At 39.9% G+C, this 72089-nt stretch overlaps 2 protein-coding genes across 4 annotated transcripts; one reads left to right on the top strand and one right to left on the bottom strand.

Annotated features, from left to right (window-relative positions):
• The first annotated feature begins 13942 nt into the window (after positions 1 to 13942).
• PLP1 (proteolipid protein 1) lies at positions 13943 to 29374 on the top strand. 2 transcript variants are annotated; one of them, XM_081126463.1, is made up of 7 exons: positions 13943 to 14140; positions 21986 to 22172; positions 23178 to 23334; positions 24520 to 24688; positions 25170 to 25243; positions 26044 to 26109; positions 27247 to 29374. In XM_081126463.1, the coding sequence occupies exons 1-7, from the start codon at positions 14137 to 14139 to the stop codon at positions 27316 to 27318; spliced, it is 729 nt and encodes a 242-aa protein (XP_080982589.1). In that variant the 5' UTR covers positions 13943 to 14136; the 3' UTR covers positions 27319 to 29374. The 2 variants fall into 2 exon arrangements, with proteins under 2 accessions (XP_080982589.1, XP_080982588.1); XM_081126462.1 differs by having other exon boundaries at positions 13985 to 14140; positions 23178 to 23439.
• A 31266-nt stretch (positions 29375 to 60640) lies between these two features.
• Positions 60641 to 70922, bottom strand: RAB9B (RAB9B, member RAS oncogene family). Of its 2 annotated transcripts, XM_081126460.1 has the most exons (4): positions 70759 to 70922; positions 69385 to 69877; positions 65282 to 65351; positions 60641 to 64114 (listed from the first exon to the last, which is right to left on the bottom strand). In XM_081126460.1, the coding sequence occupies exon 4, from the start codon at positions 64070 to 64072 to the stop codon at positions 63467 to 63469; it is 606 nt and encodes a 201-aa protein (XP_080982586.1). In that variant the 5' UTR covers positions 64073 to 64114; positions 65282 to 65351; positions 69385 to 69877; positions 70759 to 70922; the 3' UTR covers positions 60641 to 63466. The 2 variants fall into 2 exon arrangements, with proteins under 2 accessions (XP_080982586.1, XP_080982587.1); XM_081126461.1 differs by lacking the exon at positions 69385 to 69877.
• Positions 70923 to 72089: the final 1167 nt, after the last annotated feature.

Below are 72089 nucleotides of genomic sequence, written 5' to 3'. Positions count from 1 at the left end.
TTAGAAACTGCAGTTGGCAGCTCTGGCTCCTCCCTTCATGCTCCTTAAGAATCCCTGCATTGAGCTAGCAGCCTCACCAGGCCTCCTCAGCTCCTCATCCTGGACGGGGCCTACAGATATGGTCTGATGATTCTAGTAACTACATGCAGACTCCAAGACAAATCACAAGACACATCAACATACAGTAGTTTCCCTTAATTTGTGGGGAATATGCTCCAAGACACCCAGTGGATGACTGAAATTGTGGGTAGTAGTGAGATATACTGTTTTTTCCTATACGTACATACTTTTTTACTTAAAGAAAGCACTTTATGACTCCTCTTTGTCATATCTGAATTGTCAGCATTGCTACTCCTGTGCTTTGGGGACATTATTAAGTAAAACTAAGGGTTACTTGAACACAAGCAGTGCATGTGATACCTTGACAGTTGATCTGACAACCCAGACAGCTCATAAGTGACTAAGGGGCTGAGAGCATCTACAGCATGGAGATGCTGAACAAAGGATGATTCACATCCTGGGTGAGACAGAGTGGGTTGGTGTGAGATTTCATCATGTACTCAGAACAGTGTGCAAAAAAACTTATGAATTGTTTATTTCTGGAATTTTCCATTAAACATTTTGGACCTCGAGTAACTGAAACTATGGAAAGAGAAACTGCAGATAAAAGGGAATTACTGTATATTGCAACCAAACCACCTCCAAACTCACATACAAAAACACACACAGGCCCGGCCGGGCGTGGCTCAGCGGTTTAGAGTCGACCTAGGATCCAGGCAATCCGGGTTTGATTCCCGGTCAGGGCACATGCCTGGGTTGCGGGCTCGATCAATGACTCTCTCATCATCGATGTTTCTGTCTCTCTCTCTCCCTCTCCTTTCCTCTCTCTGAAATCAATAAAGATATGTTTAAAAAGAAACCCCACAACCACGCACACAATTTAATGAGCAATTGCAGTGTGCAAGGTTAATGAGCGAATAATCAAGGTAGGGATGGTACACCAGCATATCAACTAAGAGTAAGATGCAACGTATTGGAAAATAGAATTTCCTATAGAGAAATTGCCAGGAATCTAATAGAAACTTCCTGTAGGCACTCTTTTAAAAGCAGCATTACATACCCCAAAGAATAAGTCCTGGGTTCTTGTTAGACTTCTCTGCTTACTAGTTGGGTAGTCTCAGTTTCATTATTTGCAAAATGGTGATGATTATAATTTCTTCCTTGTGGGATAAAAGTGAAGTAATGTACACTATGAGGGATCAAGCACTTCAGGATTTTGACTTAAGTGATTTTGGAGAGGGTTTAAGGAAGTGGGGCTTTGTGCTGGATTGGCTATTGTCAGAAACCAGGAGTAATCCTATAATTGGGTATCTCAAATATCTAAAAACAGGAAAGATTAGAGCAAAGATAAAGATGTAATTAAAGGAACAGTAGTCACTCATATTAGGCAGAATAGAGGAAGTTTGGCCATTTCTATGGTTTAGATAATGTTCATGTTTTGTCTGTGTTCAAATCTTATTACAGTGATTTTTTCAGTCTGACACTCTCCCAGCTGAGCTATTTCAGCCCCCACAATGGTCCTTTTTGGTCTTGGTCCATTATGGCCAAAGAGTGGCCTTGTTTAATGTTATATTCTGTGAAACTGTTTAGTACCAGGCCAAGTTTTAGCTGTCAAGAATTGCTTGTTTCTTTCTTAGTGCCTCCTTTATGGCCAAGGGTAGACAAAGTCAGGCTGCAAGGCATTAATCAATGATGTCCAGATTTTCACCATTGCCAAGATTCTGCTAATTAGGAGGTTGTTTGGAGGATGTAGGCTATAGCAGGACTAGGGTTAGTCTATTTTGCTCATTATATTGCAGGATGTGTTGTTGAGTCCTCTGATGTAACAATGGTTGGGCAGTAACATTTGAAACACAAAACAGGATACTATAACACTAACAATTATCAGAAACAAAATGATGATTAGTCCAGGAAACAAGTGACTCCCCCCGCCCCCCAACTCTTTTACTTATCTTTTAGTATACAGGCATAGTAAGAAGTATTTGCTACAGCACAAATTCCCCTTGACTACTTGACAGGAAATAGGGAGTAATGTGATTGTAACAGCCCTGGTTATTGAATTTAGACTAGTTTGTCAGGCTTTCAGAATAGGAGTTATGTTATTTATGACTTTTTCTAGGGTCAGAAACAAGTTTTAGACCACCTTTGCCAGCTGTATTATTCCTAATTGTGGGAATCACAGCTAGGATAATATATGTATATGAACAGGCAATCAGTTATTCCCTCTGGGAGTTCTCCAAAGTGTCTTGTGTATGCCTCATTTTGGAGGTAATTGAGTAATTTTGGGTTAATTTAAAAATTATATCTAGAGAAACATGATCTTCTAGCAAAGTGGTAATTTTAAACATCTAAAAGTCCCCAAAATTATCCTGAGTATACAAGATAAGTTAGTGTGTGACACTGATGTGTGATGTCTACATATGAAGTAGTACACTAGTGAGGCACAGACTGTATTGGGAGCAAAATTGTCATTTGTGACAATAGTAGTGAGGCCATTTTGTGTTCTAAGTTAACAGTTTTTTGAGTCAAATTGAACAGTTCTTAAGAGCAGGCTAAAGTGTCTCTGAAGTTTCCATAAGCTATGAAAAATTCCCCAACAGAAGTAAAAAGAGGAAATGGGTTCAATCAGCATCTGTATAGTCTCTGCCACTCTGATCCCATACTCTGTAGTGCAATCCCCCAAAGTGTCAAGTTTGCTGAATACTAGCTTGTGACTTTGGAAAGGTTACTTAACCTCTCTGTGCCTCCATTTTTTCATGTATAGTTTGAAGAGAACAGTAGTATTTACCTTATGTAATGAGGATTACACGAGGATTAATACATGTGAAGCATGTAGCACATAGCCTAGGATAGTGGTAACATTTAATTCATAAAGCAAGTGTAGGCAATTTAGGAAGTTTTTTAACTATGAGAAATTTAAATCTGGTCTTGAACAAACCAAAATAGTGTGTTAAGACAATGAATCACACACAAATTCTTCTTTTATCTTGAAACCAAAGCCTCTTTTTTTTTTTACAGCTATAGTAATAAGGCTAGTATGTAAATATACTTTCAGTGCATATATAAATTAAAGCAGTTTAATAACTTAAAAAATTTTAGACAAATTTGACATTATCTTGAATAGATATTCCTAGAGTGTATACAAAATAACTAAACTATTTTTTGATAAGTTAATAGTTAAAATTTTATAAAAGAGAAAATGGAACAGGAAAAAATGAAATAAAGCCAGTTACAATCAAATATGTAATCATCACTGTAAAAGACTATTTATATTTCCTCTGCAAGGAGAAGGAAGGAAGTTAACATGCAGAAATACAAATTTTAAGCTATATACACACAAAAGAGAGTGGCATATAGCTGGTTTTGACATAACATGGACTCTTAACAACTTTATCAAGCTGTGTAATTAAAAAGCCAGCATTTATTAATCCCCCAAATATGGAGACCAAGAAAGTGATATTTCCTACATTTAACAAACTGATCTCTCTTTTGGACAATCTCATGAGGGTCTCTTTTGTTTTCTGTTCTTAAGTACTTCTCTTGTTCATGTGCAAAGCTCCCCAAAGGTGTCACTGCAATTTTATTTTATTTTTTATTTTTTGCTCTGATATGTTTTTTATTGATTTTTTTTTTAGTGAGAGAGAAGAATGGAGAGGGAGAGATAGAGAAAAACATCAATCGATTGCCTCCCGAACACACCCCAAACAGGGATCAAACCCGCAACTTGGGTTTGTACCTTGACTGGGAGTCGAACCTGTGACCATTTGGTGCACAGGATGATGCTCCAACCAAATGAGCCACATAAGCCTGTGCTGTACATGTTTTAATGTAAATGTGAACACATGGTATATCAAAATGGAAGTATCAATATTTTAAAATATTAACATCTAATTTTATTTTTATTTCATTTTAAAAATATTTTTATTGATTTCGGAGAGAGGGAGAGAGAGAGAGAGAGAAACATCAATGATGAGAAACTCATTGATCAGCTGCCTCCTGCATGCCCCCTGCTGGGGATGGGACCCAAAACCTGGGCATGTGCCCTGACGTGGAATCAAACCTCAATCTCCTGGATCATAGGTTGATGCTCAACAGCTGAGCCATACTGGCCAGGCAACATCTTCTGATTTTAAAAAGGAAGCACACATATTATAGAAAACTTGGAAAATGCTGAAATGTATAAAGGAAATTAAATCACCTAGAATTCTATTAGCCAAAATAATCATAGTTAATATTTTTATATATTCATAGTCTTTTTCTATTAATTTTCTTCTTTATATAGTTAAGCTCATAATGTACAAAGTTTTTAAGCATGGTTAACAAAGGTCTATGTGGATGATGACAAAAATGCCACTGCAGTTTTAAATTGTTCCTGCTGAACTGTTCTAGTTAGAGGGATAATCATAAAAGTTAGCATTATGGGTAGAAGACATAAAAGAAGCAGGTGTTTAACCTGAAATAGGTGCATTTTTAGACTGAGAAATCTCCATGAGAACTCAAAGGTCTGTAAAGATGATGATGGTGAACTTTCTGTTTACAAAGTTTGACTAAAGGCCAATTGCCACCAATTAAGGGCCAAGCAAAATCCCCTGATTCTGGGTAGATTAAATGAAAGAAAGCAAGTCTCAGAGGCAAAAGCAAGATTGAGAAGTCTTTATAAGGTTTTGAAATGATAACCTGAGATAAAGTTTGTCTGAAGGACACTGGTCTGAGGAGATTGTCTGAACTCAGTCCCCAGGGCCAGGTCAAGAACAAGTTTATTGAATCTATGCCATCCTCTCCCTATAGACTTTTCCTCCTATAAACAAATAACATTAAGGACACTAGGCAAGCAGACAGACTATAGGAACATGCTTCTTTGGAGTATTATTCACCAAAGAATAATACAAATCTGAACACATAACTAAAATTAGCGCAAGGGATCTCATTCCTAGAAAAGCAAAATAAATCTTAAGTGTAAGGGCTTCAGTGAAATATCAGAGCTCACTTCATCATGAACTTATCTCCCAGATATGGAAAAAATATCCTCAAGTTAAAAAAAGAGAGAAGGGGATCAGTCTTTTTAAAGAAAAATACTCTGATAAGCCAATTTTGGGAAGGAGAAGCTCTGGTTGAAAGAATTGGAAGATGTCACATATGTAGCTGAACTGTTCTTCATAAAAAATAAACATGAATCTGGGAAGGAAGAGAGAAGAAAAAGAGGAGATAGGAGAAGGGAGAGTGAAACAAGAGTGGATCCATGGCAGGAGGATGGAGTTTGCAGAGAAATTCCAGGTACTAATGTAGTCAAGAACTTTTAAATACAGAATGTCTAGCAATATAGTTTTTAATTGTTTGTGTTGCTATAGCATATGCCCTCTCCATCTACCCAAATCTTGATAAATTCTGTTACTTGCACAATTTCTTCATGTGAGTGGTTCTTATAGAAATCCAAGAAGAAAAGCAGCATTCCCAATCTGGTGTGGCAAAAAGTACAAAGAAGGTAGTGGCCATGGAAGATGAACTAGGTGGTGAATCAAAAGTTTATTAAGAGCCCCAATTCAGAACCAGAATTAGTCATGGAATTCTGAGCTCTCTTGGAATTTCCAGAAATCTTGAGGAAGACAATGGACTTCCCTGACAAGGGATGGCATTGGGGCTTGACCCAGTTTATCTGACTTTTTTTTGTTTTGTTTGTTTTTGGTAATCCTCATCCGAGGATATTTTTTACATTAATTTTTAGAGAGAGTGGAAGGGAGAAAGAGAGAAACATCAATGTCAGAGAGACACATTGATTGGTTGCCTCTTGCATGCACCTCAACTAGGGCTGGGGATCGAACCTGCAACAAGCCCTTGACTGGGAATCAAACCCATGACCTTTTAGTGAGTGGGCTGATGCTCTAACCATTGAGCAACACCGGCCAGTGCAGTTTATCTGACTTTGAAAGGACAGGCTGGTCCTCTGCTGACATTTGGCTTACATGTGCACATAGGGTGGGCCAAGCACAGGTAGGTGCTTAATGCTAGTTGTGTCTGAGTCTCCATTTGGTTAATGTCTCTAACATATCTTCCAGAAGAGGCTATAATGTCCTTCAGGAAGGGCTGTGTCCAGAAATCCTCTAATTTCTCAGTATTCCCCTCAAAGCCTGGCAAAGTGCTGGATGCAGGATAAGAAGAGAAGAGAGATGATAAACAGGGGGAAGGTCAGCCTCTTAAATATTAACAACAATCACCACTTATTGTGCTATGTGTAGACTGTGGTGTGGTATGAATCCAATCTGGCTTGCTACAAAGCCCAAACCCCTAAACTGTATTATGCAGCCTGCCTCAGGGTCCATGGCATCTTGCCTTGCCCCCAACTGATCCCTAGAGGTAGGTGTGGCTACCCAACTCCTCCCCTCCCAAGGCTCACAAGATGAGGGAATCGGTGGCCAAAATGCAGAGTAGAAGGTGTGTCCAGAGGGAACCATGATTTCTTGTTTGAGGTTGCCCTAGCAATTCTCCTGGCTCCCTCCCCAGAAACCAGTTTGGCTTGCCATGCAAGACTGCCCTTGTTTTTATGGTTGCTAGAATTAGCAAATAAAAATACAGGGCTTCCAGTTAAATTTGACTTTCTGATAAACAGTAAACATTTTTTTAGTATAAGTATATTTCAAGCAGTATTTGGGATATTCTTATCCTAAACAATTATTCATTGTTTATCTGAAATTCAAATTTAATTGAGCATGTGTATTTTATCTGGCAAGCCTATTTCAGAGTGAGGAATGGAGGGCTTTTAGAATTTCCCTGCTGTTTTCAGTAGCCCCTGAGGGAACTGCTTTAAGTGCAGTGCTTATGGCAGTGCTAGAGTGCTGATGTAGGCTGACAAACTTGTCCTGGTTTTCCTGGGACTTACCTAGCTTTAACACTGAAATTCCCACATTGTGGGAAACCTTGGCAAATTGGGGCGGTTGGTTACTTTAGTGAGGGGCATACCTAGAGGAGCTGGAGATGTTGGAAGACAACTACGTGCCTAAACTGCTAGGTAAGTCTCAGAGAGTCTCAATACTTATAAAAACATTTCCTTGGGGCCATTTTAAACATGGATAGGTTCTGCAGAAGTCTGGAAATCCTGGATCTGAAAAGTGTTGCTTCTATAGATCACTAAAGTTCAGTCTCTATTTGTTAAATGTAACATTTCTAAGTATACTCTATCACCTCACCTGGTTATTATTATTATCATTGTACCTTAGCATAGGCATTTTGCTGAACATGTTATGTTCATTATCTTGTGTAATCTTCTCAGTACCCCATGTGATCACTACTATATTATAACTTTTTTAGGAATGAAAAAATGGAGACTCAGAGAGGTTGAATTGCCTAAAGTCACATAGTTGGTATTTGGTAGCCCAGATATCTGACTTCAGAATTTATGTTCTTAATCACTATACTCCACTGCTCATAGAAAGCCCTGGTCATCTGGAAGGCCCACTTGGTATCCAGCTAAAATCCTTCATGCTGCAATTCTAATGACTTCCCTCTTCCTTAGTTATCAGCTGGCAGAGGATGACTACTCCCAGGAAACCCAGGACTAGCTACTCTTTCCAAACCCAGCTTTAACTGGGATAGCAAACTGTACCTCAGCATTCACCAGCCACTTCCATATCCCCCTTTTTGAGGAAATTTGAAAATAGCTGGGTAGCTCTTGCTTCAGAATGGAGAGCCCTACCTTGCTCTTTAGGCTTATAGCTTAGACTCACGGCAAAGTGGGGATTTCCTTCTTTTTCTGAAAGTTTCTGCTATGAGGAGGGAGCAAAGGCTAAGGGGAGCTGCTGCCACTCTACCCTTTGAAACCTTTTCAAAAACTGCTGGATTCAGCCTGTGGAAACAATTGCAGTGCTTCAGAAATGTTGAAGGATTTTCAAGGATAACCCAAGGAGCATGTTAAACCCTCTTTGGAGGGTCCTCGGGGGAATAGTTTCTTAGACTATGGTTTGGGACTAATTGTGCTTAAAAAAAGAACTCATTTTCCTCTGAGGGCCAGGGTGTCTACAGCCTAGGAAAGGGCAGGCCAGGATGGAGAAGTGCAATCTCTCTTCTGTGCTTTGGGGGCTGGGGGAGACAGCAGCTTGAGTGAGCCTGCCAACAGCCTCAGCTCCAGGGCCCAGCACGCCTCATGCCCTCCTGGCTATCACAGAGAAAATCCTATAGCAATGCAGCACCTAGGGGAAAAATAGTTGGAGGGTGGGGGCTCCGCATCCTACTGCCTTGTTTTACTCAGTGACAGGAGGAGTCCACGCTGGCAAGGAGAGCAACTGTCCAGGTCTCCTCCTGGGCTTGGCAAGGGTGGGGGAGAGATGACCTCAGCCAAGAGTCAGGTCTTAAGGCATTTGCTCTAAGCTCTGGCACCATGATCTGTGCTTACCTGGAGTTCACAGCTCTCAGCAAGGAGAATTTCTTCTCTAACTTGGCTGCTGGTACAGTTTCCCAAGGTAGGTACCCTCACCTCGAGTATTACAAAATTTGCTCCATAGGAGCCTAGCTTTGGGTTGAAGGGTCACCCACAGCCCACAGTGACTCCTTTTACCCAGTCAAGTAGCCAGAGCTGAAGGGCTTGGCATGGCTTCTCTGAAAGGGACAACAAACTTTGATGATGATGGTGATTTAGAAGGGGTAAAATTACATCTCTGAAAAGGCAGTCCTGGGCAATGGATTTGAAAGGAGGAGGCCTGGGCAGCTGCCTGAGCAAGTCCTTTTAGTGGCAGGCATAGCCCTTACTGCTTATGGGGTCAACAGAGAAGCAAGGAAGGAAGGCAGAGGGAGTGACCTCTTGGGATGGGGACATTTCTTGCTTTCAAGGGCTCATGAGTTCTCTTACCATGGGGAGCAGGGTAAGAGCAATTCCTCTTTCCCATCCATCCGTGCCTTGGGCGGGGGTCCTGGAAGTCCTCTCCTGTGGCTGTAGACAGCCCATGTTTTGAAATAGATCAGTGTTTCATAGACACAGGCAAAAGGAGGGGTGTGGGTAGTTTGAGTGATGTGTGGGGAGGAGTAGGGGCTGGCCAACCTGCCATGGTGAGGACTTCCCTCTCATGATTCACCTGCCGCAGTGAAGCAAACCTGAGGTGTCTGTGGACTGCTGTCTCTCAATATGCCTGATTTCAAATGTCTTTTTTTCCCCACAGAAAAAGTAAGAAATAGATATAATTACAAATTCCCACCATACTAAAGTGTATAGAATGAAAAGTCTCCCTCCCACTCCAAGATCCCAGTCCCCTTCCCCAGAAGCAATCACTCTTACCAGGCTGTATGCATCTTCCCAGAAAGATCAGAGATTTATTTTAGAAATGTTCTCTTTTTTTCCTTTTGGGTTAGTTTGAATCTTAACTCTAATGACTCCTTTTTTATGACCTCGAGTTTAACTATACACAAAGTAAAGAATATAGTATAATAAAATTCCATGTTCCCATCACCCATCCTAAAATTTTTCAATACTTGGCCAATGTTATTTCAACTAACCTTGTTACTATAATTTTCTGGTGAGGAAAAATCTCAGAAATCATGACATTTCATTTATAAATATTTCTCTATGCATCTATAACTGATAAAGAGTTTTTTAGAAATCATACTCACTATGCTATTACCATGCCTAACAATGATAACAAAGTCCTTAGTATCATCTGGTCTCCACTGACTGATTTTGAATCTCACTGATCCTACAAACAGCACGCAACTTGCCCTGCCTGGATTTCTAACATGCTTAGCCTGAGAAGCGCAGAGAGTTGGAAACTCAGGCCACAGTAGCCTGAAGCTTGTCCATCCTCCCCCTGGCTCTTCTGTCTCAGGGCAGAGGCTCTCTGTTCAAATATTCTTTTGGAGCAGTACAACTTTCCAAGCAACTTCCAAGCAATGCGAATCTGGAGAGAGGTATTCTCTAGAGGTGGCTCTGTTCCTTGACTGCTGGGTGGCACTGGGAAAGCTGCCTCTGTACCCAGTCAGGAAAATGGAATATATAACTTTGGTCCTAAGGAGTTAAGTGAGTATTTGACAGCCAAGAATTGTAGTCATATTTCTGCTCTGCTCAGAGATCGTATCAAACATGCATGGGCCACTGTGCCACAGCTAGCAGAATTTTCATGTTGGTGAAGGTGGGTTATGTGTACATCTGATTTCTTCACGTTGCTAATAGCTGTTTGGTGCTCTCCAGGTGTTTCTTTCATGAGCTTGTTAATCTGATTATTTTGCCTTACACTCTACCCTTCACTCTATCAGAAGCCATGGGCATCTCCCCATCCCAAATATACATTCAACTCATCACTTGCCCCTATCCATCCTTGCACTGCTCCCTGAATCTTCAGGAGAGGAAGAAGAGCAGCCTCCACTTCCACCGCCCATGACCTTAGCATTCAGTTTTCTGGGCCAGAAAGACTTGGTCAAGCCAATTGGCATGAAGTTGGGTGTGGAAAGTTCTATTGACAAGTATATAGGGGATAATATATTGCTTGCTTGCCAGCTAGTCAGCCCTCAGTGCCCAGGTTAGAAAAGCAGTTAGATGAAACCACTTGCCTTCCTAAATTTGTTCTGAGAGGACATTATGTTGTGGAGGAGAAGCAAAGCCTCAGCTCCAGAAGTCCAAATGCTAGCAGGTGACCCCTGGCTTTCACTGGTACCATGTCTTCTCCGATCCCCTTTATTATTTTCTATGTGGACATAGAGAAGTGGACCACCAAACTGGGCACTTGAGCCCTTATTTAGTTTTCTAGGAGAAATTCATTGGAATTCCCTGAGTTTCAGAATTCAGTCTATATAATGGAGCAAAGAGCATACTTGCCCAGTGGCCTTTAAGAATCAGGTACTATGTTCTTTAGATTCCACGTATAAGCGAGATCATGTGATATTTGTCTTTCGCTGCCTGGCTTATTTCACTTAGCATAATATTCTCCAGGTCCATCCATACTGTCCCAAAGGGTAAGAGATTCTTCTTCTTTACAGCTGTGTAGTATTCCATGGTATAAATGTCCCACAGCTTTTTTATCCACTCATCTACTGATGGGCACTTGGGCTGTTTCCAGATTTTAGCTATTGTAAACTGTGCTGCTAATATAAAGAACTTAATAAACTGATGAACAGAATAGATTCAATGACATGGAAGCATAGCTGAGACTGATGAATGTCAGAGGGATGGAGGAGGGCGGGTGGGTGGAGGGGGAGAGAGTAACCAAAGAATTTATGTGCATATATACACAACCCAAGGACATGGACAATGGTGGGGAAAGGGATTGGGGAGGGGGAAGGAACGAGGTGGAATGGGTCATTGAGGAGAAAAAGGGATATCTGTAATATTTTAAACAATAATAAAATTAAAAAAAAAAAAAGAATCAGGTACTATGGGATCACAGAACAGAGAGTGGAGGTAATATCCAAGTGTTTGGGAGTTATTTGCAAGAAGCTGCACAACCAAAGCAAGTTATGATCAAGGGGGGCCAGATCCTCTGAGTTACCTTCAGCATTGCATGAAGCAAGCTCTTTACTGGTTTCATACAATCCTGCATTGTTTCCACAGGCACAAAGTGCAGGCAGCAGGCTGCCACCAAGAAAGCTGGCAGTGCCCTCTTGAGGAATCCCTGGGCACTGCCAGGGTTCCAGCAAGGGCACTCAGCAGAACCACTGGAAGCAGAATCACAGAAATAGGTGGGGTGGGTGGATTAAAAAACCCCAAAACCTTGGAGGCCTGGAAAGAAACCTTATGAGGGCTGTGGGAAAGGATTAGGAGAGAGGTGGTTAGTGGATGCTGAGACAGAGTGTTAGGACTACAGAGTGACTGCAATACACTGGATTCTGGGGAGCTGGGAATCTTAAGGCATTGGGGACAGTGAGCAATAGAGATGGAGGAAAGGAGAAGAGAAATGTGTGTTAGGTAAACATGGTTGAAAATTTGGTATCTTTGGGTTTATTGGGAACACATCTTTTCTTCTGAGTAGTCCCCAGAGCTGCTACTGAGAATCCAGGGACAGATTTATGAGAAGGCTGAGCCTGAGCAATCTCCCTTGCACACAGGGCTCTCATCTATCTGAGCTGTGAAAAACCATCTCCGTCATCCCTCAGTTCCTTCTGTCATCTGAAGAGCTGAGGGAACAAATTTTTGTTCTTGGTTCTCCCTCTCCTTCAGGGCCATTCTGACAAGAACCTTCCAGAAATTAATTTTTGGCACAATCCTACAATTCAGCTTCCTCAGCAGGTAGAGTGTATGGCTGGAAAGCAGGGCTGGTGAGGTCAGGTGTCCTGAGACCCTTTACCCTCAGTCATATGGCTTTTGTCTTATCTGCTCTGGAAAGCTACTTCTATACTATTCTGCAATAGGGGCAGCATTAACAGGGATCCTTTCTCCTTGGGGCTGATATAAAAGCAAAAAGGATCTAGGGTTCTAGGATTCTGAACAAGCCTCAGACACTGCAGGATACAGGACCCCGGTGGACACACAAGGTCATCTGTAGAAGACTTATCCTTTTTCTAACAGCAGAGCCCAAACCAGAAACAAGTTCAAGGTCACAGCTCAAAGAGAAAACTATAAGACACCGTCTTGCTTCTCTCCCTCCACAGAAAGAGTCTAGGCTCTGCTCAGTACCTCCTTTCTCTCCTCTACGATGCCTAGGCAAATCCATAGGAAAAATTCTGGGGGCCCATACCTTCTTTCCCTGAATCCTTCCAACGGGTACCCCTCCAGTTATATGTCAACCAGTTTCCTTACAGGCCACCCATGGGAGGATGTGGGCCTCAAGTTCAAGAGATCTATGCCTTTCTGAGGCTCCTGAAAGGATAAAGAACAATAACAAAGAGCCTAGTTAGACACTGGTTAAGATTCACCTCTTTTAGAAAACCTTCTCAGGCTAATCTCTCTTGGCACTCAAATATCTTCATAGTCTTTAGGAACAACTATTATTGGTAAGGCAGGTTTCATATATTAGTCCAAAATTTTTGCTGCTTAATCACTTTTTCTTAGTATTTCATTCTCTGAGGCAAGCACGAGATTTCCTTTGCCCTTCTCTCCACCCTCACTGGCACTCACTGATTCAACCCAACCCACACCCTCCCTGCCTTTCATCACCCTAGCCTCAGTTCTCTGATGATACTACATTCTCAGGATGGGATACTGACTACCTGATTCTCAGATCATGTTCCTGACTTTTCTCAAAGTCATTTATCCTCCTTAGAAATCACCCATATTCCTAACTCTGACCTTTTCTTTAGTCTATTTGGTGAACCTGCATAGGTCTTGCCCTCTCTCTGGGCCTCTTATCTTCTCAATAAAATTTTACAATGCTAGCCTCACCCTGCTTGGTCACAATCTGTTTGTGGAATCAACAGCTTGTATTTTGTCCTCATTTAGCTGGAGGATTTGGACGATGTTATTTTAAAAGACAAATTTTTCTTCTCTGTTGTGTTTCTGAAGCTGAGTAGGGGGGAGGGTACTTACTTGCCAAGGAGTGGGGAGAAGAGAAACGTAGACAGGGCCAAGGGCAGCTATGAGTGAGGGTTGCAGTTGGGGCCAGAGTCGGAAGGACTCTAGAAGATCTCATCTAGGTTTTTACCTTTAACCCCTCGCCAAAGCTACCACTTCCGTGGCTTCTGACACTTGTGCTGCCACATCCTACAGCAAATAGATACAAGTATCAGTTAGAGGATTCCATGACCTCTTTTTTTCTTTTTAAAAAAATTTTCAGCCCCAAACCACATTTCCAAATGTCTCTGCAGCAAAGTGAAATTCCACATAGGGAAGTCTTAGGAAAAAAAAGAAAAAAAAAAAAAAGAAAAAAATTGGCAGTGAAAGGCAGAAAAGAGAAGATGGAGCCCTTAGTAAAGGGAGTATTCTTGAGGAGGTGGAGACAAGGGGAGGAGAAGGGGAGGAGGAGATGGGGAGGAAAGTGGGCCTGTCCCTTTAAGGGGGTTGGCTGTCAATCAGAAAGCCCTTTTCATTGCTGGAGAAGAGGACAAAGATACTCAGAGAGAAAAAGTAAAGGAACGAAGAAGGAGACTGGAGAGACCAGGATCCTTCTAGCTGAACATAGCCGCAAAGCAGACTAGCCAGCCAGCTACAGTTGGAGTCAGAGTCCCAAAGACATGGGTGAGTTTCAAAAACTTTAGCATGGAAGATTTAAGCAGGTACAGGAATGTACAATAGTATTTCTGACTTTGGGGTTTGGGAGTTTTCAATAGTTTAAATGAGTTGTGTTTTGGCACTTGTTTTTTTGTTTTTTTGTTGTTGTTGTTTTAAATTCCTTAGCACTCAATTAGATTAACTCTGTCTCTGCTGTATTGAGATTGATGCTTTATTCTCAAAAAATTTCAGCAGCATGTGGAGAGTCCCACAAGTCCTTGGAGAGAGTGCCCAGTGGGCTGGATATGGTCATGTGTCCTCCTCTCCCCTCACTTCCTTCTACCTTTTCTTTTCCCCTGGTTCCCAGGCTCTGGTTATGGCCAGATCAGCTGACATCCCTGGTTCTGCTGGAGGCAACTGATAGTTGGGTACCTGTCAGATGTACAAAATAACCCCTTGCTTGATACAAAATTTGAGCCCTGTTTAGCTATAATTGGAAATTGGAGAATGAAGCAAGATGTATTCAGGCTTGACCATGGCCAAGGAGGCCAATCTTAAGTTCAGAAAATGAAAATAAAGTCTACAATGACTTTACCATGGGGAATGGATATGAGTAGGTGTGTGTGTGTGTGTGTGTGTGTGTGTGTGTGTACGTGTGCATGCATGCACACATGTGTGGATGGCCATTCCTAGCAAATATCACAGACTTAGACTTCCTGAGGACATAGTCCAAACTCTAAATCCCTGCTATGACAAGGAGGCTGCTGGGACTTTGGGAGTCTGGTTGACTTGGTTGAGTACTGAGGGCTTCTCCATGTTCTATGAACAAAGAGAAAAACTATGAGGTCTGGTCTGTGGTAGTGTCTACTCAGAGCAAGGTGTGCAGAGCACAAGGATCTTTGTCCACACAGGATGTCACAGAGACATGTAGACATTGTTTATGAGTGGCAAAACAAGAGTAGCAGCTTGAATGCATCCTAAATAAAATGAGAATCGATTGCCTTATGTATTCATCATCAAACATAGTATCAAGAAGACTCCAGCCACATCTAGGAAGATAGGTTTTCAACTCTATTAAGCTGGTGTCAGCTTTTAGGTTGTTTTATCCTGAAACATCAAAACAGATCTTTTCAGCACGTATTCAGGTAGGATAATTAAGAAGGCAGAACACTGAATTAGAAGTCAATACAACCAAGTTTAAACCCCAGATCTGCCACATATAAACTTCATGACCTTGGGTAGGTCATTGTGAATTATCACTTTTCTTTCTGGAAAATGGGCATCACAATAACTGTTTTGTCTGCTTTCAAGGTTGTGAAAATCAAGTAATAATGATGTGAAAGTCCTTTGAAAGTGGCCAAGCTGTATACTCATTGTAAATCATGATAATAACAATTATTGTAAAATAGTTCATGTACAGGCTGACTCTCATTTTTTCCCCAAAGTGGTTGGGTTTTCTTTGTCTGCACTTTGTGCACTTGGTTAAGAATCATTTGATCAATTGAGTGTGGCCAGGTGAGAGGTGAATGTTGGAGAAACTCAATTCCTGCCCAAGGTAACATCAAAAAACCTACCTGATGTCAGGGCAGCTGTTTGGGTAGGTTGTGATTTAAAAATAGAGAGGGAGTAAAGAAGGGTGCTGAATATTACTTCCTCAGGGTATGAAAGTGTACGGGCATTTAACAATTGTAGTAGACAAATTATATCATGAAATCTGTGGTTGGAAGGAACTTTAGAAGCTGTCTGAGCCAAATCTTAATGCAGTAGTCCCTTTTACAACAGCCAATTAAACATTCCTACAGCCTCTTCTTATTCACCTCCAGGAACATGGAGCTAACTACCTCAACCATATAGAATCCTGTAGGATTGGACACAAAGAGGAACACTGAATTCAGTAGCATCTACACAAAAGGTTTATGGGGGAAATAATAATTCTTTAAACCTTGTCCTGACTTGGGAGGAGAGTGTTCCAAATGAGTCTTTGGGATAACAATGGAACCAGAAAAGAGCCAAAGAGCAGTAGCTGATTATTCTCTGCTCAGTAACACAATGCCATTACTGAACAGCAAAACATTGGCTCCTGTAAGCCAGTGGTTGTTATCCTGGTAACCAGACTGTGATGCTTCCTTCCAAAGGTGGCTGTTTGCTGAGCAGTATAGTTTTGGCTGGCTCAGAGTAAGTGGGTGTAGCCCAAGCAAAAAGTGTGGAGGCAGAGCAGGGGTCCAGTTATACAAAATGCCTGAAGACTAACTGAATCTCACCCTGACACCAAGAATGTTGCAAGAATGCCAGAAGCTAAAAAGAAACCAGAGGAGCTCTTAGAGCCAAGCAGAAATCTGTTCTGCTTTGAGGGGCTTTCATCCTGGCTCTGCACTAGGAAAGCCAGTTTACACAACAGCCTGACAACTAGAACTATTCTCTCAAAGCTATCTAAGTAGTAACAAGGCCCAAGAAACCCCTGGGAGATGGGTGGGTGGGGGGAAATATAATCTTCAAACCCATCAAGGCAGAACCCCAGTGGCATATTTTTTCTCTTGTTGCTTTTTTGTGTATTATCCTGAAGCCCAGAAAACCATCATCAGGGTATAGTTTAGTCTTGAAAGAAAGCAAGAGTAGAAAGGCCCTCCTTGCCCACAGAAATTTAGATCCAGGGAAGATCTAGTCAGGGCAGTGAAATGATCAGGAAGGGTCACCGCAGCCATGGCAGGCAAACAGAGCAGCTTTTCCTTCCTTTACCACTGTCAGGGCCTACCCAGTGCCAAACTTACATCAAAAGTTCAGCAAGTACTGATGGATTAATTCCTCTTTGGCTATTTTTAAATGGTCCTAAGGGTGCTCTCTCGGCTCTGTGCTGGCCTCTAAGCTCTCTGCCAGGCTGGACTCTGAAAAAGAGTCAGAGAGATTCCAAGAAAGACAACAAAGTTCCCCAGATCAGCTTTACCATGCAATGAAGAAGAGAGGAGAAATTGGTAGGAGACTGACCTAAGGAATAAGGTATGGAAACTGTTGTCTCTTAGCTTAGTGTCAGTTGCTTCTTTTACCTTCCCATATGTGGTCAAGGTGAAGACAGTGTGTGATGGATAAAGTTTAACAATAAAGCTTCAATGTTTGGGCATAAATTGGTTGTGTGTGTGTGTGTGTGTTGAGAAGGATCAGGGAGTATAGGAAAGAAGGTGGTCCAGATGCTGTTGCCATGGTAATAATAATACCCATTCAAAGAGGAGGCTGAGATCCCTTTTGATTTAACTCCGTCCACATGACTTGTCTATCCAGCAGGCTTGGATTTTCATGCTCCAGTGACTGTAGGGCCCCTTTCCAGCCTTTGAATGTGGTATAAATACTGATTTCATCTAAGAAAGACAAGATTATAGGCAGGGCTTTGTCCGACCATGATAAGGCCAGAAGCAAAAGTCTTTGTCGCTGGTACCTCCTGATGATTGTTGTTTTACTCCTAGAACCCACCCACTGATCCCCATCCATCCCCCGTACCAGTCACGGCTGCTCTAGTATCTTGGCCCTGTCAACTGCTTATAGGCCCTGATCAAGGAGGCCTCTGTTCACAGGGTGAGGTTAAGGGGTGGGTTCTGGGAGGAGGGTAAGTGCAGATTAGAGACCTAGGGAGATAGGGCCAGTTTTTTACTCAATGAGTCTGCCTGTTGTTTAGCTCAGTTGTATAGGGTTCTATCTCTCCCTTTGTCAGCTGGATTCAAGGGACAGGCTGGGAATTGTGCAAGGCACAATTGGTCTCTTTCTACCATCCCTTTCTGAGGCCCTTCCTCTCCTCCCTTTGATGAGCTCCCAGATTCACACTGAATTACCATCATGGAGCTGGTCCTTGAGGCATGCCCAGGGTCATGGGAAAGGAGGGAGGGCTTGGGAGCTCTTGGTTCCTGCTTAAAAAGACAGCATCAGGGTCAACAGTCTCTTGGATGGACATGGACCTGAATAAGAGTCACAACAGTCCTGTCAATCTTTGTTAGACTCTTGTGAAAAGCATTGGTGAGAAGGGCTTGAAGTTCTATCACAGATTGATTAGACTAGTTTTGGGAGTTTGCAGATAAATCTAGCCAACACTGAATATTTCCCCTTTGCTTATATTTTGTCCACAGGACTTGGTTCTATACATTTTAATACAAGATGATAAGGTAGCTTTAGTCTTTGATTCAGACATAAGTTTGTTTTCTCCAAGACTGAAAGGTCTTTGAAGAAAGGGACTGGGCCTTATATTTCCCTTTTGTTTCTCATAGGATGTAGGTTACTGCTAATGTGCTTAATAACTGTACCGAATCTACATAAACATAAATGAAAGAAAAACACTGGGAGTGTCATTATTTTTCTCTATGACCTCTGGTCAAAGTTAGTTGGTTTAATCCAACTGAGTTGCATTGGGTAATATTATTACTATATAATTTTTTAATGCCAACTCTACTATATTGCAGACTGTACTTAGCCTGGAAAATGTGAGACTGTCTCTTGAGAGAGACAAGGAACTTCTCCAGAATCCCTCACAGCCTTCCTGAATCACACCAATACACTTGCAACCATGAAGGGTTCTGAAATGGAGAGCCTGTGGCTTAAGGCTCTTGTCCTCACATTCCCATGGACACTTCTTGGGCTGTGAAAAATGAAAGTGTACCTAATGGACCCTACTCAGAATATTTTGATGGTTAGCTACTTTGATGAAGACACAATATCTTGTATGTTCTGAGTTTTTCCCAGTTGGAACCCAAAATTTGATTTTTTTTACTTGGACAGACTGACAGATTCTTCACTTCTGATGAACTTAAATGCCCCCAGAACAAACATTTCACTTCAATTGTGAAGAGATGGGCATCTGATGCTTATGCCAATATTGTTGAATTGTTTATAGCTAAACAGTGATAGATTTATCTCAGGCCATTTATTTCCGACTCCACACTAAAGACTCATTAAAACCTATGTCCTTCTTGTCCTTTGCTTTGAGTGGCAGTAGAGCAGAAAAGAACTTGTTATTTGAGCTCTAAGAAAATAGATGAAAAATGGATGTGAAGAGTATCAGTTGGTGACTCAGAGTTGCTCCCAAGGTTTAGCCCTCTATCACCCAGTAAGAACAATACAAAAGACACTCTCTGGCTATGTGGATGATGATCAAGGGATCAGATACACTAAAGATGATTTTCCCTCATCTTTACAACCCTGGAGTGGGTATCAGCTAAAACTTAGAGTGGAATTCTCTGGTTAGTAAGAGTTCAAGTTCCTCCATCCCTGATCACACCTGCACCACCATTTAGCCCTTCCCAGGGTGAAAAAGCTGGGATGAGTGAGTGGGCACAGGATAGTCACTAGCTAGGGTGGATGGCTCTCCTTACTCTAAACAAACAGCTCTGCTATTGTTCTCTGGGCATGACCCCCTCCCCACCCCCAGGCCTGTGGGCCCCTGCAGAATGCCAATGAGGATCCTGAGATCTCTGGGAAAAACAAGGCTTCTTTGTCTGGGGGAGCTATGGAGGGCTCTGTCCAAGCCCTGACCCTGTGCTAGGGAGAGAGGGAACAGTGGGGTCACTGACCTTCCCCTCCCCCCACCTCCAGGCTTCAGAGACCTTCTTTACTAGAAGAGTCTAAGAGTTTGGGGGTGGGGAAGAGTTGGATAGACAGGGAAAGAAAATGGCAGCACTGTTTATTTCCAAGCTCCTTTTCTTGACTTACAAGATATATCTAGTATCTTAACCTGTTGTGAAATTTCTGGAATGTTTCCTAAGAATAATGATCAATTTCAAATGCTGTGTTTTTCTCTCTGGTATACACATACATGTGTGTGCACATTGCATGTATGCATGTGTGTGCACATGTGCACACACACATACATACACACACCATGGGCTCGCTTTGATGAGACACTCTTACCGAGCACAATTGCAAAGTTTATGCTAAGTAAATTCTGCCTTGACTTATGGCATCACAGTTACAGATTGCTTCCAATAGAGGCTAAGTTTTCTGACAACAGTACTTCAGTTCTTGAAGAAGAAATTCAGTACTGCTGCAAATGCTAACTACTTACTTTGCTTGATTTGGGCTTCCAAGTCTAATCTCTGGTGTGATATGCAAGAATTTTTGAGGAAGAGGCTCTTTGAGGACCAAGGAAGGGCTGCCATTTTAGGGGATGGTGGGTATAGGACTCACTCATTCTGTGGCTCTGAGAAGAGAGACAAATGTGTCTACCTCAACTTTCCCATGATAGAGGTAATTTGGTCCTTCAGAACCTGTTCACATTGATGCAATTCTACCATGCAAATCAACAGATGGTCAAGCACTCAAGACTAAAAAGAAACTGTACCAGTATTAAGAGGGTCAGACAAAGGACTCCTCTAGTCCCTGGTACCCTGGTATAGACAAGTGAATTTTGTATAAAAATCCAAATCTAAAAATTAATACAGTTTATTTTCTTTTTATGAGAAGTCCCAACATGCTTTTCCAAAATAGCAGTTTTCCAGCACACTTGCTGATTATTTGTGTATGTATATATGTACAAATCATATATACATATAATATACAAAATTACAAAATAATTCAAATATATCTATATATTATATGATATATGAATAGATATATAAATTCTGTGTGTGTATTTGTATATCTATATATGCATACATATAAAGGATTCTTTTCTGAAGAGATTAACATTTTTATTTCTCCTACCTTTTGGGGATCAGGCCAAGGGGCCAAAGAGAGCCATCCTTTTCCCTTCTAGTCAATCATCTACTTGAAATTTGTTGAGTTTGACTCATGTGACACCTTAGAGCATGGGCCTAGTACTTGGGGCACAGCTGCTCTTGGAGCCTGTGGCTTCCTGTGTGCCTTTTCTGTTTCTCAGTAGGTCTGGGGATCCCAGGGACTGTTAGCACTTTAAGATACCTGTGTTTCTAAGCCCCAGTGTGTTTTTGTCATGCCAGAAACATAGTTCATGCTTTGCTGTCTTTGTATAAAGTCTCTTTGTAGCTATTTTGACAGAAGTGCAGTGTAAGACTGAGGATGGGGACATTGACTAAGCTGCAGTATAAGGTGACAAATCAGCCACGCAAAATGTTCAAAAATCATTTAGCATTTTTATTACTGGGAATAACAATAGTAATTCTTTCATTACCATCTCCTGTCCTCTGCTAGTTCCCTCCATCCCTTTGGACTGCTCTCCACATATCTAGACTAAGAAGAATCAAGCATTCCACGCAGCACATTCACACAATGCTCAGGAATATCCAGAAGCATGCAATTTCCAAAGTTCCCCCCACCTGGAATGCTCTTCAAAGCCCAAATCTTACCTGACAAGACTGATATATCTGGACTGCACTCATCCCTTCCTGGAACTCTAAGTACATTAACCCTTTGTAACCCTTGACTGCCTGGAATTATTAGTTGAAAATATTAGGTCTACCTAACTCCTTCTTCCTCAGTAAACAAGATTCCCATACAGCTGAAACTATTGTTTATGTCTTCACATCTCACATAATACCTAGCACAATGCTAGGCACATAGTGGGTACTCCATAAGAGTCGATGAATGACTAAAACAAACAAATCAGAATGATAAGACAGGAGAGAATGATTGCATAATCTCGCTGGCTTGCTACTTGAATGATTGATTATTAACATCCCTCCTCCACAAAATTCTGGGAATTAAAGGTAAGGATTTATTTTCAAGAATAGAATAAAATATGGTTCTGGGGTCAATCTCACATTCCAGAAGCCTAAGGCTCTAGACTCTCCTGTTTTGAGGCCCTGGAGTGACACTCCATCCATGTATGTGAGTGCAGGGTCTGACTGGTATGGCAGAGAGGTATGAGTGGCATGACCTTCCTATTGTATACATTCCTGATTGTTTCCTGTCCTTCTTCACCAGGTTTGTTAGAGTGCTGTGCAAGATGTCTTGTAGGGGCGCCCTTTGCCTCCCTGGTGGCCACTGGATTGTGTTTCTTTGGGGTGGCACTGTTCTGTGGCTGTGGACATGAAGCCCTCACTGGTACAGAAAAACTAATTGAGACCTATTTCTCCAAAAACTACCAGGACTATGAGTATCTCATCAATGTGTAAGTACCTGTCATCCCACACAAACTCCTATCTTTCTCTCTCTCTTCATCTTGGAGAAACAGAACTCATACTTAGTGACAAGTAGTGGATTCATGTGGCACTGGAAAGAATTCCTGAGTCTTTCTTCTGTGTGCAGATTCCACTTATGCCATATCTGAACCCCTAAATAAGGGGAAAGTGCCAAGTTCAGAAAGGAGGGGTCTGCCTGCCTGCTAGCCCACTCCTTAGCCATTGTTTTTTTCCATGCATTCTAACTTTTGCTCAGTAGGGTTAACATTGAGTTGGAGCCTCCGAAGTGGTAGGTATAGAGAACTCGGGGAGGCATAATGACTGGACAGAGTAGGGCCACTGTTCTGGGTTTGACACACCACTTCAGGATGCTCAGGCCCAGTACTAGCTTCCCATATTCCTAGAGCAAGTTAGACTCCTGTTTCCTCATCATTTTTCTTGTCCAGCTCCTCTCTCCTCTGAGGGAACATCTCTGAAAGGTCAGGTAAAGGAGAGTAGGGCTCTGGTTGTTCAGGTCACAGGGTAAACAAGGTGTGGATCGAGGAGCATGTGCTTCTGGCCATACACTCCCTATCTTCCTTTTTTCCTTTTTTAAAAATATATCTTTATTGATTTCAGAGAGAGGAAAGGAGAGGGAGAGAGAGAGATAGAAACATCAATGATGAGAGAGTCATTGATTGGTTGCCTCCCGCACGCCCCGGACTGGGGATTGAGCCCGCAACCTGGACATGTACCCTGACCGGGAATTGAACCCCAATCGCCTGGATCCTAGGTTGATGCTCAAACGCTGAGCCACGCCCGGCTGGGCTCCCTATCTTCCTTTTACTTCAATTCAGATAAAGTGGAAGTATGGAAATGGAGCTTAGTCATCCCTCTAAAGACTCCCTAACCTTGTTTAAGTGCCCCCTCAAGAGTCCACCTCATTTATGCAGGAAGGGAACTGGTACCTCAATTAATAAGATTCTCTGGTCTCATTTGTCTGTCTGTTAATGCAGGATCCATGCCTTCCAGTATGTCATCTATGGAACTGCCTCTTTCTTCTTCCTTTATGGGGCCCTCCTGCTGGCTGAGGGCTTCTACACCACGGGTGCAGTCAGGCAGATCTTTGGCGACTACAAGACCACCATCTGCGGCAAGGGCCTGAGCGCAACGGTAACAGGGGGCCAGAAGGGGAGGGGTTCCAGAGGCCAACATCAAGCTCATTCTTTGGAGCGGGTGTGTCATTGTTTGGGAAAATGGCTAGGACATCCCGACAAGGTGATCATCCTCAGGATTTTGTGGCAATAACAGGGGGTGGGGGACAATTGGGCGTGAGTCTGTGGCCTCACCCTCATCCAAGGCTGGGTCCTCTCCAGGTGCCTGGCCTTTTAGTGAGGAAGTGATGGCTACAGCCGAACGAGGTCAGGAAGAACGTGGTGCCCAGCTGGCTTAGCTTCACCTTTGAAAAGTTCCCTAGAAAAATTAATCTCAAAATGAAAAGCATGACTTTTGTAAGATGCTTTGTACGATCAGACCATTCCTAAGCCATCTGTTGGTATCCCTTTACTCCTCTCATAGGAGGGACCACAGCAAGAGTAGATCTGACTGCCCAAGAGTCTAAAATGCTACCCATGAGACTAAAACATAGGTAGCTAATCTGAGAGGGAGGGTGGATCATGGAAATTAAATAATTGACTCCAAGGTGGAATTCACAATATTCTGGGATCTTACACTGTTGGAGATCCCTTAGGGAACTAGGATAAATCTACATATTTAACAATTCATCTTTGGCTGTGGGCTATCCCATGCTTCTATTGAAACACACATTGGTTTTCAGCCTCTAGAGTTAAAGATTCCTTTGGGGGCTAAACATCTGTGGGTTGTGGTGATATCTTTTGTGGTCAGCAGTTGGCTTAGAAAAGTTTGCGTGTTTTTTTAAATCTGAAATTTAAATCTCCTATTGGCTTTGTTCAATGACTAGGGATCAAAAGTTCTGTGATAAGAACATTTTCTAAGCTCAGCCTAAGGCAAGAAATGGCACGACATTCTTTCAAGATCTATTTTGATTTCTTTACACCTTATCTGCCCAACAAATCTCCTGAAGCCTCTCTAACCCAGGGATCCTTCTCACTCCAACCCCCACCCATTCCTGTTACCCTCTGTCACACTCAGGGCTAGTTCTCTAGTAGATACTGCCAATGACATTGGCAGAGATGCCCTGCTTACTAATTTCATTTGGTGGAGATCCTTGGAATCCGATTCCATTTCTGGAACATATCACTCCAGGATCTCCCAGTTTGTGTTTCAATGTCTACAGGCTAATGCTCATTTCTAACCACACCATGTCAATTGTTTTAGTTTGTGGGCATTACCTATGCCCTGACCGTTGTGTGGCTCCTGGTGTTTGCCTGTTCTGCTGTGCCTGTGTACATTTACTTCAACACCTGGACCACCTGCCAGTCTATTGCCTCCCCCAGCAAGACCTCTGCCAGTATAGGCAGCCTCTGTGCTGATGCCAGAATGTATGGTGAGTTAGTGCATGGGTGCCTTGGTTTCTCAACCCCCTTATGGAAGCACTATTAATTTGGTTCTTTACTTAGGCCCTAAGTCTTAGGGTAAGAAGGGTGATAATTATGGGGAAAAATAAGAGGGATGCCTGGACCTTAGTTTATTATTCCCTCTCCAGTGAAACTGGAGAGATTTCTTCCTTTGGAAAGAAACTTCTCAGAAGTGGGGGGAGATTTCTTGGCTGTACACACTACTCTACCCTGTTTGACTGCTGTTCCCAACCCAGAAGCAGTACATTTCAATAACAAACACAAGATTTCACAATTGTTCAATACCACCTTCTATTTTTTGGTAAATCTTTAAAAAAGACAATCCTGATTGTTAGTAGGATCCAATTTTCAGTCAGGATGATTAAAGGTAGAAGGACTCTGAAGGAAATTCTTCATGTAGCCCCACAACTCCATGAAGCTCACGTTGGTTGATTTGTGTATCTTACTTAGGTGTTCTCCCATGGAATGCTTTCCCTGGCAAGGTGTGTGGCTCTAACCTTCTGTCCATCTGCAAAACAGCTGAGGTGAGTGAGCCATTTGGGTTACTTTACAGTGGAATGGCTAGTATCATACAAATTCCTACCCATGGCCTCTACTTTTAAAGACCACAGTTTTTCTTTGCTGGATTTTGAGTTGGCAGATTGTTTTCTACAAAATATTGGTTTAGTGTGCCTGAGCCAATGACCATAGATAGTAAAATATGTATGTTCCCTAGAGCTGCATAGATAGCCTTCCATTCCAAGACTTCCTCCCTTACAAGAGTAATTTGTAGCTTTAGGTATAGATAAGAACTTAATGGTAAAGTCCCCCAAATGGAAATTTTCATTCTTTTAGTTAAAAACCTTATGAAGAAAATGGATTGTGCATAGAGATATTCATGGGTTTTGCAAACTTTCAGTTTGGAACTTCTTAATCTCTAATGAGAAGTAAAAAGCAGTACATTTGAAAAAGGAAAACACTGTATAGAGACCAGATATTATATACAAATGAAGAAGAGGAATAAAAGTTATCCTGAGGAAGAAGGCAGTGAATAATTTATTTGAAAACAAAATGTTGATTTTAAATTTTGGGGTCCTGGGCACAATTGTAAGGAACCAGTTGAATAAAATATTTTATGAGTATTTCATAAGTATTCTGTGTTCTGGGTATTATGGCGTACACTTAGGAATGGTAGGCTTACACTCATGGAGGTGACAACTTAGAGATGCAGAATTAACACACAGAAAGATATCAACACATATTCAGAAAGCTCTGTTCATGATCTATAGCAGGGCATATTTTTACTGTTGCAAGAAACACTTCTTCCTTTTGTATTTTCTTGCAGTTCCAAATGACCTTCCACCTGTTTATTGCTGCGTTTGTGGGGGCTGCAGCCACACTGGTTTCGCTGGTGAGTTGTCTTTGGATGATCTTGGCAAATAAGTGGTCCTGTAATAGCTGGGGTCCAGCTATGCTGAAAGGCAAAAAGATAGACTCCTTCTAACTGAAATGCTGGAGAGAAGCTACTGGGAAGATACAGCAAAGTATAGAGACTGTGTACAGTTCTACTTTGGGTTGGCAAGGCATAAAAACTTCAGAAATTAGACAGGAACAAGAAAAATGGTATGAGGAAAGAAGAGGTAAGAGATTCATAGTCAAGAATGATAATACTTAGAATTTACAGAGCATGTAATATTGCCAAATGCTTTGCAGTCATACATTACAGTTAATTCTCAACATATCCTGGTCAGATCAGTGTCAGGAACAGTGAAACATTACTAAACATAATATTCTAAAGTCTGGAATTCTATATACTGTAAATATGACTCCATCTTGTCCATTCTCCAAGGGATTTAGTTATTCTCCTAAAAATACCAGAAGGACCCCCTAACAGTATGAAAACTGTTATTGCTGTAATGTGATTTTATGTCCCAAGTCCCAGTGGTGTTGTAACAGCAGTGTCAATGTAGTGCATTCATTGTTCACATTAAAAACCTAGGGCAATGAAGAGTGAGGGAATTTATCTGAAGTCACTGAATAAGTGGTGAAATGTTCAAGGATAAGCTCACAGAACTCTTGGCCCCAACTACTGAGGCTTTTATAAAGTCTAGTTGTTTCTCATTTTGTAAAATAAATTGATGCACTAAGCACTGGAGGGCTGTGTTGCATGGTGTGGCTGTGTGTCTGCAGCAAGCACCCTATGATTCCAGGTCACTCAGACATGTGGGTACGATGATGGCAGATCTATGTATTATTTACTTTTCCTTTAGGAAAAGTCAGTGCTAGGCCCAGTATAGGTGTGGAATAAATCCTTGTCGAGTTGGTTCTCTGGGCCTGTGCCATTGGAAGGAAATGATTCAGAGAGGACTTTTAGTCAAGTATATAGGAAGGACAAAAGCCTGGGACATGCTGCTTTTTATAGAACAGGGATTTTTCCTTTATTTAGCTATTATTTTATTTCATCCCTTCCTCATTCCTGAAAGGACTGGAGGAGGGAGAAAGCTTCCTTTTCTACTCTCACTCATATTCTCTCTTCTGTTCCTTACAGCTTACCTTCATGATTGCTGCCACTTACAACTTTGCTGTCCTTAAACTCATGGGCCGAGGCACCAAGTTCTGATCGCCTGTAGAAACCTCCCTTTCTCTAATAGCAAGGCTCTAACCACACAGCCTACAGTGCTGCGTCTCCCATGTTAACTCTTTGCCTTTGCCACTGACTGGCCTTCTTACTTGATGAGTGTAACAAGAAAGGAGAGTCTTGTGGTGATTGATGTCTCTCTGTGGACTCTCCACTCTTATGTACCTCTTTTAGTCATTTTGCTTCACAGCTGGTTCCTGCTAGAAATGGGAAATGCTTAAGATGGTGACTCCCCAACTACAAGTCACAAAGAAATGGAGGCTCTAATTCAACTTTCAAGCATCTCCTGAGGACCAGGGAGTGTTTTCTTCTCAAAGGGCACTTCCACTGATGGAAACAAAGTGGAAATAAAGATGCTCAGGTAGAGAGAAGGAATGTACCTGGCCCCATTACCATCTATAGGGACCAAATATATTCTCCTTGATGTGCAAAACAGAGAACTCATTCCTGTCTCCCTATTACCACTGAAGATAGAAGAAAAAATAGAGAATGGCAGTAAAACAATAAGCGCATTTGCCCAAATCTACCTATTGCAGCTGGGAGAAGGGGGTCAAAGCAAGGATCTTTCACTCATAGAAAGAGAGCACTGACCCCAATGGTGAAGGACTATTTAAGCCCTAACTCAGCCAACCTTACTTATAGCATAAGGGAGCGTAGTGTCTGTGTAGACAGAGGGGGTACCTGGCCTTACACTTCATTAGAGAAAAGAAACAGGGTTTTGTCAACATTTTCTCACCCCTTTCTCCTTGAGAACAGCTACTATGACAACCCTGTGGTTTCCAAGGAGCTGAGAATAGAGAAAAACTAACTCAGATGAAAAAAGACCAGCTTAAGGAATAGCAGTTGCTAGTGGTTAATGGTGTAAACTGAGCCAGCCCTCTGGTAGACACAGGATAGATAACTCTTTGGATAGCATGTCTTTTTTCTGTTCATTAGTTGTGTACTCTGGCCTCTGTCATATCTTCACAATGGTGCTCTTCTCATAGGGTATTTTCCATTCAGTCATTGTAGGTAATTTGAAGATCTTGATTTGTTTCAGACCGATTCACATTTCACATTTTTCAGTTTGTTTATCACTTGGTTGGGGTTATATCAGAAAGGTCTGGAGAATGATTTTTTGAATATGATTCTTTAACAAATGAAAATTGGACATTAAACATAACAAATGATAGGTAAAATTGGCTAGTTCCATACACCTACTGGAATTTTCTATAAATTATTCTGCCTTTTGCAGAAACAGATTTGGTGAATTTGAATCTCAATTTGAATAACCTATTATTTTAATCATCAGCTGATTGTTCTTTCTAGCTAGTTGGGGATGATTTGATTTAGCAATGTTACCTTGGCCTGTTAAAGAGTCAGATTTAACATACATGTTATTCTCTCCTGGTATAGATCACATAATTGAATACTCCAGCTGTCAGCTATTCAGTTGGCAAGCTTCCACAGAAAAGGAAAGGTGGAAAGATTTTGAAACCCGAATAGATCCCAGGTTTCGGTCTTCTCTTTCTTGTTTATGAACTTTGGGTTAAAGGATAAAAGGCTGATTGGTTATTATTGAAGGAAAGATTTTATGGGTATGACCGTAGGGGGCTCTTTTGTTGTAAAGAGTTGTATATTTCCCCCCCCCCCCCAAAGTGGTTTCAGCAATGTTTAAGGAGATGTAAGATCTTTACAGAGACGCTTGATATTTGTTTTTAGACCGGTATACCAGATAAGCTTCCAGGCTGCATAAAGGGAGGAGGTAGAAAAGGTTCTGTAAGAAACCAATCCAGATCAATGAAAGTGAAGTAATCCATACCTTGTGTTTTGTTTTGATTTAATAACATAACAAATAACCAACCCTTCCCTGAAAACCTCCCAGGCATACATACACACATATACACACATGAAGAGAGTTAATCAACTGCAAGAGTTTCCTTCATTTCTGATATAGAATTTCAATTTTAACACACATAAAGATAAACTTTTAGAAACTTATCTTACAAAATGTATTTTATAAAATTAAAGAAAATAAAATTAAGAATGTTCTCAATCAAACATTGTGTCCTCTGAGTGAATTGTTCCATTTAACCCCACAACTGAACTTGAATAATTGTAACTTTATTGTGATTTGTCCAAGGAGTTCATTCATTTTCAGGTCATCCAAGTCATTCTCACAATTCTCTAAAACAGAGTAGATAAATCACTTCTGTTTTTATAGCTGGTGACACTAAGAAATAGAGGCAAAATTAATTACCCAAAGAAACCCAAAAAGTACACTTCTGAGCTTGGACTAGAACTCAGATCTTGATACCGATTCATTGCCTGTTTTAGGGTTTCTTTTCTCCTAAGATGGATTTCAGAGTGGTATGCTAATTCAGAGTCAAACATGGTTACTTCTTTAATACAATAACGGTGTTCCACTCCAGTGTCTTTAGGATTATGTTATTGTTAGCTCTTTGAATTGTTTGAATTTCCCAATAATGAGCCCTTAATGCCTCATACATGAGGATTGTGCATGTATCTGGAAAGTACTGGATGAAAGGTTTAATGTCAAGGCAGAGCAAATATGGTAAGAGCAATACAAATTTAAACAGTTTATAGCAAGACAGTATTAAAATAATTAGTAACATCTACTACTCTGATTGGTCAACCCACTAGCCCTTGGGACACAGCATTAAATGCCTGTCACAATCCTCAGCTAGAATTTAGTACTCTTGGACAGCACTCTAATGACCAGCCTAAAGAAAGCTGGCTTAAAATTAGCTGTAGATTCATTGTCTCATAGTTGCAGCTGGCAAGGAACATGACTGGAAAGAAAGGAGGCTTTAGCTGGGGGCAACAAGTCAGTCATCAGTTAAGGAGCTCTGTTCAAAAATAGTTTCAATTTAATCTCCTGATTTCTGCTTCACCACAGTTAATATTCTGCAAGCAAGTCTGGTTGGATGACTTTAAGACAAAAAGAATAAAGATAGGACACAAGGACTTATTTTTAGACACTGGCAAACAATGACATAGCACTGTATTTTGGAGAATTGATTCAGAGTGCTATAGAGTGAATGTATTTTTGCCTCAGAGGAGCAGAAAGCCAGTTCCCAAGAAAGTTGTGTTTGTCTCCCCTTATTTGGCTTTGCCCTCTGGGATTGATCTATAGATGAAGTTTCCAGGCTCTCAGAAACTGAGAGAGTCTCCAGTGTATCAATTGAGCCCATTGTTCTTAGCTCTCCCACACATCATAAACCTCCTTTCTCTGAACTGAAAGAGCTCTCTTTGTGCTTAGATCAGCCAAAGATCAAGATGCAGCAGTATAAACAAGAAACATTTTCTTACAGCATCAGTTATGTTGCTTTTCCTATCTTCAGGGTCAGTACTGCATGCAGTTATGCAGGGTGTGGAAGCTGCAGGGTTGGCCAGAGCAACATTCATTCATTCATTAATTCAGTCTACAAACATTTATGGAGCATGTACTAAGCTTTGTGCTAAACCTTGGGAGTCTCAAGTTTGGGGGTGGTATGGGTAGAAAGGCGATAAAAATATCTTACATTCAAGGATCTCACTCAGCTTCAACCAGAACAGAGAGATCTCCTACAGTGGAGTGAAGTGGAGGCAAGAAGCATGCTAGAAGAAATCTGACCAGCTGACTGCAATGGGCATCTGAATTCTCCTCTTAGTATGTGGGAGAGGTGGTGGTTAAGGGCCATGACTTCACGTGGCTCTGGTTCTCTTGGGCCCTGATAAAAACAAAACTTCAATTTAGAGTCCTGACAACTTGTGACTTGCCCTCTCTATGTAACCCTGCTTCTGGCCTTACATGTGACAGTGTTTATGCACACACTGTCACAATGCATGTGCGTGCTTCCACCCACTCAGTCATCTGAGGAGTCAGAGGGCACATGGGTCAAGATTTACACAAACACAGGCTATTTATCATGGCTTTTTCTTTTCATCAAGGCTAAATCTGAGAAGCCATGGAAGGGTATGTGATAAGATACCAGGTACTTCTCTCTGAATTTCTTTACTGTGAGCAGATACTATGTCTATTTTGACATTAACAGTTAGCTTGATGAATATTAAGTAACAAATGAAAGAAAAATTGATTCTTATATAAACAAAATCAAATCAAAACTTGACCTTTTCCTATATCAATAGCAGGTAAAGAATTAAAGTCAGTATCTATAAATTTGGAAAGGTTTTCCTTGTTCACTCACTTGCATTGAAACAAGCAACCATGCTCTTCACAATTTTTGTTGTCCTGCAGTTTGGTGTCTGTGTTCCTGCTCTGGTATGCCTTGAACAGGTCTACTTTATTCCAAAGGAAAGAAAAATTAGATAAAGTAATAAGTATTTTCCAGATGAAATAACCAAAGGAAATCCAACCTCAACATTTTATTCAAACCTCCCAAAATATGTATTTAATAAATTCTCTATACCAAGTATTATGCTTGGTGCTAATAATACAGCCGTGAATAAAACAAACACAATCTCTGCTCTCATATAACTCAACTAGACACAAAAAGAGTTAGGGAGGGAGATAGGAAGTGTGGTGAAGAATGAAACTAACATCCTTTGACCGGAAAGGTAGAAAAAATAGAATTAGGGAGAAACTTGTACAGTCCCATGAAAAACAAAGGGTCAAGTAAAAGAAGATGTAGGCATGCAATTCTGTATCTAGAGAAAGGGGCCTGGCATGCTATGGTATTTAGGGTCATAAAACGTTAAATAAGGCCTCTTGCTGTTTTGCTCGCCAGTGTGGACAGTAAGCCAACTCTGGACGTCCATGTACTATGTGAAACTCTACCTTTTGAACATGAAAAGGGAAAACCATGAAGCTGGATCTGAGGGCTACAATTTAATTTGTGTTTTTCTTTTTGTAAATTGAATTTATTGGAGTGACTTTGGTTTGCAAAACCAAACAGGTTTCAAGTGTGGAATGCAATAAAACATCATCTGCACACTGCATGGTGCCCAAAGCAGTCTTTCTGTCTCCATTTTTCCCCCTTGGCCCTCTTCCACTTAGCTCCCACCCACTTTCCATTTGGCTATCACCACACTGTTGTCTGTATCTACATGTTATGTATATATATATGTTTTTGTTTAACCCCTTCACATTCTTTCTTTTTAAAAATTTAATTAATTTTTTATTTATCTTTATTGTTGAAAGTATTACAGATATCCCACTTTCCCCCCATTGATCCCTCCCACTCCGCATTCGCCCCCACAGGCCTTCACCACATTATTTTCTGTGTCCATGGGTTAAGCATATATGCATATAAGTTCTTTGATTAATCTCTCCCCACCCACTCACCCACCCCTGCCTTCCCACTGAGATTCATAAGTCTGTTCCATGCTTCTGTGCCTCTGGATCTATCTTGTTCCTGTCTGTTTTGTTTATTAGATTCCACATATGAGTGAGATCATGTAAAACTGAATCAGGAAGAATCAGAAAACCTGAATAGGCTAATAACAACGGATGAAATTGAAGCAGTAATAAAAAACTCCCAGCAAACAAAAGCCCTGGTCTGGATAGCTTCACAGAGGAGTTTCTAATTCTATTAGTTGTAGGGTTAGATAGTTTATTAAAAATTTTTCTTACTTTTTGAGGTAGGCCTGTAGTGCTCTGAAATTCCCTCTCAGGACTGCTTTTGCTCTGTCCCATTGATTTTGGGTTGTGTGTTCATTTTCATTTGTTTCTAGGAAGCTTTTATTTATTTATTTATTTATATTTTTTTATTTAAATATATCTTTATTGATTTCAGAGAGAGGAAAGGAGAGGGAGAGAGAAAGATAGAAACATCAATGATGAGAGAGTCATTGATTGGCTGCAGCCCGCAACCAGGGCATGTGCCCTGACAGGGAATCGAACCCTGATAGCTTGGATCCTAGGTCGATGCTCAGCCGCTGAGCCACGCCCGGCTGGGCTATTTCCAGGAAGTTTTTGATTTCTTTCTTGATCTTATTGGTAACCCATTTATTGTTTAAAAACATGCTTTGGCCTCTATGTGTTTGAATGTTTTTGAGTGTTTTTACTGTAGTTGATTTCTAATTTCATGCCATTGTGATCTGAGATGCTTGATATGATTGCAATCTTCTTGAACTTGTAGAGACTGGTTTTGTGTCTTAACATGTGGTCTATCTTTGAGAACAACCCATGTGCACTTGAGAGGAATGTATATTCTGCAGCTTTGGGGTGAAATGTTCTGTAAATGTCAATTAAATCCATTTCATCTAGTGTCACTGTCCATTTAGAGTCACTGTTTCTGTGTTGACTTTTTGTCTGGAAGATCTATCCAGTGAAGTCAGTGGGATGTTAAAGTCCCCGACTATGACTGTATTGCTGTTGATCACTCCCTTAAAGTCCTTAAGGTTATTATTGATAGGTCTGTATTTACTGCCATTTCAATTCTTTATGCCTATGTTTCTCTCTCTATTTTTTCTTCTTAGTACGGTAGTCCCTTTAACATTTCTTACAATGCTGGTTTAAAGTGGTGATAAACTCCTTTAGCCTTTTTTTGTCTGGGAAGCTCTTTATTTCACCAATTTTGAATGATAGCCTTGCTGGATAGAGTAGTTTTGGTTTCAAATCCTTGTTTTGCATTACCTTGAATACTTCTTGCCATTCCCTTCTGGCCTGTAGAGTTTCCGAGGAGAAATCAGCTGACGGCCTTATGCGAGCTCCTTTGTATGGATTCCTTTTTTCCTGCTGCCTTTAAGATTCTTTCTTTATCTTGAATTTTTGGCATTTTAATTATGATGTGTCTGGGCGTGGGTCTCTTTGGGTTCTTCTTGCTTGGGACTCTCTGTGCCTCCTGAACTTGTGTGACTCTTTCCTTCACCAGGTTAGGGTAGTTTTCTGCCATTATTTCTTCAAACAAATTCTCTATCCTTTGCTTATTCTCTTCCCCTTCTGGTATCCCTATAATGCAAATATTGTTATATTTCATGTTATCCCACAGCTCCCTTAAACTGTCCTCCTGTTTTCTATCTGTTTTTTTTTTCTTTTTGGAACTCTGATTTAGTATTTTTTCTATGCTGTCTTCTAATTCAATGATCCGATCCTCAGCTTCCTCTAATCTGCTGTTTATTCCTTCCAATGTATTCTTTTTTTTTTTTTTTTAATTTATCTTTATTGTTGAAAGTATTACAGGTGTCCCATTTTTTCCTCCCAATTTACCGCCTCCACTTCCCTCCCACCCTCTCCCCAGGCCCTCACCCCATTATTGACTGTGTCCATGGGTTATGCATATATGCATGTAACTTCTTTGGTTAATCTTTCCCACCCTCCACTCCCCTTCCCTTCTTCCTCTGAAATGTGATCTTCTGTTGCATGTGTCAATGTCACTGGACATTGCCAGATTCTTTTGTTCGTCAGATTCTTTTGTTCATTAGCTTCTTCTTAAAGAAGACCCTTCAACATTTCTTGTAGTACTGGTCTGGTGGTGATGAACTCCTTTAGCTTTTTCTTATCTGTGAAGCTCTTTATCTGACCTTCAGTTCTAAATGATAGCTTTGTTGGGTAGAGCAATCTTAATTGTAGGTCCTGGTTTTTCATCACTTTGAATATTTCTTGCCACTCCCTTCTGGCCTGCAAAGTTTCTGTTGAGAAATCAGCTGACAATTCTATGGGTGCTCCCTTGTAGGTAACTAACTGCTTTACTCTTGTTGCTTTTAAGATTCTCTCTTTGTCTTTAACCTTTGGCATTTTAATTATGATGTGTCTTGCTGTGGGCCCCTATGGGTTCCTCTTGTTTGGGGACTCTCTGTGCTTCCTGGACTTGTAAGTCTATTTCTTTCCCCAGGTAAGGGAAGTTTTCTGTAATTATTTTTTCAAATAGGTTTTAAATTTCTTGCTCTCTTTCTTCTCCTTCTGGCACCCCAATAATGCAAATGTTGGGCCTCTTGAAGTTGTCCCAGAGGCTCCTTAAACTATCTTCATATTTCTGGATTCTTTTTTCTTTTTGTTCTTTTGGTTGGGTGTTTTTTGTTTCCGCATGTTCCAAATTGCTGATTTGATTCTCAGTGTCCTCTACTCTCCTGTTGATTCCCTGTAAATTATTCTTCATTTCAGTTCATGTAGCCTTCATTTCAAATTGGTACTTTATTATGTCATCGATGGTCTGACTTGTTTTTATAATACTCCTACTAATATGCTTGAGCTTCCTTATAACCATAATTCTGAACTCTGTATCTAGTAGCTTGCTTGGTTCTATTTCATTTAGTTCCTCTTCTGGAGATTTCTTCTGTTCTTTCCTTTGTGACATGTTTCTTTGCCTCCACATTTTGGCTGCTTCCAGGTGTTTGTTTCTATGTATTAGGTAGAGCTGCTATGTCTCCTGGAATTTGTAGAGTGGCTTTGTGTAGTAGGTGTCCTGTAGGGTCCAGTGGCTCAGCCTCCCCAGTCACCTGAGCTGGGCCTTCTAGGTGATCCCCTAAGTGGGCTATGTGCTCTGACCTGTTGTAGTTGAGCCTTGGTTGCTGTTGGCATCACTGAGAAGAATTGGCCCCAGGGAAAACAGCTGTGAGGACCAGCTGCATCTACAGCCAAAGAACTGCTGTGCTGGAGACATCCCTATGGATCAGGATTTACTTCAGTGGAGCTTTGGTGTTCACCAAGTGTGCCCCTTGAGTGTGTCACTCGTGGATGTGGTAGGGTTGTAATCCAGCGTGGTCAAATCTGACCAATCAGGTGCACTGTCTCTGGGGTCTCCTGGGAGGTACAAAGTCAGCCTCTGCCTGTGCCTTGCCCAGGGCCACCCAGCATGAGCTACACAGCAGACTGTAGTTGGCTGCTACTTGTGCTGGGCTTGGCGTTGTCCAGGAGAGGTCAAGCTATGAACCAATGCAGGCTGTCGCTAGTACCAGGCCTGAGGCCACTTATCAAGCCACATGGGGCTCGCTGCTGCTTGTTTGAGAGATTTTAGGAAAGTCTTAAGCACAAGGCTCGAGAGACCACTTGCATAGAAAAGCCACTGGAAATGGCTTGGATAAGCCTGCAAGTAGGGAGGCGCGGGACCTCCGGGAGTCACCAGGGTGGGCCAAAGGTGTGAGTCAGGTGCTGGAAATTCAAATATGGTGCCTTCCTGCCTGCTGTGTGCAGGGAGGAATTGCCAAAGAAGCAATGGCCTCTACCAGTCCTTCTGCCTGGGAGAAAGCTGTCCCTCCATCTCTCGTCCCAATTTCAGGCAGGTTAGTTCCTCCCCAAGTGTCCCAGGTTCCTTTGAAGCTGCTACCCAGCGCTGGAGCTCAGAGGGAGCGAGTCTGAGTGAGTCCATGCACGGGCCCTTTAAGGGGAGCTGCCTGGGATTCCTGCAGCCTCTGCGACCCTCAGAGACAGTCCCCGCTGGTTTTCACAGCTCAAAGCTGTGGGGACTTTTCTTCCCAGTCCTGGAGCGCTGGGCTCAGGGTCTAATGTGGGGCTGGGACCCCTCACTTCTGTGGGAAACCTCCATCAGCAAGATGTTCCTCCCGGGTTTAAACTGCAGCACCAGGTGTGGGCGGGCGACTGAGTCTCTGGGATTCAGCCCCAATCCGCCTGTGTCTCAGCCCCTCCTACTGGTCTTGATGCTCCTTCAGTTCCGTCCTTGTAAGGCTTCTGTCCAGCTAGATTTCAGGAGGTTCTGAGTGAGGGTTGTTCTGTATTTTAGTTGTAATTTTGATGTGGTTGTGGGAAGCGGCTGGTACAGCTGTTACCTATGCCGCCATCTTGTTTCTTTCTCTCCAATGTATTCTTTATTCCTGCTATGTCATTCTTCATTTCTGACTGGTCATTTTCATCATTTCTATACTTTTTCTCATCTTTCTGAGCATCCTTACAATCGGTATCCTGAACTCTCTTTCTGAGAGATTGCTTATCTCCATTTCATTTAGCTCTTTTTCTGGAAACTTCTCTTGTTCTTTCATTTGGGGCTTGTTTTTTTTTTTTGTCTCCCCATTTTGGCTGCCTATTTGGGTTGTCTATGTATTAGGTGGATCTGCTAGGACTCTCAGTATTTTTGGAGGGACTCTTGTGCAGGCCAGTGTCAGACGCCCTTTGTGACTGGCCTTGAGTACCCTGTTTGAAGCTATGAACAATCCACAGCATGTGGTTCTTTCTGTTGTGCTGGCTTGTTTTTTCCTCTGCTGGGGCTAGGTGTATTTGGACAGGACCAAGAAGCACACCGAAGTCTGCTTTTCCAGTAGCAGATCATGCAAAGATTCAAAGCTCCCAGAGGTCCACCTCTGCCTGCAAGCTGATTGATCTTAGTCTCTTAATGAGCCGCAGGCTATAGACCACAGCAAGGTGTAAACTCCACAAGGTGGGGTGAGAGGTTTTCCAGTGGGTGGGGCAATTACTTCCCTCCACCAGTCAAAAGCTGCCTGGCTGGCAAAGGTCTGCCTGAGAAAGATGTCCTCTGCAGTATGGGAGAATGACTCAGCACAGGAATCCAGACAGCCGCCCTCTGAGCTCTGTCTCCAGAGTCCGAATCCCCAGGTTCTTCTCATACTGTTCTAGTCCACTCTGCCCTCTCTCTGCTGGAGCTCAAGGTGAGTGGCTGCACATGAAACTTTGTGTATTGGCCCTTTAAGAGGGTGTTCACATTTCCAGTTATCTCTCTCTGGCAAATAGAAACCCTGCTGCTTTTCACAGCCAGATGTTATGTGGGCACCTTTCCCAGTTCTGGTGATCTGGGTTGGAAAGCTCAGCCTGGGGTTTAAACCCCAAAGTTCTCAGTGGGAATACCCCCACAGATGAGATATCCCTCTGGACCTTCAGCTGCTGTCTGTGGGAGCCCAGCCAGCCCTCTAGTGCTTCCACACTTCCTACCAGTCTCTATGCAGTCTCCTCTTTAGGTCCTTGGTTATGAGGGTGCTCTCCAGCTCGTCTTCAGTTGCAGTTGATTATTCAGCATGTTTTTTCTCTATTACAATTGTAATTCCAGTTTGGTCGTTGGAGAGTGTCAGTGTAGCTACCACTCAATCTGCTGCCATTTGGAATCTCTCTCCCTTCACCTTCTTTCATCCAGTCCCCTCTGACAGCTACCAGTCTGTCCCATGTATCCATGCCTCTGTTTCTATTTTGTTCATCAGCTTATTTTGCTCATTAGATTCCATATATAAGTGAGGTTATATGGTATTTTTCTCTGCCTTACTTTACTTAGCATAATACTCTCCAGGCCAATGCATGCTGTCACAAATGGTAAGATTTCCTTCTTTTTTCCAGCGCATAGTATTCCATTGTGTACATGTACCACAGCTTTTTTATCTACTTATCTAATGATGGGCACTTGGTCTGTTTCCTTCTTATATCCTGTTTCCTGAAATATATCCTGTTTCTTAGGATATATTCTGAGAAGTGGGATTCCTGGGTCAAAAATAAGTTCCATTTTAAATTTTTTGAGAAAACTTCATACTGCTTTCCACAGTGGCTGCACAGTCTGCATTCTCATCAATAGTGCATGAGGATTCTCTTTTCTTCACATCCTCACCAGCACTTGTTTGTTGATTTATTGATGATAGACATTCTGGCAGGTGTGAGGTGATATCTCATTGTGATTTTAATTTGCATTTCTGATGATAAGCGATGTTGAACATTTCTTCATATGTCTCTTGACCATCTGTATATCTTCTTTGGAGAAATGACTATTCATGTCCTTTGCCTATTTTTTAATTGGGTTGTTTGTCTTCCTGGTGATGAGCTGTATAAGTTCTTTATATATTTTGGAAATTAATCCCTTATTAGATGTATCATTGGCAAATATGTTCTCCCATTCAGTGGGTTTCCTTTTCATTTTGTTGATGGTTTCTTTTGTTGTGCAAAAGCTTTTTAGTTTGATGTAGTCCCATTTGTTTATTTTTTCCTTTGTTTCCCTTGCCCTAGGTGATATGCAGGCAAAAATATTGCTACAAGAGATGTCTGAGATTTTATTGCCTATGTTTCTTCTAGGATTTTTATGGGTTTGTGACTTAATTTAAGTCTTTTATTCATTTTGAGTTTATTCTTGTCTATGGTGTAAGTTGGTGGTCAAGTTTCATTTTTTTGCATATACCTGTGCAATTTTCCCAACACCATTTATGGAAAAGACTATCTTTACTGCATTGTATGCTCTTGCCTCCTTCGTTAAATATTGACAGTAGAGGCATGGGTTTATCTCTGGACTCTCTTCTGTTCCATTGATCTATGTGCCTGTTTTTATGTCAGTACCAGACTGTTTTGATTACAATGGCCTTGTAGTCTAGTTTGATATCAGATATTGTGACACCTCCAACTTTGTTCTTTTTCAAGATTGCTGTGGCTATTTGGGGTTCTTTTTGGTTCCATATAAATTTTTGGAATTTTTGTTCTATATCTGAGATATGCTATTGGTGTTTTAATAAGAATTGCATTAACTCTATAGATTGCTTTGTGTAGTAGGGACATTTTAATGATGTTAATTCTTCCAATCCATGATCATGATATATGTTTCCACTTATTTGTATCTTCCTCAATTTCTTTCTTCAATATCCTATAATTTTCTGAGTATAGGTCTTTTACGTCCTTGGTTAAATTTATTCCTAGGTGCCTTTCTGTTGTTGCTGTTGCAACAATAAATTAGATTTTTTTCTTAATTCCTTTTTCTGATAGTTCATTATTGGTGTATAAAAATGCCATCAATTTCTGAATATTAATTTTGTATTTTGCTACTTTGCCAAATTCATTTATTAAATCAAGTAGTTTTTTGATGGAGTCTTTAGGGTTTCTATGTACAATATCATGTTATCTATGAATAATGACAGTTTTACTTCCTCCTTTACAATTTGAGTGCCTTTCATTTATTCTTATCTGATTGCTGTGGGTAGGGCTTCCAGCACTATGTTGAATAAGAGTAGTGGAAGTGGACATCCCTGTCTTGTTCCTGATCTTGTTCCTGATCTTAAGGGAAACACTTTTAGTTTTTGCTTATTGAGTATGATGTTGGCTGTGGGTTTGTCATATATGGCCTTTATTATGCTGAGCTATGGCCCCTCGATTCCCACTTTGCTGAGAGTTTTTATCATAAATGGGTGCTGAGCTTTTATAGCATGTTGACATGATGATGTGATTTTTATCTTTTTTTTGTTTATGTGATGTATCATATTTATTGATTTATGAATATTTTACCAAACTTGCAACCTTGGAATAAATCCCACTTGATCATGAGGTATAATTTTTAAAAATATATATTTTTATTGATTTCAGAGAGAGGAAGGGAGAGGCAAAGAAAGATAGAAACATCAATGATGAGAGAGTCATTGATCAGTTGCCTCCTGTATGCCCCCACTGGGAACCGAGCCTGAAACCCAGGCATGTTCTCTGACTGGAAATCGAACTGTGACCTCCTGGTTCATAGGTTGATGCTCACCCACTGAGCCATGCCGGCTGAGCAAAGGATATGATCTTTTTAATGTATTGCTGGATACAGTTTGCTAATATTTTGTTCAAGATTTTAGCATCTATGTTCATCATGGATATTGGCCTATAATTTTCTTTCTTTGTAGTGTCTTTATCTGGTTGTGGAATTAGGATAATGCTGGCCTTGTAAAATGAGCTTGGGTTCTTCTTTCCTCTTGAATTTTCTTGGATACTTTGAGACGGGTAGGTGTTATTTCTTTGAATGTTTGTTAAAATTTACCTGTGAAGCCATCTGGTCCAGGACTTTTGTTTGCTGGCTGTGTGTGTTTTGTTTTTGTTTTTTAAATCCTCACTCAAGGATATGTTTATTGATTTTAGAGAGACAAGAAAGGAGAGAGTGAGAGAAACATTGATGTGAGAGAGAAACATGGATTGGTTGCCTCTCATATGCACCCAGACGGAGGATTGAACCTGAAACATAAGTGTGTGCCATGACCAAGAATTGAACCCTCAACCTTTTTGGTGTATGGATGGTGCTCCAACCATCTGAGCTGTCTGGCCAGGGCTTCTGGGAGTTTTTCTTTCTTATTTTTACTGCTTCAATTTCATTAGTTGTTATCCATCTATTCAGGTTTTCTGATTCTTCCTGATTCAGTTTTGGAAGATCGTATGTTTCTAGGAATTTTTGCACTTATTAAGGGCTACAATTTAAAACTGAACAAGCCAGCTGATATTTGAAAATGTATAGATGGTTCTAATTCTATGTGATGACTTGAGCTCACATGTAGAGCCACTTATAAACAGAAGGGAAACGTGGCCCTTGCAATCAAAGCTCTCTTCCATGTGCCTGAGTGTGCCAGATATCAATTGTGTGGACTTTCATTTGATTTAAAATCTGAAATCAGTCCACATTAACAAAAAATGTGAACAGAAACATAATCATTGTCCTATATTCAAATTATATTATCACAGGGTAAGAGTGGTCTAGTAAACCAATGTCTCAGCTAATTATTGCTAGGAAAAAAGCCTACATATCAAATTTTCTAAAAAAAAATTTGTAATTTTTAGTAGCTGTTCCCAACTTCTTATTGGTGAATAGCAGAAATTATTCCATAGGGTACATACCACAGGATATATACTGCAGTTAATGTATCTGGGAGAACACAAATAAGTTCCATTTCTCGAAACCAGGTTTTTATGGGGGCTTACTGAATTCGTGTGTGTATGCGTTTTTATTATTATTGTCTGTCTTCTGTTTGTTTTTAGTAGCTGAGATGGTTATAGACACTTTCAAATATTTCCAGGTTAAAAAATGTTTAATGGCATATTTTTTAACATGGGGCTTTGATCACCTGCTTGTTTCAATGTTAAAGAAGGCCTAAAATAACTGTCTGAAAAGAATCATGGCCCAGCCCACAGGCAGCCATACCTCCAACAATAGTAGCTATACTTTACTGAGCCCTCTACAAAGTACTTGAGATATCTTTTCTTATTCAACCCTCACCTCAGTCTTATGAGGCAGAAGCAACTATTATCCCTCAGTTCCAGGCTGGAGCACATGCCATTGTTGGTCATATCAGTTTGAATTTGAGAATGTCAGTCTTATCCCAGTTCAGCTGACTGCTAAAGTGGCAGAGAGGAGCTACATCCAGATGTTTGTCAGGGAGGCAGAACTTCAGTCATTGTAGCTCAAGTCCCTACCAGAAGCTCCACTGAGAGAAGCAGTGGCTATGGAGGATAACCTGAAGGGAGTGTTGTTCTTTCATTCCCTAATCTTCACCAAACATTTGTGATGTGCAACCTTATCAGTTAAATACAATGTTGGAGCCCCTGTCTCCCTGCCCCATGACCCTGCTGTTCAAAGTGTGGTCTAAGAACAAGCAGCATCAGGATGCCCCAGGAGAGCTAGTTAGAAATGCAGAATCCCAGGCCTACCCCTAGAACTACTGAATCAGACACTGCACTTTAACAAGATCCCAGGTTGATGTGCACACACACTAAAATTTGAGTAGATTTGTCATATGTAATTATGTAAAAATGTATTAAAATATATAATACATTTGTGTTTAAAATATTAATGTCATATTCATGTACTGCTGTACTAAGATATTATATACATTATAAAGCATGCAAAACAGAACATTTAAAAGTATGAGATAACTATGAAATAATATTTTAAAATAACTTTTGTTTGATTTATATAAAATTTTATTTCTTATTTGATATACATTATTATTAATATCCTAGTGAGAACAATGTGATTAAATATGCCTCATTAATTTTAAAATTATGGTTTAACATTTTGGAATACTACTGAGTTCAGTTTCAACTCACACTTAGCTTCAATGGATGTCATAGCTGAAAACAATACCTCACCAAGATTATAGATCTAAATGGCTGCGGTACAACATTAGCTGTGCTGAGTAAATCATGTTACTAACTTTTCAGTCTCACTCTGCAGTTATGCAAAGGTTTTTGTTAAAATTCGTTTATTCAGTTTCCACTTTCCCTGACGTCAGTCAGTGGCTCTTGCAAACTAAAATATCTTTACAAATGAGTTCAAGCTATTGGAGTAGAATGATTTTAGGCAAGTTTAAAATGTCCCATTACATTTTTTTTACAACTAGGCAAGTAGGTAACACACATAGTTCTTAGCAACAAAATCATAAGGTGATGATAACATTTTCAAATATCTGTTTTCAAAATGCTCTCTCTATGGCATTTCTTTTAAAAAGCACTTACTTTCTCACCCATTGTTAAAAGGCATTTTTTCTTGACAAATAGACTGAGTGATAACACCAGTCCATCTTTATATTAGATATTAATAAAAACATTTCTCTCTTATTTTACAATTAAAAATTGATATAATTACTAATTCTAACAAATCATATTGCAGTCTCATAGAGTAAACACCTCTCACAATTAGAGATCATAAAACTGTGTAGCAGTTTTTCCAAACCATTGAGTATGAAAATCTCTAAGATAAAAACTGTTCTCAGACCTCCACCATGACAGTTATTGTACTTTTTTTATCCATTGGTTGAGAAAACATTTAAAATCTATTAATTAAGTAACCTTCTTTTAAAACTTTTTCTTACAGAAAATTTCAAATACATACAAAAGTCGAGAATGGTGTAATCAACTCCATGTACTCATCACTCAACTTCAACAATGATTAATATTCAATGACACTTTAAAATGTCTTTGTATTTTATTGCTGTCCACACACATGAAGACACATCATTCATTCATTCTATTGACAATCCTTGATGTTCAGGTGGATATGGTGACTCCTTGCAGAAATGCCTTCATTTTCTACCCCACCCCCAAGCGGAGAGTGGAGCAAAACTTTGAGACTTGATCCACTTTAGAATCTAAAATTGCTTTGTGATTTAAGGCAGACCAACAGGTGGCAACATGCTTGAATTGCTTCATATTGGACCCCATGAAATTATTTCTAGTGAATTTCTCTGCTTTGTGATATCAGTGACCTAGATTAAGGGGCATGTTTAAAAAGCAGTCCTACACAACAGTGACTGTGTTTACCATGGGCATGTTTTTGTGGGTGTAATTCATTATACAATATTTATCCAGAAGATTGCAGTGGAGACATTTTTCTGTAGTCTCAGTATCAAAAATAGTTATGCTTTATCTGGGTAGTGGAGTAAGGCAGATTGTCATTATGATTGCTGATGTTGTGTTTGGGATATTTTTCTGAAACACATTCTTTACTTTAGTAATTTAATCCATTTCTGAGTTGTTGAAACATTCCAAAACAACCTTTTGCTTTGTTGGGTTTTTTCTTTCCTTCTTTTCCCTCTCATCTCTGTGGAAATGCTGGGGGAGGGCAGGATTGAAAAACGAAGAGCGAAAACAGTTTTAGGTCTGTTTTTCCCTGGCCCTCACTTCAAATTTCAGAATTCATAAACATTTAAAACATTTAGATGTGTGTTTTTTTCAGTGAGTTAATATTTGATCCAAATATGGTGAATTGGCATCTTCTATCAACCAGACCTGGGCATACTTGCTACTGCAAACCTAGTAAGAACTCCAGGCTCTTTGTCATTTCAATACATCAGTCCAGAAGATACCTTGTGTGGCAGACAATTCTAGAAGTAAATATAAATTTGAATTAAAATGGCTCCATGCCCAAAACTTTTACTTTCACAGGTTAGGGAGGCTTTTATAGTGTTCATTATCTCCTTCCTATAATAAAAGCCATAGGGGAGCTAATTCCCAGACTGGTTCTATAGCCTGGGATTCTCCACATGTTTCAAGGAGTATCAGGAAAATGATATAAATATGATTTTGATTGAATTCCAATTGTAAAGGCATATGCCATACATTTTTAGGAAAAGAGAATGAGATAAACTAAAATAAAAGAAGCAATAGTGTTCAATTCTAAAATATCTGGGGATTGTTGCTTAAAACAGGGTAATTAAAAGAGAGGATCCATTGTAGGCTCTGCCTCATTCTCTCTGCCCCTGCCTTTCTGGGCTTACAGTTAGGTATAATTATGTCCCCAGGATTGGGCTTCACTGATACTGTGCTGATAATAATGGCCCCTCCTCTCTAGTACTCCTGCACCTCATTCTTCCAGCCTGAGTACTCACCTTGCACACCATTTATAGCAGTTTTGTCCCCATTTAAGATCACCACAGCAGTCCCTTATTACACTAGTTCCCTTCTAGTAGTATGGCTCAGACTTACCCTATCACTTGCTACCACCACTTTCTAGGTACCCTGTTTCTGTTAAATGGTGACTGGCCTTCTAATGGCCACTGCTAACCAGCTCAAACCTCTCTAAAAGGTTTGTTTACTTTTGGGCCCACCCTCTACACTCTGCTCATCCTACTGGCATATAAATAAGTTACATGTTTCACCAGAGAATACTGAAACATGACTAACAACCTAGAAATATAATAACAGTAAGTACATATAACTTCTACTATGCGCCAGCATTTTTCTTAGTGCTTTGCATATATTAACTCATGCAAACCTCATAACAATTCAGAGGTCATTACTATTATTATCATTATTCTGATTTTAAAGACAAAGAAACTGAGGTAAAATAGGTTAAAAACATTGCCCAAAGTTACAATCTGAAAGGTGGTAAAACTAAGAATCTTAAAACCACTTTATTGAGATATGATTGACATACAAAAAGCAGTACATATTCAATATATTATAACTTGATGTGTTTGGAAATAAGTATACACTGTGAAGCCATCATCACTAACAATGTCATAAACTTAACCATCACCTCCAAAAGTTTTTTTTCTGCATCCTTTGCTTTGTTTTTCCTTTTGTGGTAAGAAAACAACATAAGATGCACCTTCTTAGCAAAATTTCAAGTATACAATGCAATACTGTTAATCATAGGCCTTTTGTTGTAAAGCCAAACTCCAGAACATATTTTGCACAACTGAAACTCTATACCTTTGAGCAACACTCCCCATTTCCTCCACAGCCTCTGGCAAGATTTAAAACTAGGTAGTCATATTCCAGAATCTCTGCACTTAACCACTGCTCTATATTCCTCCCAGCATAGCAGGACTTTAAATTAAGGAAAACATTTTATATAACAAAACTGTCCTGTTTGTCCTGGGAGGGAGGTATGTTGAGGACAAAATGAGAATGCTGAGGATCAGAACAGGCTAATCAGAACTTGGAACACTCAGTCCCCAATATGAGGAAGAATCCTACAGCATAAATGTTATCATGTAATTATAACGGTGCAAGTTATGTAGCCACAAAGTGTAGAACAAATTTTATCAAAATAATCAACAGCTTTGATTTGCATTTTCTTAATAGCTAGTGAAGTTGAGCATCTTTTCACATATCTGTTGGCCATTTGTATGTCTTCTTGGGAGAAGTGTCTGTCCATTTTTTAATTGGGTTGTTAGTTTGATGTTGAGTTATATGAGTTCTTTCTATATTTTGGATATTAACCTCTTGTCAGAGCTGTTATTTGCAAATATCTTCTCCCATTCAGTTGGTATCACCCCAATACATTTAGTTTAAAAATAAATTGTGAAAAATTGGTTAAAATACAGAATACATAAAATACCAGTACATAATTTACAAGGATACCAGCATGTTTAAAAGACTATATTAAATACACTAGAGTGGGTGCCTTGGGTGGGAGTGGAACAAAGGAGGAGGGACTATGGAAGAAGGAAAAACAGACAGGGTGAGAGAGACAGAGGAGAGAGAGAGAGAGAGAGAGAGAGAGAGAGAGAGAGAGAGAGAGAGAGATGGCTGGAATAATGATAAAAATTTACTGACAACTGAGGAGTGTGACCAACTTAATTCTCAGCCACCTGAGGCCCAAAGTAAACAAATAAGCAGTTGCCCTGAAATGGAAGCCTTTGCTGTTGAAGATGCTCATAATTTTTCTGGTTGGATGTATAGAGTTTCTGATACATCTCAAGGGTAAGCAAGAGTAAAATCTAGGAGGTGGCTGCATGGAAAGGAATCTTGATGTAGCCTTTGCTTTACTGGGAAACGAAGAAGCTATTCCTTGCCTTTCATTTTCTTTGAAGTTAGATGTGAAAATAAACCCAGGCTATCAGTGCGTGATAGATTATTTTTATGGAGATATAATTCACACACAAACAACTGACCCATTTAAAGTGTACAATTCATTGGCTTTCAGTATGTTCACAGAGTTCTGCAACCATCACCACAATCCATTTTAAAACATTTTTATCACCCCCACAAGAAACCCCATACCCATTAGCAGTCACTCCCCATTCTCTCATTCTCACCCTCCCGGGCCCAGGCAACCACTAATCTACTTTCTGTCTCTAAGAATTTGTCTGTTCTGAACAGTTCATATAAATAGCTGGCAATATGTGCTCTTTTGTGACTGGTTTCTTTCCCTTAGTGAAACATTTTTAAGGTTGATCCATGTTGTAGCATATATAAGTACTTTGTTTCTTTTTATTGACAAAAAAATCTTCCAATTGCTAAATAATATATCCAATTACCAAATAATATATACAGGATAGGGCAAAATAGGTTTACAGCTGTGAGTTCATGAAACACAGAATTTATTCTTATATTATTATTTATTTATTGTTGTAATATTTCCCATACAAACAACTGTAAATGTAATTTTGCCCCACTCTGTATTCTTTTGTATGGATATGCCAGTTAATACACATTTGTTTCCCCCCCCCAACACTTTTTGGCTATTATGAATATTGCTGCAATAAACATTTCTGTACCAGTTTTTGTGAGAACATATGTCTGCAATTCTCTTGGGTATATACCTAGCAGTAGAACTGCTGAGTCATTTGGTAATTCTATGTTTAACTTTTTGAGGAACTGCCAGACTGTTTTCCACACTGGCTGCAATACTCTGCATTCCCACCAGCAATGTATGAAGGTTCTGATATCTTCACATCCTCCTCAGCACTTACTATCTAACTTTTTTATTATAGCACCATAGTGGTTGTGAAGTGATATTTCATTATGAGTTTGATTTGCACTTTCTTGATGACTAGCAATGTTGAGCATCTTCTCTTGTACTTATTGGCCATTTGTATATCTTTAGAGAAATATCTATTCTGATCCTTTGGCCATTTTAGTGGGGTTATTTGTCTTTTTATTATTGTGTTTAAGATTATTTTATATATTTTTGCTGTAAGTCCCTTATCAGATACATAATTTTCAAATATTTTCTCCCATTCTGTGGATTGCCTTTTCACTATCTTGATGGTAGATTTTAAGCAAAAATGTACATTTTTCAATTTTGAAGAAGTCTAATTCGTCTAATTTATCTATTATTCTTTCATTGCTCTTGCTTTTATTATCACATCTAAGAAGCCAATCCATAAAGCAAGGTCAAAGATTTTCCCCTATGTTTTCTCCTAAGAGTTTTATAGTTTTAACTCTTACATTTAGGTCTATGATCCATTTTGAGTTAATTTTTGTATATTGTGTGAGGCAGAGGTGCAACTTTATTCTTTTCCATGTGGATATCCAGTTGTACCAGCACCATTTGTTGAAAAGACCATTCTTTCCCTCCAAGGCTGACTGCCACTAGTGCCTGGCCTGGTGTCACTTAGCAAGAGGTACAGGGTATGCAAAGAGATGCCGTTTGTTTGAGAGATTCTAAGAAAGTCAGTAGCATGAACCAAGCTAGGCCATCTGTAGGGAAAAGCCGCTGGAAAGGGCTTGAGTGTGCCTACAAGTTGGGAGGGGGGCAGTGTATCATGGAGTCACCAGGGTGGGGCTAACAGTGTTAGCCAAGTTAATGGAGACTTAGATATGGTGCCCACCTGCTGGCTCTGTGAGGGGAGGGCTAAGAAAAGGAACAATGGCCTCTGCCAGCATTTCTGTCTGGGAGAAAGCTGCTCCTCCAACTCTCGCCCTGATGCCAGACAATTCAGTTCCTACCATGTGTCCCTGGTGCCTTTTGAGCTGTTGTCCCAGTGCTGGAGCTCAGAGCAAGTGAGTCTGAATAAGTCCATGTGTGGGCCCTTTAAGATGAATACCTGCAATTCCAGCAGCCCTTTGTCCCATTCAGGCACAATTCCTGCTGGTTTTTACAGTTAAAAGTTGTAGGGAGTTCACTTCTTGGCACTGGAACCCTAGGCTGGGGGTGCCTGGTCTTGGGTTGGGACCCTTTGCTCCACAGGGAGGACCCCTGCAACCAAGATATCTCTCCTGATTTTTATCCACCATGTGTCTGTGTGGGACCAGCCCCTTCCACGTTTCCACCCCTCTAGTAGTCTTGATGTGACTTCTTTTTTATATCCTTATTTGTTGGACTTCTGTTAGCCTAGATTTTTAGGTGGTTCTGAACAATGGTTGTTCCGTACTTTAGTTTTAATTTTAATGTGGTTGTGGGAGGATCTGAGTACTGCGTTTACTTATGCTTCTATCTTTAAAAAAAAATTTTTTTAATGGTATTTGTAAAACTTTGAGGTCCATCATATTTTAGAGGAAATTTTATTTACTATTCCATGGTCATTTTGAAAAAATATATTTTTTTCTATTTTAAAGAAACATAACCCTATTTATCAGTGAAGAGGGTATTTTATTTCATTATTAAATTGGAAGGATGGCTTCGTGACTATTCATATCTGGGAAATATCCCATTTGTTTCTTGTTCTTGCCTAATTGCCTTGGTTACAACTTCCATTACAGTAATGAATAAAAGTGGAGAGAGGGAACATTCTGTCTTGTTCCTGATTATAGGGGGAAAGCATTTAGTTTTTTCCAATTATGTATGATGTTAACTGTAGATGACCTTTATCAGGTTGAAAAAGGTCTCTTATATTCCTAGTTTGTTGAATGTTGTGTGTGTTTTTTTAATCATGAAACAGTGATTTGTTTTGTTTTTGTCATCTATTAAGATGATCACGTGTTTTTCTTTTATTTTATTAATATAGTGTATTACACTGTTGATTTTCATATGTTGAACCAGTCTTAAATTCCCACTTGGTCAAGGTGTATGTTTTATATGTTGCCTCATTCAGTTTGCTAGTATTTTGTTGCAAATGTTTGCATCTATACTTATAAGGATTATTAGTCTGTATTTTTCTTTTCTCATGATATCTTTATCTGATTTGGTATCAGGATAATAGTACTAGTATAGCATCAGGGGTGGATGATTTCCCCGAAGGGCCACTGAAAGGGAACCCCTGAGACTAGGTGGCAGGAGAGTGATAGGGCAAGTGGAAGCTCTTCACTGCAGGATGACCACAGTGCTGGTCAGCTGTGTCAACCTTCTCAAAAGCTTTGGACAAATAAAGCCTGATCCCACCATGCTTCCTAGCAAGTGCTGAGCAAAGAAAAACCAGTCATGGGATTGAAAAAAACCTCCGCCTCTGTCTAGACCATTGGGCCTTTACTTGGCTGGTTAAAGTAGGACAAGTTATCCCCATTGTACCTACAGCAATGGGGCCATGGAGGAAAGAGAGCCACAGTAGGGGAGAAGAGACTGAATTTCTGGTTGCAGCTCTAGCATTAGCTGGCCGTGTGACTGTGGGTACCCTGCTTGGCTTCTCTGTGTCTGAGTCTTCATTGTACAAGGGAAGCAGAGATTCAGGGCATAGGCTCTGGAGCCAGGCTGCCTGGGTTCACATCCCAGCTCTCTCTGCCTCTTCCAAGTAGGTGACTGAAAATCATTTAGCCTGACAGAGCCTCACTCTCCTCCTCTGTAAACTAGGGACAGCGACAGTGCCCATCTCAAAAGACTACTGCAAACACATGTACAACAGTCAGCATGCAACCTTAGGAAACACTCCATAAACGTTAGCTATTTGCATCTCATCAGAGATCCTCATTCTCCACAGCTTGAGCTGTTGAACAGTGTACCTTTCAGGTCTGTCATTTGTCCCAGTGTTCAAGTCCCTGGGACCTGGCTTTTCATTCCAGAGGGAGCATGACATTCTGAGGATGAGAAGATATATTTTGCAGGTTGCTTGAGGGAGCCCTTCAGAATACAGATAAATTCACGTTGCCTGTGATTTCATGCACATGCACATGTGGCCCTCTTCATTTTCAAGCACCCTTGGGAACACTGCCCTAGAGACCAATACTCCTGGGCTCCTGAGGCCACCTGCCCACAACTCTGCATACATCACAGTAAGGGCTGTGGGGGAGGAAAAATAATTTTCTATCCTCCTAGGTTGTTGGCTGAATCCCCTGTAATAAGAGACAGATTAACAGGAGAAAGACAAACAGAAGTTTAATAACATCTATACCTCCTGTATACTGAGAAGAGACCCAGGAAAACTGAGTAACTCCTCAAAATGACCCAAGCCACCACCTTAAATATCATCTCCAGTTAAAGACAAAAGAAGATGCTGGGGGGAGGGGGGAACAGTTATGGGAAGTTACCAGGCAAAGCACAGTGAACAGGGTAAGGCTGTTATATAGATTTAAGTCTGTCTTTTCCATTGATAAATTTCTAGAGATTTAGTTATCCTCTTCTTGGTACAGAAGGAGACATCCTTACAAATGGAAACCTCCTTTATTAATGTAAAGGTCTCTAACAAAAGGGTAACTTTTACTCAGTTTTCAGAGCTTTCCTTATGTCTGCTGTTTTTAAAAAAATAGCCTGAAATAATCCTTCTGCTTGTGAGGCATATTTTGGGGTGGCAAATTCTGATCCCTTTCTATGCCCACCCCCAGAGAACCAGAAACAGGGCCAGGGCAAGAGGGCAACAAGTCCCATGGCTCCCCACCCACAACCTCCTGGTGTCCAGCCAACCAACGGGGGATGTAGCACATCCATTGGTCTCTTACCCCAGACCTGGCTGCCTTGGCTTCTCTGTTGGCTTTACATAAGAACCTATGAGAAACGGGCCCTGCTTTGTCTCCTTTCAAGCCCGCTGATGGTGTTGCAAGCAAACTTGCTAACAGAGCAACTAGGACTGGCCCCATGGAGGATTATCATTCAGTATTGTAGGCAAATCTGGGGCTACCACCAGTGCTTTCCTATCCATTCTTTTATTTATTCATTCATGCATGAATTCCAAAATATTTAGCTACCACTTTTCCTGTGCCTGGCCCTGCATTAGGTGCTTAGGGTGCTCAGGAAGCAGAAAACAGGCAAGAGCCTTGACCTCAGCAGCTTACATTCTAGTGGGGAGGTGGGGGAGGGGTACTTATGAAGAACCACACACATGAATGTGAAATCCCGAATTGCAATAAACAGAAGAAAATAAAAGCAAGATGTTGTGAATCCCTCTAAGATCAAGTAGAATGCCAGGAAAGAACTCTGAGGAGATGTTGAAGCCCGACCCTGGGGAAGAATAGGCACCAGCCAGAGAGTTGGGTGCAAGAGGCAGAGGTGTGTCCCCACCTTGAGGCAAGGGCATTTCCAAGCCCTTTTACTTTGGCAGAGTCAGGTTCCCTGAGCTCTGAATGTCTGTTGGCTTTTACTTGTCAAATAAACTCTCTGACTGCTGCCACCCAGGTTTTTCAATGTCCAGCCCTCAGACCACAAGCATCAGAATTGGCTAGAAAGCTAGATAAAATATAGATGCCTGGTACATCCCATCCCCTGGTGACTTGGATTAAGCAGATTGGGGTGCAGCTCAACTTTTCATTTATTTATTTTTTTTACTTTTTAAAATTTAATTTTAAATTAAATTTATTAGGGTAACATTGGTTAATAAGATTATACAGGTTTTAAGTGTACATTTCTATGGTGCATGATCTGTATATTGCTTTGTGTGCCCACTACCCAAAGTCGAATCATCTTCTATCACCATTTATATATATTTTGCCCCCTTTACTGATTATTACCCCCTCACACTCCTTCTCTCTAGTAACCACCATACTGTTGTTTGTGTCTATGAGTTTCAGTTTTATATCTCATATATGAATGAAAGCATATGATTCTTAGCTTTTTCTCACTGATTGATTTTACTTAGCATAATATTCTCAAGGTCTATCCATGTCGCAAATGGCAGTATTTCATCTTTTCTTATGGATAAATTGTATTTCATAGTATACATGTACCATATCTTCTTTATCCAAGCATCTATGAAGGACACCTTTGGTTGTTTCCATGTCTTGGCCACTGTGAATAGTGCTACAATGAATATAGGGGTGCATGTATCTTTGCAAATAAATATTTTCAAAATTTTTCTGTAGATACCCAGAAGAGGGGTTGCTGGGTCATATGGTAACTTTATTCTTATTTTTTTGAGGAACTGCCATACTGTTTTCCATAGTGTCTGTACCAGTTTACGTTCCCACCAGCAGCAAATGAGGGTTCCTTTTTCTCCACAACTCTCCAACACTTGTTATTACTTGTCTTGTTGATATTAGCAAGAATTTTCATTTATTTTTATTTTTATTTAATTTTTTTTATTATTATTTTTTTAATATATCTTTATTGATTTCAGAGAGAGGAAAGGAGAGGAGAGAGAGAGATAGAAACATCAATGATCAGAGAGTCATTGATTGGCTGCAGCCCGCAACCCGGGCATGTGCCCTGACCGGGAATCGAACCCTGATAGCCTGGATCCTAGGTCGACGCTCGACGCTCAACCGCTGAGCCATGCCCGGCTGGGCAAGAATTTTCATTTTTTTAAAAAAATATATCTTTATTGATTTCAGACAGAGGAAAGGAGAGGGAGAGAGAGAGAGACAGAAACATCAATGATGAGAGAGTCATTGATCGAGCCCACAACCCGGGCATGTGCCCTGACCGGGAATCGAACCGCGATCGCCTGGATCCTAGGTCGACGCTCAACCGCTGAGCCACGGCCGGCCGGGCAAGAATTTTCATTTTTAACAAGGTCCCCAGTTGGTTCTACTACAGTTGATCTGCTGTTTATGGAACTTTCTTGGAAAGCATTGGCAGGATAAAGTCTAAATATGTTGGCATAACTGCTGTTTCTATTGTTATAGCCACTGGTCACCTGCCTCTACACTGTTCATGCCCCTCTCATCACAATCCCATCCTCCACATAACTGGAGTGAGTAATCATTCCATAACAAAAACCTGAGCTTCCACCCTTTTGCTGAAAACTCCTTCTTTTATTGCCTATTACTTTCAAAACACATTCAGATTCCTTAGTTGGGATTAAAGTTCTTTGTCCTTTTGATTCTGCCTCAACTTCAGTTCCTGTTATTTCCCACTTACCTTCTTCATCTCCACACCTCAGTTAGTGCCTGGTGCAGTGTAGATATTGGTCAGATATTTATTTATTATTGTGAAAATGAGGGGCTTAAACATGTCATATTTCACTGGACCATGGGATATTTCAAGTCATGAATATATTATCTGTGAGAGACAGAGCTATCTGCAAATATTGGAAGGTCTGTGTAATGTGAAACATGTTTTCTGAATGGCCCCAGGACCCATCAATGGAAGTTGCAAGAAGTCAGAATTTGACTCCATATAAGGAAGCATGTGCCATCTTTGCAAAGATGCAATCATCTATATTGTAAAATGGTAAGTTCCCTGTCACATGCAGCATTGATTCCATGACCACTTAGCAAGCATTTGGTAAAAGTACTCAAGCATGGAGTAGAATTTGGAAGAAGTAACTACCTACTATTGTTGAAATAGGATTCTTTGGAGAAATAAAAGTGAATGAGAGAAGGTAAGAAAATGAATTCTGTATTCCAGGGAAGTAGAGTATTGTGGTTTATATTACCATACACACCATACTCATATACATCATACATGGAATACCTGGTTTTCCATACCACGGAATAGACCAAAAAATAATATCCCTTGTTTTTCTTTGATGATCCAGTAAGTAATTTAGCTTCTTACAATATCTATGGGTTATCATTACAAATATGAATTCTCATGACAATATTGAACTGTGGGAATGCCAGTTAAGAAAAATCTACCAGAATATTAGATACATCAGCTTTTATTAGTGTAAAGAAGTATTCTAGAAAAGAATAAAAAAGTGTATAATTACCTGGTGGCTCTGTTGGTTAGAGTGGCATCCTGATATTCCAAGGTTGTGGGTTTGATCCCTGGTCAGGGCACATACAACAGTCAACCAATGAATGCATAAATAAGTGGAACAACAAATCTCTCTCTCTCTCTTTTCCTCTCTCTGGAAAATCAATTTTAAAAGTGTATCATATCCTGGCCAGTGTTGCTCAGTGGTTAGAGCATTGGCCCATGCACTGAAGGTCTCGGGTTTGATGCCCAGACAAGGGCTCATACCTGGGTTGCAGGTTTAATCCCCAACCCCAGTCCAGGCCTGTGCAGGAGGCAGCCAATTGACATGTCTCTCTCACGTCAATGTTTCTCTCTCTCTCTTTCTTTCTCTCTTTTCCTCCTCCCACTCTGTCTAAAAATCAATGGGAAAAATATCCTCAGGTGAGGATTAACAAAAAAAGTGTATCATGCAGAGATATAATAATTCTCCAGCTCAATTTAGTATGTTACAGACATTTTTTCATTAGAACAAAAGCTCATTTGGCTGAAATATAGCTAATAACAAAAGCTAACAACTGCTACATAATTAAACAGCAATATTCACAATTGCCAATAACTATTTTTCTTATTGTATCTCTACATAAAAGAATGGAAGAGAATGTGGGACTGGTGAACAGGATTTTTTTGAAACTCTTTGTCAGGTATCTATTTCCTTGTTCTGTTTATTAAGACACTTATATTTTAGTCATTTGAGTAATTTTTAATCATATTTAAAGACTTAGGATGCTAATAAAAACCAACAGCTCTGATTTCAACAACAATTTTCAGTAGCTTTTGTATATTCAATAAGGCATAGGCTATCCTGGAGACACACCTTCTTAGCAGTTCCTAACGTTACTTCCTTGGGAGGAATAATAAGGGCATCACTTATTTTAAAGAAATTTCTCTCAGGCAGGAGCTGCTTGCTTCTTTTCCTTCCACAGTCTGAAGCCTAAACCCTGCTCTGCTTAGAACCTTACTTTTCCTGTCTTTGCCCCTCTGGTTTAATTTCCTCCTCATCCTTATGTATTACACACTTCCCTAACTACATAACATAAGTAGATTTCAGGGATCTATTAAATAGCATGTTGACTAGGGTTAACAATATTGTGTTGTATATGTAAAAGTCGCTAAGAGGGTATAGTTTTAATGTCCTCACCATAACAACAACAACATAGTAATTATGTGAGGTGAAAGGTGTGTTAACTAACCTTATTGTAGTAATTATTTTGCAATATATATGTGTATCAGATCATCACAACTTAAACTTACACAATGTTAAATGTCAATTATATCTCAAGGAAGCTGGGAAAAATTTGAAGAAAAAAAAAAAATCCTGGCCCAGATAGTGAGATGTGTTGAAAACAACATTAGACTGAGAAGCAGGAAATGAGAGTTCTAAGGCCTGATCTATCACTGGCCAGTTGTGTGGCCTTCAGGAATTTGCTTAACTTCTCTGTTCCCCAGTTTTATTATCTATAAAAAGAGGGGATAGGGTCATATTCTTATAGTTGGTTTCAAAATTTGACCTAAAGTATCACACACATCAGCATGCTTTCTGCACCTCACCTCTAAACTGGAATCATCTTCTATTTTTCAAAATTCCTCTAAGAAACGTGTTTGTTTTAAAGAGGGTCTTTGCATCTATTAAATACTGCAGTTCATTTCCAACTATGTCTCAAGAACCTGTGTTGTGAAGTTCTTTTTAATAATTATTACCCTCTGAGCACATTTGAAATTCAATATAGGTAATGCAGTAATAGTCATAAGAAGAGAAAAAATTTACTCTGGAATCTATTTTTATCTTACTGTGAAATAAATAAGCTAATACTAGGTGGGGAACAGCTGATTAATATCATGAAGGAAAGAGTTTATTTCTCATCTACTCTACTCTAAGCACATTGCTAGGCTCTTGTGCATATTATTTTTGGTAATCCTCACAACAATCTGTTAAATACATAATTTTCTCCCTACACAAAGTAAAGAAACTGAAGCTCAGGAATTTTACATAACTAGCCTAAAGAAACACACCTATTTAGTGGCAGGACTGGGATTTGAATCCAGGAGATTAAAATGTGTTTATAACATTGTGAATATACTAAATGCCACTGAATTATACACTTTAAAATGTATAATTTTACGTGAATTTTGTTTCCAAAGGCAAAACAAAATTTAAAAATCAGAAAAAAGAATGTGTTTATTATTTGTGTCAATTTAACTAAATCACAGTACTGTACATTGGAAAGTACCTAGGACTCAGCTCTCTGACTGGCCAGCTCTGTGACCTTGAACAAGTCATCTCACCGCTCCAGATTTCCATTTTCCTAAATATACAATAAGGGAGAGATAGACTAAATGGATGATGTCTAGGTGCCCCTTCAGCTCTACAGGTCTGTGGTCTCCATGTTTACTCTATGGCAGAACACCCACTGGTCTCTATTGCCCTCTTGTGGGAAAGCTGAACTGTTAGTCTCATTGTATTTGTACAAGATTTCAGAATAATTGGCTTATTAAAAAAAAAACCAAACCAATAAACCCGAATCAAGCCAGCCATTTGACATGCAGAAAAAGAACCTGGATAAATGAATATTTTGCTTTCTACCAATTTTTTTTATTATGCTGACACAAGCATAGACTCATAATTTTTCTAAATAAAAATACAGTCTCAAATGTGATAAGAAACAAAGGACAGATCAAGCAGGCATTTCTCTCTCCCCCTGACCCTAGTTATTTATTTTATTAGAACAAGACTGTTTCAATAATTTGTCAGTATTTTAAAAAACAGCATAAACATATTTGAAAGGAAAGAGATATGGGAGAAAATTGCAGAAAACCAGCAATATGAATAAGATCAAAGGTTAATAGCCATAATATAAAAAGAGTTTCTAAAAGTTAATAAGAAATAAAAGTTTCTCATCACAAATGGGCTAAGGAATAGAATGGGCTATTCGCTCAAGGAAAATAAAAGGTCAATAAATATATGAACAGCTAGCTATTCACTCTCGAAGAGTAAAAGAAATGCATGTCAAAACATGAGCTCATTTTTCATCCATCAAATTGGGCAAATGTGGTTAAAAAGTAAGCTAATATTTCATGAATGATTGATAGGCCTCCTCTTATTCTATTGGTGTTGATGTACTTTGAGACAACTTTCTAGAGGGCAATTTGCCCATTATATATTAAAAGCCATAAAAATATTCATATTCTTTGACTCATAAATCTTACTTATTTGAAATAAACAGAGATGTGAATTAAGATTAGTATTAGGGATGTTCACTACTGTTTTATTTTATAAAAAGAAGAGAGTTGGAAAACAAACGTCTAGTAATAACTGTTTCATTACATATATTATGGTAAGTCCTTCAACAGAATATTATGCAAACATTAAATATAATCCCTAGAAGAGTACATGATGACAGATAAAAGTCCTGTATTATCGAGTGAAACAATTAGAATCAGTGTGTGCAGTATGATATAAATTTTGTTATATAAACATATTAAAATACACATTAAAAACTAATATGTGTATTATATTTGGCTGCCTCAAGGTAATAGAATTACAGATGACTTTTATTTCCTTTATCTTGCTTTTCTGTTTCTTTTGTTCCTGTTTTTTTTTTTTTTTTTTTTTTACCATGCGTGTGTATAACTTTTGTGATCAGAAAAAAAGTTTTAAAGTATTTACAGGTGACAGTTTTCTTGGAAACAAAGGGAAAAAGAGACAATTCAAATGTTATATGAACTCTTGTTCATCTATCAGCAGATTCTATATTGAGCAATATATTAAAGGACACATCCTTGGATGTGTTGTTTCTAAGGCATCCAAGAAAAATCAAAGAGAAAAGAGAAGAAATAAGCTTGTCTATTTTTTCCTCATGAATTCGCCACAGGAAGGCATGATTTGTGTTTTTACTCTAATCAATACAGCTAATGTTGAATTAAGAGCTATTTCTTTCATGAAGGCAGCATTTTTCAATTCCTTTTTATCAATCATTTTAAGTAGAAGCACAGCTTGACATGTCTGGTTAAAATTCTGGAGTGCCATAATTCATAGAGCATAAAAGGAACTGACAGATGACTCGAAAATATACATACTTGCACTAACAAAACCCACTGTTTAAAAAGGCTCTTAAATATAGCTGAACCCAAATTCTCTGTGTTGCCTTGGAGAAGACAAAGCAATTTACAAACAAATCACTGCAGTAGTTCTTATATGACTAAATGTGACAATTCCTTTGCATATTGAGCTGTGGAGACACTTATTCTCACTGGGAAAGCACTAAGTAACTCCTCAATCCCTCAAAACCAAACCAAACCAAACCAAAACTTCACACATACATCACCAAACAGCAAAATAAAAGGCAGATACTTGCTTAACAGTTTTTACAAATATATCAATAAGGGGACATTTAATAACTTTTCTTTAAATATGCCTAGCTTCTATTATTATCCCTTTCTTCTCTTAAAGAGAAAGGAATAAACAGTGAGAGCTTTATTTGTGATGGTAACTTGAGGAAATTAAAAAGACAGCAAAAAAAAAGAAAAGGGGTAACTCTTGTGAGGTGACGGATATGTTAATTAGCTTACTTGTGGTGATTATTTCACAGTGTTTACATATATCAAATCATCAGATTGAACACCTTAAACACATACAGTTTTATTTGGTTTTATTTGTCAATTATACCTCAATAAAGCCAGGAGGAAGAAAGAGACTAGTCTGGAAAAACTCATGCACTTATGTTAACATTTTATCAAAAGATATATCACAGCTTACCTGCCCTAAAATCAAGATTAAGAGAAGCACTCCACTGTAATAAATCCTACATCTCCATAGCAAGAAGAGAAAAAAGTGAAATTATTATCTGGATCACTGGAGTTAAAAAAAAAAAAAATGTTGCAGTTAGAACTACTTCAGGTAATTCAAATGAAAGTAGAGATGCCCACCCCAACTCTTATATTGAAATTACTTAAGTCGATGCCTCAATTTTCCAGTGTTTTAAAATTTCAATTACAGAATTGAAGAGAAATAATCTATTCAACATCCAGTACTTTCTGGGAGGACCATAGCCAAACTATTTCCAAAAAATGAGGATCTATTCTATTTCTTAATAGAGAAAGAGATTTCCCTCTGGGCTATCAATTAGGCAGAAAAATAGCAAAGACAGAAAGCTAGTTTTCTGCTTTTAAAATATCAGTATTGGATGAGCAAATCTTTTTTTCTTTTTTTAAATATATCTTTATTGATTCAGAGAGAGGAAAGGAGAGGGAGAGAGAGAGAGAGAAACATCAACGATATATATATATATAAATATATATATATTTAAAGTGGCATAAAATAAAAGGAACTTCCTCACCTTAATTTTTTGAGTTTATTTCGCAATCAGTAGAAGAGTATCTGTCTGATCACTAGATAGTAGCTGCTTGGAGTACCATGTGAAAAAACGATCCAGAGGCCACATACAATGCAACCTGAGTGACTTGATTGATAAGTACTGTCATTCCCACCAGTTGCTCAAAAAGAGAAAGGGAGGGAAAAAGCACAAACATTGTATACCGGTTATTCAAAAAGCACTTTTTATTTACTTTAACACAGATGACTTTTTTACAGTTGAAACAAAACATCTGATACACAATTTTGAGTTTTTAGCAGCACCTGCAACAAGAGGATTGTGGAATACCTCAGGGTAAAGTAGAGATGGCTGAGGCAGGCACAAATTAACCTGAAATTTATCAATCCACTGAAGACATATGGAATCTGAGGCCCCCTGATATTAGCCCAATGCATGAAAATAAACAAATTAAATATTCTGTATGATGTTCTAATGAGCCATTGAAAAACAGTATAGTTTCAATTAGAAATACCTTATTCAAAAAATTAGTGTTCATAAAAAACAAACAAAACCCTACTGAAAATACTGCACTGCACATTCTAGGGTACACAATTTCTAAGCCTATACGCACAGTTCCTGGTACTCACAGACCTCAGCCTTTGGTGTTTTTTAATCTTACTCAAATGATACATCAACACCCCACTGAATATTGCTTACCAAAATGCCACTGTTTTTTGTCAATTAATGTTAAGTGCTTTCATTAAGACATTGTGTAGTGATTTGCCAGAAAAAAAATTGGCATGGCTCAGAGGAAAGGGGCTTCAGTTGACCTGCCAATAAAATTAACAATTGTTTTGGATGGACAGGAGACCTATGAATGGTATACCCACGTAATTTTTCTTAAATGACCACATGCCATTCTGATAGAGACAAGTACTTTTGTAAGTGGATGGAGGTCTTTAGGAAGACTGGAGATCTACAAATAGAAACTATTTTAAGCAGAATGCAAGTAGAAAGAGAAGGCTTCAGGTCTCATGCACTTTAAAACAGTTAGCATTTAATAGTTTTGACATACAGATTTTCACCCTAACAAGACTGTAGCAAAATGATCATAGAATTTGGAAACCAGTCTGGCTGGCTATAGGCATAGGCATGTGAGGGACTAATACTTATGAATTGCAGGGTCCCAGTTCTGTCTTTGACTTCTGGCATAAAAGTTAGTTGGGCAATGAGGTCAGGACTATATTTAAATTGGAAATATTGAGTATGACTGGGTTGAAATACTGTATTCAACTTGTCTATGTGGCCAAAAAGTCCCAGAACTCTTAAAGCACATAAAGTCCCATGTGTAAGGCTGATTCCATATGTGGCTACAATGGAGAGTTCTAGGCTGTATTCCTGTGAAAGCTCCCACCCCCTCCCTGGCCCAGGTCTCTTTGGGGGGTCATTTATAATTGTTCCTCACTAACTTGGGTCACTATTTTTATCATAAATGTTTTAAAAGTACAAATTAAAAGCTATGGAGGACAAACAGATCAACCAACAAGAATCAGACTGCATATAGATAGCTGGTGGTCATAGTAATCAAATTTTGACAAACCACTTTTTTATTTGAATATGGTATCTTTAGGATGTTTATATCAGGGCACACAATGATTACTCAGATCTCAAGAATTTTTCCTGCCATAGTACAAAAGCAAAAGACAGAGCTATGTAGTTGCTGTTAAATGCTGATCTCAGAATAGTTTGAGTATTTTAAAAGTCCCTCTCCATAGTCTTAGCTGTTGTCTTAAGATACATCTAACTATAACATGGCACTGAAATGTAGTTTGTAGTTTATAGATTCATAGAACTTAGAACTGGAAAGGACCTTAAACCAAACATTAAGCCAGTACAGAAATCCTTTCTATGGTATTTTAACAGATGGTCATCCAGCATCTACTTGAATATTTTTACTGGGAGTCCACTATTAAGGCAGTCCATTCCATTGTTGGACAAATCTAATGATAAGAAATGAATTCTAATGCTGGGTTAAAGTCTGCCCCCTTGTCACTTTCAATGTCCTAATTCGGCCAGTACAACATACAAAAAAATAAAAAATAAAAATCAGTTTCTTCTTCTACAATAAATATTGGAGTTAAGGAACCTTGTGAGAAAAGCCCATTATCCCCCACTCTTTTCCGAAGGCTTCTCAGAGCACAGCATGGTAGACCAAAGGACCATCAAACTTATAAGCACAGAGCACTGCATCCAAAGCCATATACTAAGCAGCACTGCTAAATTGATAAGAGGTTGACAGAGAAGCAACATCCCTATGCAGCAAAAGTAGACTTAGGAAGTAAAAGCAGACCAACCATTTATCTGCAAGGGTGGTTGGCATATTTAAGCATAATCCATTCCCTAGTACCCTGTTACTTCAAACACAAGGAGTATAATAAATTTCCAGTGTCATCAGTGTATCTCTTATTGAGATGGTGTTTTTTGAAAAGCTCAGATGGGAGCAAAGCATACATAAAGATTTAAACAAGGCAGTGTACATCATTATACTTTTGCATTCCTAATAATTACAATGTCTTAGAATTCAAGCTTAGGACATCCTTGTTTGTATTATTTTTATTGTAAAGAAGCTCAGAGAATTATTTTCCCCACTTTGGCAGACATGTCAGAAACTGCTTGGCAAGAGTCGGTGATGACATTTGTTAGTTGGTTAATGGAACACTTTAAGGAATAGCTGTAACTCTTTAATTCCTTCATGCAGCTGGGTTCTAAGTTTAAACTGTGATTTGAAAAAATATTTAAATCTCTCAGGACTAAAGCTCTCTGAAATGTCTTGATGCACACAAGAAGGAAATAGCAGAAATCACGCAAAAAACACTTGGCTTGATAAAGCGCTTTTTAAAAAATCGCTCTACAACTTCAGTTTAAAAGGCTCTAATTAACAATTACATTATCTCTTACCCTTTCTTTTGTGTGTGTGCATTCTTACAGGGGCACAGTTGTTTTTATACTACTGACTGACCAACTTGGGGTATACTTTTAAAAGGCTTCTTACTTTTAACAGCATGAAGATCCTGCTTTGGAGCCACTGTTCAAGTCAATAGTGTGACCTAACATGCAATGCTCCAACTGTTCCTCTACAGCCAATACCTGTCTGACAGCTTCTTCAAAGGCCACTGTCACGTTAGTATCATCTTTGGCACTTGTTTCTAGATAAGGGTAATCCCCATTCTCCATGCACCAGGCTTGTGCCTCCTCAGTAGTCACTTGCCTATCCTCTTTGTCTACCTTGTTACCCAGAACTACAAATGGGAAGTGCTCAGGGTCTTTCACATCTGCATAGTAGATGAATTCTTTTTGCCAGTTACCAAGGTTCTCGAAACTCTGTCGGTCATCCACGCTGAAGGTCAAGAGGCAGCAGTCTGCTCCCCTGTAGAAGGGTGTCCTAAGGCTCTTGAAACGTTCCTGCCCTGCAGTGTCCCAGATCTGGAGAGTTACAAAACGTCCATCTACCTCCAGATCTCGATTTAAGAACTCTACCCCTATGGTGTGAAAAGCCTGGGAGTCAAATTTATTCGTTACATAACGGTTCATAAGTGAGCTTTTCCCAACTCCACCATCACCCAAGAGAATGACCTTCAAGAGCAGTGATTTACCACTCATTGTTGCAGCACCAGATAGGGAAGAGTTTCTAACCAAGATAACCTGAAAATAAAATAAAAATAAGGAAAACAGTTAACCTTTAAATGGAAATCAACTTCATAATAAATTTCTCTGAATTATGAGGCCTTCTAATTTAGCTTCTCTTGATTCATGCTCATTAACTGATGTAGTACAGCAGAAGGAATAAAACTCTTTTTGCATGAGGGAGAAAATAGGTCTTGTTTTTCTCAGGTCTCTTGCCTGTGCCAGGAAAATGGATGAATGCCATGGGTAAGCAGACTAACAGATGGTGCTGCAATTTGGTTCAGTTCTGACCCTATTCTCTCTTAGATGAAAAAGCCTAGAACAGGGGTGTCACTCAAAAGTGTAACCATATTAGCTTCAGATTTGGACAGTTCTAAACAAGAGGCAAGTAGTAATTGATTCAGAGTTTGAAGTCCGTTCCTGATGTAGCCAAGCATTACTGAGGAGAGAAGGCTGCATAAGTTAGAATTCTGTCAGTAGAGGTTTGGGCAAGAATTAGACCAAACTTGGAAGAGAGAAAAAGGTCAAATTTCTTCTGGCATTTGCCCCATTATACTAGCATTGATATGGATACCCTCACAAGTAAAGGATCTTCCATAATCTTTTCTTCATGGAACAATAGCAGTTAAGTTGATGACAGCTGACTGGTACCAATATAATAGCTATCATTCAGGAAGAATATCTTGAATAGCCTATTAATTTTTAGTTTTAGGTTCTAATTCCATACCAGCACTAAAGAAACATACTGTAACCTCTAAAGAGCTAATAATTATACTGAACCCTTTTGTTACCTCCATAACATGTCTATACATGGAATAAATACCTAGAATGCATCTTAAGATTAAAAGATCAAATGTTTACTGAAAAACTACCTTGTCCTAGATTCTGTTAGGTACTTTCACACTAGCTCCACTGTGGAAACTCAACAGTGATGTTAATTGAGTGTTATTTTTGTAAGAGACCCAAAGAGGTAAAAAGCAATCATGAATCAAACAGCACATGCAAAAATGTTTCTGGAGGAAAATAAATTTGAAATGTAATTTAAAAAACCCCTCAGTAGTCCTTAAAATAATGTTGGTGTGCATATGTACTAACCATATATTTTTCTAAACATTCATTTTTAGAAGAGCCAATAAAAAATATAAAATATATATCTATCCAGTTGAGTATAAAATATAAACCTACCCAGCTGGGTCTTTGTCACAATCTTGTCTTTTTCTTGTGTGTTTTTATTTTTCTTTTCTTTTTTCGGATTCTAAAAAACAAATTGGGAAACATTTTTTTAAAAAAACCTATAATAAAATAAAGAATATATATGTATACACACACACACTCAATATATAGATTACACTCAAGTCAGGAAAACAACAGGCTGACCTCAACTTACCTACAGAGAATGCTTTTCATAAATATATTTAAGAGTTTAAAATGCTTAACATGGGAAAAATAATTTTATTGCAAGAACTTCAACTTGTCCTAACTTGAGTGTACTTTATATGATTTTTAAAGTTTTATATTGTCTGTCCATTGAACTCTCCATTCAAAGTAAATTAAAGTGGGTAATATTTACAGTAGAAGATATTCAGGAAAGGGAAAGCACAGGGGAGCCTAAGACATGTTGAGATTCTATGTCAAAATGAAACTCCTTCCCTTTATACCTACCAATGTTCCCATCTCCATGAACTTCCTAGTGCACTCACCAATCTGCCTTGAGTTTGTCTCTGCATTTGATTCCACAAGATTAGAGAAGAAAACGTTATGTTTGGGGATTCCCTGTTTACAATATATTCTCTTGGGTAATTATATTACTCATTGATTTTGATCATCTGTTTTAAACACAAGTTTTAGTATTTAGCTGGCTTTATTAAATTCAAACAAAACTTCATTTAACATTTTAGCTAATTATGGCAAGAGTTTTATTCAACCAGAATCACAAATACAGGTCTAAACAGTATGATGATGCCAGAGAGGGAGGGGTGGGGGCTGGGTGGAGGTGGGCAAAGGTGAGGGAATGGGGGACATCTGTAATAAGGTCAACAATAAAAATAAAGTTAATAAAAAGAATACCGGTCTAAAAAGAAAAACAGTCCCTGGATTTGTTGAGAGTTCTTTCTTAGTGAGGAATTAAGAAGCTTTTAAAAAAAGCTCTCTTGAATGATTATTAACACATTAAAGGCTTCAGTAACAAAAGAAAAGAAAAGAAAAGAAAAGAAAACAAAACAAAACAAAACAAAACAAAAAAAAACTTTTTAGTTCTCCTGAGTTCTGTTTACTTTTTGTTGTCTTTGTTCTTCTTCTTCTTTTTGTAAATTTACCTTTATTGTTGAAAGTATTACAGATATACCCCTTCCCCCCCCATTGATCCCTTCCACCCAGCATCTCCCCCCTTCCCCCCAGACCTTCTTCACACTATTGTCTATGTCCATAGGTTATGCATATATGCATATAAGTTCTTTAATCATTCAACAAATATTTATTAAACACTGACCGTATGCCAAAACTGGTTATAAGGCCCGGCTGGTATGGCTCAGTGGTTGAGCATCAACCTAGGAACCAAGAAGCCAGTGCATATGCCCGAGTTGTGGGCTCAATCCCCAGTAAGGGGCATGCAGGAGGCAACTGATTGATATATCTCTCTCATCGATGTTTCTATCTGTATCCCTCTCCCTTCCCCTCTCTCTCAAATCAATTAAAAACATATTAAAAAATGAAAAAAATCCCTCTTGCATAATAATCTCATGTTATTTTTAAATTTATTTTTATTTTTGAAAGTATTACAGATGTCCCCCCATTCCTGCCCCTCTTTGCCTCTCTCCACCAGCTCCCGCCCCATCTCAGGCCTTCCCCACACTATTGTCTATGTCTATGGGTTATTCATATATGCATGTAAGTTCTTTGGTTAAGCTCTCCCCCCCCCCCCAATAATGTCTTTTAAATTGATAGGCTTTATCCTTCTTGGTCTATATTCTAAAGAATTCTCAAGTTTCCTACAATTCTTGACTTTTGTCCTCTTTTTTTCTGCTCTCAAACTGCTATTTTTGGCACCAGCTCAAGTAGCAAACATTTCTTTAAATGGTGATGAAAAAATTGTCAGCACACTTCTTTATTTTTAATATTGGTCTGTAGGATAACTTTCAGAGCAGAATTCTTGAACTCTCACTTAAAAAAGTAACAGAAGGAAGTGCAAACTTGGGCACAGTACTAATAGTATTAAGGGCCTGTGCCAAATGAGCTTCCTTAAGTATCTAGCAAACAGGTGTTCATATCATTCAATGACTCACTAACTCTACTTTTCCACTGTGGATACATCAGATGATGGGTCAAGGAATGAGTGCATCTGAAAACCAAATACTCAGCTCTAAGAACAATAACTATCTGAGATAATGCTGCAGTTGCTTGTGCATTCCCTATTTGGTCATGTCCACACATAATTTCTGGGAACACAGGGAGGAAAAGCAATGTGGTTCAGTGTCAAGTGCACTGGGCTGGCAGCAATCAGGAGATAAGAGTCTTCATCGCTGCTTTCCCATTCATTTATTTTATGAACTTGGACAGGTCACTTAATCTTGCCATGTTTCAATATCTTCCTGTATAAAAACAGAGCTGATAATACCTGCCCTACTTAACTCAAAGGATTTGGGGGAAATGAATAACTTATGAAGTCTGCAAAGAGTCGTGAGCATTAATTGAAATTTTTGGTTTAAGGTTTTTGTTCTTCTTGCTCCTTCACCTCCTTTCATTCACTAGTGGGGGCCTTATTACTTGGTATTAACCCTTCTCAGAAAGGGCCTGTCAGTAGGAAGATAATTCTTCCTTTTCTCTGTCTTCCATATTTTAGAATGCCTTGTTTCCCAATAATTTTGAGTATCTGCATATACCACAGAATTTCAGCGTTGGAGGGACCTGAAGGGTCTTCTGGTCCAATCATGCTACTGATGCTTGAGAAAACATTTGATTGCCTATTGTGTGCTGTCTCCTTACTAAGGTGACCCTCCACTCTCCTCTGCTGTCTCCAACTCCTGTTTGTTTGCTGGAAGTAGAGATGAATGCAGTTAAGGCTTGTCTCCTTGCCTTCGGTCACTAAATCCTGCTGAGTTTTCCTTGGAATATTCTTTTCTGGTCCTCTGCTACCATCCTCATTTTGGCCCACATCTCCTTGCATCTAATCTATTATGAAAGCTTCCTAGCTGTTCTCTCCCTTGCTTCTGGTTTATCCTTACCTAATGTACTTTGCAAAGCTTAATCACTTGAACACTCACTGTTTCAGGCAAGGTCTTACCCTCAATAAGTTTACAAATTAACATATAAGCTTCAGATCTCATGGTTTACAGTTGAAACAGTATCATTATACCACCTTATTTTGTTAACAAAACCTTTTTTCCAAGTATATCTTTCTGACACAACCAAATTTTAAATTTCTGGATAGTAAAGCCCTTGTTTGTATATGTCCTTGAAGCCTCTTCAACATGCAGCACCAGGGTACTCCATATAGCTAATCAGTAAATATTTGTTCATTAACTGTTTAAGTAAGTGCCTAAAATTAATGCCTCTTAATTTATGCCAAGGTACAATAGAGCCACAGTTCTGTGAGAAATACAAATACTCTTATTTACAAGGTGACTAAAGAGCAGAAGTTATGGACTTTTCTGGATAACTTTCTAGATGGGACTTAACAGGAATTCCACCTGTTGAAAGTTGGTGGAAATACTCCAGTTTCCCTCCCTCTCCCCTCACATTTTAAAAATAAGTATATAAATCTCTCCATTCTCATAAAAAAAACAAGAGGAGAATAATTATCTCCACTTCATGTTTTCAGTTTTTGCTGGCATCCCCACCACCATCATCACTGAAAATGAGTGTGATCTCCTTTAGTACATATTTAAGTTAAAAAGAACTAGCACAATATAAAAGCAAATCAATTTTCCTCTCCCGGAATATGCCAAATTTAAATCAAACCTTGAAAGAAGATAATATAAAGTAGACAAAAAAACTCTTTGATAATTCTAAGTACACTTAATAGGAAAGTCAATTCCTTTATACATCACTTATGGGTCCCATATTAGGTTAGGATTTGGACTAAAATGTTTATTCTGATTTTGGTCCTATTCAGAGAAAGATCTGGCTTTAACAGACCAACTATCCTAGAGATGCAATTCTCCTTTCCTACCCCACGGCCCCAAATAGATTAACAAGCATTCTCTAAGGATAGCTTATTCACTTTTTCCCCCAAATTAAGGTTTAAGTCTTAGACAGTAAGGTGAATTAGGAATTCACATAACGATACTTGCCAGCTTTCTTTGTTCTTCAACATACTTGAAACCTTCTGAATCTGCTGTGCTGACACCCACTGATTGTATTTAGTTGAGGGTGAGAATGGAGGAGAGGGAGGAGGCAGTACAATGACAAGAAAGAGGTTGAACTCTTGAAAACAGTACATTTTAGTGTGATGATGGAGAGAAGAGAGACAGAAATGCAGATTGGCAAATCAGTTCGGTTGCCATAGGTAGAATGATGCTCAAATCCATAGTGCAGATTGGGAGCAAGTCTTGAGAGGGATGTGTACTGCAGGGCTGGGGGTGGGGGGAGAGCAGCAGGGGAGAGCTAGGCAGTGGATGAGAGGGGCATTGGCTGCAATCTGCACAGGGGAGGAGCCATGGTTGGGGCTGTGGGGAAAGCCCATCTTGTGGTGACATGCTGGTAGCGGCTACTCAACTCACTGTTGATTCCTGGCACAATACTTGTTAATACTGCACTGAAGAACTGGGAGAGGCTTTCTTTAATCTATGTGAAAACCAGTACAAATAAGAAACGATCAAATCTTTGAGATCCTCCATCTCACACGGTGTAAGTTATTTCCAATACAACCTGATGCTTAGTGGTGGTGGTGGGGTTCCTAGCGGGTAAGCCCTCTGACATGTGCGCTGAATTCATTTGGTAGAGCTAACAAGTTATCAGTTACATCCATGCACTGAGTCCAAGTGTCACAGCTGTCATGCCACTGAAATGCTATTCCCACATTTATGTCCATATTTAGATCCTATATGCAACTAGAAGAAACCAATGTGGAATTTCACCTCTAACCTTTCATTCCTCAGGATGACAGCTCTGCAGCTATAAGCCTGAAGGCACACTAGATAGCAATTTGGCACTGTCCGCAGGCCACTTCTTCCCAAGTAGAGTGGCTAGAGATAAATAGGTAAGGTCTGGATAAGTAATCAAGGTACCAGGAGAAGAAGCTTCCTTAGGAGACCGGGAATGCTGTCATCTTTATGACAGGGGCACTGTTAGCATTGGGGATCTAAGAAGTGAGATGTCACGCATAGTTTCAACTACCTCAGACCCAGATCCTCTCATCTCACCTCCAGCTCCTAGAACCAGCGGCTGTGGCGCATGCGCACTGAGCCACACCCGCTCCCCACGGAGTCCTACCCTTCCCTTACCAGCTCTGACAACCGCTTGGATTACTCAGCAACGACCCTCCCCAGCCGTCACCTACCCCCGAACTCTGACCCCTGCAGTGCCGAGGTCCCTTTCCCAAGGTACGAGTGCCCCCAGAAATCACCTAGATCTCCCTTTCTCCGTCTTCCCCTAAACCCCCCACCTCCAGGCCTCTGGGGTCCCGGCCATTGGCGGCGCTCCCTGCCCATGCACAGGCACCTTACCCGACACAATGGGACAGAGACCGAAAAGAGATGCGGGCGCCAGGCAGTCAGCTCTGGGAGCCGGCTGCCTGGCTCCTCAGCGGCACCGTTAGAGCTCCTGCTGCCTCCTTGTCTTCAGTGGGGCAGCAAGTGCAGCTTGGACCTTGGTGGCCTGACAGCTGCCGCTCGCGCCCGCCGCTGCTGCCGCGCAGCGTCTCGCGCCCGCGCCAGAGAGGGGAGGGGGCGGGGCCCGCGCCGCCTCTATGGGCCTCTTTCTTGGCACTGGGGACCCGGCTGCCTCCCGCAGTCGCAGATCCAGCCCTGGCTCGCTCACTCTTCTTTCATGCTCAGTGTCCAACCCTGGTCTCTCTTGTCTTCCTCCTCTCCCCTCGGTAGGCACAGCGACAATGGATCATCAAATATTGCTCTCCCACTTACCTCCTTTGCAGCAGCCCCATTTTCTGCAGTTACCCTTGGACCTGCCTCAAACTGTGTGTGCCAGACTCTCTACTTTTGCCAAAGGGGTAGCACATACATTCTCCTGTTTCAAACAGCTCAGGGAAATACATTACACAATGCTTTACTAGGTCCTCTAGCTGACTACTGCTCATGAAATTCTCATGGCAATCCAAAAAGAAAGGCTCACATCGGTAGCTCAGGCATAGAAGGCACATCACCCTTTACCCTTACCAGTTAGCATTCTGGAGGGACACATAGAGAGCATTGCTAGAAGTTTCTGGAAATGTTGCTGGGGTAGAATGAAATACTCCAGTTGTGCCCAGCTTTTCAGCCAGTCCTTTATTGTTGTCGTCTCTTGTGGCCCTCTGGTACCTCCAACTTGTTTGTGATTTATTCTTCTCTGGAATCTAAGGAGGACGAAGTTCGCACCCCGTCTTTCTGCCAGGTAGTCCATCTGTGAAGCTTCCCAGATGTCTGAGAACCTGTGCCTGCATGGCACTGCCCCTCACTCACCATGCATCCCCTGAGGGCCCTCACAATGCCTTCTCCATCTAGGACAGTCTTGCTCTACCTTTTCGCAAGTCAATTTCACATGGCCCAGTTAAAATGTCACTTCCTCAGGGTAACCTTTCTCAATAACCCCAGAATGGAGAAAGTGCCTTGATTTATTCTCTTGCAGTCTCCTGAAGACTGCTATGCTTTTTCTTCATAATATTTATCTGTTAATGATTAGATATTTAAATGTATATTGTGATTGACAACTGACTTCCTCCGCTAAACTATATTGCACTATAAAGTCAAGGACTGAGACTGTCGAGATTCACCATCATATCCCCAGGGCTTAGGGCAATTGTTACATAGGACATGCTCAGAAAATATTTGTTGAAAATGAA

Source organism: Miniopterus schreibersii, assembly GCF_964146895.1.
Source record: "Miniopterus schreibersii genome assembly, chromosome: X".
Lineage (NCBI taxonomy): Eukaryota > Metazoa > Chordata > Mammalia > Chiroptera > Miniopteridae > Miniopterus > Miniopterus schreibersii.
Note: the sequence above shows the minus strand (reverse complement) of the source record. Positions and strands in the feature narration are given on the sequence as shown.

Coding starts and splice junctions, on each gene's coding strand:
- RAB9B (XM_081126460.1), bottom strand. CDS start 64,072: ATGAGTGGTAAATCACTGCTCTTGAAGGTCATTCTCTTGGGTGATGGT.
- PLP1 (XM_081126462.1), top strand. Junction 24,689..25,169: donor TGCTGATGCCAGAATGTATG/GTGAGTTAGTGC, acceptor TATCTTACTTAG/GTGTTCTCCCATGGAATGCT. Junction 26,110..27,246: donor CAGCCACACTGGTTTCGCTG/GTGAGTTGTCTT, acceptor TGTTCCTTACAG/CTTACCTTCATGATTGCTGC.